This window comes from Vitis riparia, chromosome 13, assembly GCF_004353265.1.
Source record: "Vitis riparia cultivar Riparia Gloire de Montpellier isolate 1030 chromosome 13, EGFV_Vit.rip_1.0, whole genome shotgun sequence".
NCBI classification, from domain to species: Eukaryota; Viridiplantae; Streptophyta; class Magnoliopsida; order Vitales; family Vitaceae; genus Vitis; species Vitis riparia.
The window spans coordinates 13,095,417-13,156,802 of NC_048443.1; the positions used below are offsets into that span (position 1 = coordinate 13,095,417).

Here is a 61,386-nt window from a genome sequence, read left to right on the forward strand (position 1 = left end):
AATAAAATATTTACTCTCATTGTATTTTCAACTTTTTCTGGATATTTATATTTTCTATTAGAGCGTTTTAATTAAGTAAAAGTTAATATTTTATTTTTATATTTTTAGCTTTAAAGTTTTTTTTAATTGTATTTTTTATTTTTAAATTTCTTATTTTATTAATCTTAAATCAATTCTCACGTTGAAAATTAATTTGTATTATTAACATATAAACGAGTCATTTTAGGAAATAATTACTTAGGTTAGGAAAAAATACATGTATCTTAAAATATTTTTAAATGGGTGAACATAAATATGATTTTGTAGACCCTCATTTTTGGTCTATAGGTAGGGGGTATTTTAGACCACATTTTGACGACTTTTAGGAAGTTTTGGGCAGCAGGTATAGAAGAGTGGGTTGGAGGGGTGTTCTTTTCTGGAGAATCAGCAAATGACACGTGGAGGGGAATATTCTACGAGTCGTTATGGAGGGGCTGATAGCTTAGGTAAGAGGAAATAAGCTAGGAATTCGGAGAGGAGAAAGAGAGATTTATGAGGGAGTGAGCTGGTCTTGGGAGAAACAGGGAGAGCAGAAGCTAAGGAGCAAAGATTTCTGGGTTTGTATTTTTTGAAAGGAAGGAGAGCTTGTGGACGAGCAAATCTGGTTTGAGGAGATATTCCAGGTATGTTCACTGTGAACTATGATATATATATATATATAATTTGATTTTATTTACAAGACAAAATTTTGTAGTCTTCCAAATTTTGCCACGTATCACCTTTTGAATATATGTCATGTGTCCAATACGTGTATGACTCATCACTTGTCAAACTAAAATTTTGTTGAATTGAGAAGCCACAATTTTGAAGACCAATTTAGTGATAATTTAATTCACTAAAAATTTTGATGTCGATAAATGCCCCCACTTCAAGACATATCACGTACATGCCCTACAATATCTACAAGGTGGGTCTTGAATTTTAACCTTTCTTTTTCTTTGAATTTTCATTCTTTTTTCAAAGAAATATTTTAATAGGAAGTTTCCTATTTCAAAAATATATCTTTCCTACTTTTCCCAAACACTATTTTGTTTCCTTCCTTGCTTTTCACTTGGTATCAAAGAAAGATATTGTGTTAACAAGAAATTTTCTAATTTGAACATCCATTTTCCTTTTTACATAGGCATCTTCCTTTCCAATTTGCCTTCCATAATTGTTATATAAAGAGGACAATTATTTAAGAAATCCAACTTGTACTGTCTTAGAGAGGTCTTTCATTCTTGGAGCATGGGAATGTGGGGGCATGCATGGAGTAGCACTAGTTGAGTCGCACCATGATGTGTAGATGGCACACAATGAAGACAACTTTGTATGGACGACTCACCTTGAGGATGATGACGTGGATGACTCCTTAACATATATAAAGATATGTTATAGTGGAGTTGTATAATAGACCTTCACTATCTTGAACACGTGTCAATCTTTATCGTTTACAAAAATGAATTTACTTTCATGTAATTTTTTTTTTTTTAAAAAAAAAAAAATCACCTTAACACTTGAGAAGGAATTTTTAATAAACTTAAATATCCATAAAAAAAAATATGAATATTTAAGCCTCATGTAATCAAGTTGTAGCCCTGATGTAAAGCGATATCGTATTTTCAACACTTATGTGTTAAAGTCTTCATGGGATTGAGACAAAGTGTCCCATTGGGTGATCTTAAGAAGAAATGTTCATGTAAATTGTGATCACAGTAGTTTCTTAAGTGGAACTTGACATAAGCTTTTTGAGAGCTAAAATATATCAGTTGAATATAAAATAATAGGATTTATAACTCATAGATAATAAAAGTAGTCTTAAAAGACCGATAACTTCCACCTTATAAAACTACATATACTAATACATAAGGAAATTGAACACGGACTTGAGCACTTAGTGTCTCATTATTATTTACATAAAGGTATTAGAGTACAGTTGATTCTTTATAGTGGGGTGTTGAATCAACTTCAAAATTGGATTATGAGGGAGCTAGTATTGTCCTATAAGTTCTAATGGTCCTCCTCGCTCGAGCTCATATACCTTGTTGGAATAGTTTGGGAGGGTTAGATTGACTCTAGGTTCACTTTTGTGTATAAAAACATGTTGTTAATTACACAAGGTTGCTTAAGGGTAAGTAAATAAGGTCTTTGAATTGGGCTAATTAATTAATTAGTAAGCATGTTGGGTTATTAATCAAATAGGACCCATTTTGGGCTAGATTAAGTGACCAAGCCCTTAGTGGGCTCAAGTCACTTAAGCCCATTAGGGAACCCTATAAATACCCCCTTAGGTGTTAAGGTTTCCATAGCTTTTCCATACAGTTGTAAAAAAAAAGAGTCATAACCTCCACCATTTCTTCCTTACCAACGGAATGTATCAAGATCAAGGAAGAGCTATTAGGCATAAAATCATAGGTTTACGAGACTTATAAGTAGCTCTCAATATCTTATAAGGAAAAATTTTGAATAAAAAAATTATTGTTAAATCAGTAGCTCTCAATATTAATAAATTAATTAATAATAAATTCATATTCAATTTATAATTCTTAATTATTTACATAGTATTAATATTTATTATATTATTATATTCATGTATCATTAATAACAAATAATTCTTTATTTTGTACCATTTGTACATTTAATACATTTGCCTTGTACAGTTAGTGTCGCACCTTTGTATGGTAGCTCAAATTCTATACACCTCCTTTTGAATGTCTGCCCATAGGTCAATTAACCATGTTGACATTGGTTTAGTCTAAAAGAAAGGGGAAAATTATTGTACAATTTTGTTCCACAATCATTATTATTGGGATAGGTATTCAAATGGCCATGTATGAGTTAAGTAAAGTGTATGGGATGAGCATATGATTAACCAATATGTGTGAAGAATGCCTTCCATCCTTAATCAAGGGAAATAAGCAAGTGAGTTTTTCATAATCACTTGAAATCCTTCACAAATGGAAGTCTTGTACACCTCTTGTACGGTTAATATATTTTCCTTGTACACTTAATGTAAATACCTTGTACAGTAACGCAAATTTCATATACCTCCTACTCAATATGTACTTATAAATCAATTAACCATGTTTGCATTGATTTGGTTTAGAAAAAGAAGAAAAATTGTTGTACAAGTTTGTTCCACAATCATTCCTAGTAGTGTAAATATTCAAATGGTCATGTATGAGTTAGATAAAGTGCATGGGATGAGTGTGAATACCTAATGTGTGTGAAGAATGTCCTTCATCCTTAGCGAGGGAAATAAGCAAATGAGTTTTTCATAATCACTTAAAATCCTTTACAAAAGACAACATTGTACACCTCTTGTACAGTTAGTATATTTATCTTTGTACAATTAGGGTAACACCCTTATACAATGGTGTAAATTCCATACACATGCATAAATCATGTATCCACATAGGATGTATGAATCAAATTTCTAATGGTTTGGTTCAAAAAATGGTAGAAAACATGAAAACAATTTTTTTTTCCCAAATATCATTAGTGGGTAAGTATTCAAATTGTCACATACGAGTTAAATAAAGTGCATGAGATGGTTGTGTGATGAAGGAATGTATGGCATGAGAGTGTGCAGTCTTTGGATGATAAGAAGAAAAGAAAAAGAGTTATCTAAAATCAATTGAAATCCTTCACAAATAGTAGTCTTGTACACCACTGTATAGTTGTACATTTGTTTTGCACAATTAGTATAACACCCTTGTACAGTGGTGCAAATTCCATCCACATGTATAAATTATGTGTCCATATAGGATGTGTGAACCATATTTTCAATGGTTTGGTTAAGAAAATGATGAAATAAGTTAAAAAAAATTTGTTCCCTAAACATTATTAGTGGGGCAAGCATTCGAATGGTCATATGCGAGTTACATAAAGTACATGAGATGAGTGTATGATAGAGGAATATGTGGCATTAGAATATGCAATCCATGGATGATAAGAAAAAAAAAAGTTGCTCAAAATTGATTGAAATTCTTTACAAAGGGTTACCTTGTATACCCTTTGTACGATTAGTACATTTGTTTTATACAATTAGTGTAACACCCTTGTACAGTTATGCAAATTTTATACACATGCATACATTATTTGCCTACATAGGATATGTGAACCATGTTTTCAATGGTTTATTTAAGAAAATGATTAAATGTGTAAAACAAAAAAAATTCCAAACATTATTAATAGGATAAGTTTTTGAATTGTAATATATGAGTTAAATAAAATACATGAGATGAGTGTGTGATGAAGAAATGTGTGGCAAGAGAATTCCTTGGATAATAAGGAAAAAAAATAGTTGTTCAAAATCAATTGAAATCCTCCACAAAAGGCAGTCTTATACACACCCCTTATACAATTAGTGTATTTGTCTTGTACAATTAGTGTAACTCCCTTGTACAGTGGTGCAAATTATATCTACATCATACATTTTATGTGCACATAGGATATGTGAACCATATTTCCAATTATTTAGTTAAGAAAATGGTGAAAGATATAAAAAAAAAAAAAAAGTTTTCTCAAACATCATTAGTGGGATAAGTATTTGAATTATCATATGCAAGTTAAATAAAGTGCATGAAATAGTTATTCAAAATCGATTGGAACCCTTCACAAAGGGCTGCCTACTCCTTGTACAATTAATGTATTTTTCTTGTACAATTAGTGTAACACCCTTATACAATAATGCAAATTCCATACACATGTGTCAACTATTTTTCCAATGGTTTGACATTTAAAAGAATAAAAACAATTAAAAAGTCTTTATTTTATTTTATTTTCAATGTAGAATGCAATTAAACATAAGATAAAGAAATTATTTAAAAACTATTATTTCTTTGACCTTCTAGGTCTTCGCACTTTGTTCTTGAAGTTCAAGATTCAATAATCTATCATAAAATTATTAAATATTGTCACTTAATGTTCAAACCTTTTGAATGACTATTATATCGTCAAATATGAGTTTTTATTTCGTAAAACTTTTTTAAAAAGTTTAAGTCATACTATTAAATAATTCTAGGAAGTAAATTGTTTGATTTTATTATGAAAAAAATTAATAGCAAAATGGCCTAAAGATTGAGACGGAAAAGTTTATTTAATCATAAAAATTATAATAAAAATATGTTAACAAAAATAGAATTTAGTCATAATTTATTTATTTATTTTAGTGAAGAAGAAAAGTTGAATAAAAAATTTATTTGACCATAAAAAAATATAATTAAAAATTATGTTAAAAATAGAATTTAGCCCAAATTTATTTATTCATTTCATTTTATTTTTTGTTGTGAACAAAAAAAAAATATTTAACCATAAAGAATGAATATAAGATATGTTAGAAAGTATAAATTAGCCCAATTTTATTTATTTATTTATTTATTTATTTTATTTCTTGTAGTTGAATGTAGAAATAGAGGGAAAAGTATTGTGGACCTGCATTTTTCACGTGCGTTCTCGCTCGACTGACAAGACTCGTTTTTATTTAAGGTGAAAAACTTTATTTTTATAAAAAAATTTAGAGTCGCCACTTACTTTTATTTATTTATTTTTAAAAGGGAAAATTAAGTAAGAACAAAACCCTTAAAAATGACTCCTAACTTTTGGAAAAGTTATCTGCAAAAAATTCAAATTTGGGTTTGAGGATCAAGTTACCTATCGAAAAGGTACCTCTAAAGAGATAGCACCCCTCTAAGCCCTAAAGAGGTCTCTACTAGCTAAGTTGAGAGAAAATGGCAATTAGTCAATTGATTATGGATATTTAGATGGGCTAAGGTGATTTTTAAAATAGCATCAACACTAGCAAGACAAACAAGAATTCAAAACACAATCATAAAGAAATGATTGTATTGCATACCTAAACCTCAATTTAAGCACTATCACAAGACATCAATGGTCAGTTTAGAAAATAAAAAACACATCATGCATTTTACTCTATTCTCTTAATCAAACATGGCAAGTCAAACAAACAATAAAAAAAGATATGCTAATGATTACTACTCAAAAACAACACATTTTAAATAATAATTCTCATGAATTCCATACCTTTTGAGTAGTAATCATGCCTAATATGCTCAAGTGATACATTATTTCCCTTGTAAGAGATACTAATGATTTTTGTGAAGTTTTGGAGATATTTCAAGGTGATTTTTGAAGCATTGAGTGACAAAAGAGAAATGGAATTGAGAAGGGAAAATAATGTGGATGATGAGAAAGAATCAAGGCACTTGAACCAGGATTTGGAGTTGATTTAGAGGTAGTTGAGGTGGATTCAAAAGGAAGAAATGGAAGAAATGACAAAAGAAAGCTTAATAATCAAATATTTCCATTTCGCATGACTATGCGAAATGGACCAGAAGATGGAATTATGCTGCAGGCTAAGGAAAATGTGCAAGCTGATTTCGCATGATCATACGAAAATTTCGCACAATCATGTGAAATGCTCCAAAAATTTGTAACTGCTACTGTTGAATTACTGATTTCTCACAACCATACGAAATTGGTTAAGCTCGTGCGAAATGGTCATTTTGTTTTTAAACTCCAAATTGCTTGATGAAGAAGTTTTCGGAAGACCTCTTAGATGATGTCAGTTGTCCACTTGACCTTGGCCTATAAATAGAAACTTGATTTTCTCATGTAAAGGGGTTTTTGGAAACATTTCTAATTGTAGAATTTTCCAGATTTTCTCTCTCAAGAGAAATCTCTATTTTCCTTCATTTATCTCTTATTTTCTCACTAGCCAAACATGCCTTGTGAGACCAAATCTCCAAGCATAAGTGGCTAAATCTCGTTTTCTTAGAGAAAGAAGGATCTAGATATAAGATCTATGGTGAATTAAAGAAATGAGCTTTAATTGCAAAGGTAATTTGATCCAATTGATTGATTAATTGAATTTTTGGGATTTTTCTCTTCAAATTGTCTTGGATGACTACTACAATGCAAACTAGGCAGGTTTATTAAATTCTTAAAGTTAGATTTGATGAGATTGAACAATTGCATTGTGTGAATCATTGGAAGATAGTTTGAGATGAATTGAAATATGATTTGAATTGATCTCTTTGATTAAATAACCTAATTTGAAGATAAATTAGATTTAAACTTAAAGCTACATCTAAAATCGGTTTAGATGAGAATTTAGGTTTTCAATCTAACTTAATGAAAAGTAGATCTCAACATCTATTCACCATGGAAATTTTTTTCTAAAAAATCCCAACTCTGTGAATTTCATTTCCTATTAATTCTCTTCTATTTTACACTTCATTGTTCTTCTCAATTTGAGACCATTGTTAAATTGATTTTTCACCATTAATTTCACTTTATCACAATCATTTCTTATCCTCTCATTCAAGCCTTAATTACCAAGAATAATTCATTCTAGTGGATAACACCTAAAAACCACTATATTACGGTAGTTTGTACTAAAACCATTTTTGATCGGGTACAAGCTACTTTAGAATAGTGAATTAAGTTATGAATTGTGTTTTGATGCGATAAATCAAAAAAATCAATCGATCGGCTAAACATGACAATCAAATATGAAGCAATACATAATGAACATAGATAAAGCAATACATAATTTATGGAATTAAAATGTGAAGGTGAGATGAGTACTTGAATAACATAGATAACTCATAATGTGCTTTCACAAGACATGGAAGGTTAGATCAAAATTATAGTAATAAATAATAAAAGAAAGAAATTCTAGCATGTTTGGTATCTAAATAACATAGTAAAAACGATCTGAGTATACAGAGTCATCAGTTATCACATACACCTTGCATATTATTCTTGAAAAAATGATGGTTATGATTATAACAAGTAGCAAAAGCGGCAGCAAAAATAAGTTTTGAAAATATTCTTTTATGTTGTGGTCCCATCAAATTCCCAATTAATATTCATAAGATTCACCTGTGTATTCTCATTAGCTTGGGAGTACAAGTTCAAATCTATGTTAAGAAAATAAAGTTTTAGAAAACTAACAAAAATGAATGCAACCTAGATAAAACTAAGTTGCATTTTTATTTTTATTTTTGTTTAAAACAAAGTGAGATCTTGGCCTTAAAAACCTAGAATGGATTTTTTTTAAAAAAATAATAATAATAATAATAAAATTCCTTTGAGAATGATTTTAGGAAAGCAAAAGAAACCATGTGATTGATAAATCCAAAACAAACAAAAATGGAGGGTTTTTTTTTTCTTTAACTTTAAAGGATTTTGAAAACAAAATAAATATCAACTTGGATCCTCTTTTTGGCCACCTTTCATTTGGGTTCAAGGGGCCAAATTCATGATGGAGTGAATAAAAATTAAATTAAATTAAAATTAATTAATAAATAAAATAAAAATAAATTATTTTTGGTAAAAGAAATTTTTATTCAACTCAATAAGTCATTTTAAAGAAAAGGTTTTTTCTAAAGAAAACCAATGCTCAAATATGATCAAACAATGAATTGTAGATAAAGATATTAAATCATAAAATAAACAGCAAACTTTCGAAAATGAATAATCAAGCTTCATGTATTTTAACAATGAGTCTAGATCTTAAGCAAATTAACAATCTTAGAAAAAAGAATAACAAGATTTCATGAAAATGAGCAAATAAAATGAATCTAAAATAACAATAATACTAAACCCTAAGAATCATCCAACTTTCAGGAATTAAAAACAAGAAAAACTAAAACTTAAGAACTACCAAATTTTCAAAAACAAGGACTTTTAATAAAATAACATTCTCAAATAACAAGTATAATTACAAGAAAAATTTTAAATTTAAGAACCATTAAATCTTCCATAGATAAGAACTTCTAACTCAACAATCCAATTAACTAACGTACAAAACTATAAAAATAAAAAATAAAAAGTAACTAATTCCCATGAGAACAAATAACCTACTAAATTAAGAAAAAATCTAAAACTTTTGAACTAAATAGGATCAATCAAAAAATAAACTTAATAACTTGAAAACATGAATTATCGACATGGAGCTAATTAAATTAAAAGAAGCTTAAAAAAAAAATTGTAAAGCAAACAAACTAAATGGGATCAATTAAAAATTAAACTTAGCACCTTGAAAACACAAATTTATCAACATGGAATTAATTAAACTAAATTAAATAAAAAATAAATAAATAACTAAAATTCTAAAGCACATTAACTAAATGAGATCAATTAAAAATTAAACTTAACAACTTGACAACACGATTTTATCGACATGAAATTAAATAAATTAAATGACTAGACTTCTTAAACAACTGCGCAATTAATATTTGTGAATCAAAACTTAAATAAAAGAACTAACTTACATTTTTTTAATAATGCATGGGTTGCTTTCCACCATTAAAAGTTTCAAATCTTTTTTTATTCATGCACCAAATTCAATCTCCATTGCTTCTTCATGCAAATACTTGCCTCCACGAAGTAGCCTCCATGATCCCCACGCAAAACTCATGGTTGTCACTATCCATAAAACAACTCTAAAATATCTCGAGTTTTGACCAATATGCAACATTTAAAAAAAAAATCCATAAAGTAAACCGATTTTGAAAATAATGTCCAATCTAGTGCGTCTGTGCCACATAGGAGTTCAGGTTAAGAAACCGTAGTCACCAATTACGGTTTGAATTTTTTTAAATAAGTCAAAACTATAGTTGGTAACTACGGTTTTGAATCCTTTTATCTTTTTCTGTTCATTTTCCTGTTAGGTTTCTTTCTTTCCTTGTTAGGTTTCTTACCTTTAGGGTTTCATCCTTCCCGTTGCATCTGGTTCTCTTTGGTTCATCCTTGGCTCTAATTCAAAATTTTCCAAATTTTCATCTTGTTCCATCATTGGTCAGGTAAGATTTATAAGTTTTTCTGTTTACACAAATTTTATTTTTTGTTTTTTTTGTAAATTTGTTTGGTTTTCACGTATTTTAGTTTGTTGTTGTAGATGTGTTTGGTTTCTGATTTTATTTTCATCTTGAGCTTGGTAAAGATTTGTTTGATTTTATTTTATTTTATTTTATTTTGATTGCGAGCTTAGCAGAAAAAAAAATGTTTTTTTTTGTAAAGAAAACAGATATGGAATGGAGGGATACCATTAATTTTTTTGTTAAAGATACCAAAAATGGAGGGGACCACTGTATAAAAAATAAAAAAATAAAAAACTCTTAAAATGAAGGGGACCGCTATTAAGAACTCCAAAAATGAAGTGGACAAGTGGTGATTTTTGTTATAGGAATAGAAAAAACAGGAGTACTCCACTTGTCTATGGTTTTTGGTGAGCTCAAAATTTTCCTTTCTAAGCTGATTTGGAATGCAAGTGTGTCCAGCAAGATGAGTTTCCACTTCTTCTTTTTTTGGTGTTCCTTTTTTTTTTTTTTTTTTGGCATGAGAAATAGAATGGGAGAAAATTCTGACTATTGAGCAACTTATGAGGAGAGGTGAAGTTTAGTTAATAGGTGTTGCCTTTGCAATGAGAAAAATAAATCATCTACTTTGTTTTTCCCTTTTTAACACTTTGTTCTTGAAATTTTTTACTATGTATTAAAATTTATATAATTTCATTACTTTGTTGTTGAATGCTTCTTTAAAATGTTTAAAATCTTAAACTTTTTGTTACCTGGATTCATAGTTGACTAATATTTTATAAAATTGATATGCATACAAAGTTGCATTTCACTTTGCTTGGGAATGATTGTGCTTCAAGTGTGCCTTGCTCCTATTAAAACTACGGTCTGGTTTTCCTGGGGTCTTCCCCATTCAGTTAAAGATATTTTTCTTAGTTGACATGTTGCTTTTCTGGGAGCCAAGCACAAGCAAATATGGAGGTTGATTCCTCCAAGTTTTTTTTAAACTACTAAGAAAGAGAGGAATGGGAGAACCTTTGTAAGAGAGTTGTGATCAAATCTTGGAGACAAAGTATATGCTTCTTAAGCCTTTTGTTTTTGTGGTCCCATGGTGGTTCAGGTTTTCTTTTTGAAAATAAATAAATAAATTTTTTTTGGACTTCATTGATAGCATGTGGATCAGTACCTAAAAAATAAAGTGTCTTGATTGGTTTGTTTGGGTGAGGTTTCTTTTTGTTTTCAGGTACACTGCTTGAATGGATTGTGTGTACACGGGTAGGTGAACTTTGAATTTAACTTATTTGGATAAACTTGTGTATTAGCAAAACCTCAACTGCTGCAAAACCCCAATAATTTCCATTCTCAATTATTTCTACTTATAGTGGAAGGATTTGCTAGCTACATAGAATTAGCTTAGATTTTAGTAATGGTATTTATGAAGTGGGTTGCTATGAACACTCCAATTTGACCTTTTAAGTCCCTTTGAACCATCTTCAAGGACAAAAAAGTAGGACAATTTACTGAAAAAAAACTTCGATTCTTTGCACTAACATTTGGATTTGTGTACTTGAGCTATCCTTTGGGTTTTGTCTATTTTAAGTTTATATATGGCATCCTAAAAATTGGAAAGTTGGTGCTTATCCCCTTTATGCTCTTCAAGGTGAGATGTATTGCTTCTAGGATTGAGTGTTCAGTATTGGTTGTTTTGGGTATTGATGTGTGCGGTGCATCTATTGTGGAGAGTAGACTCTAGCTTATTCCTATGTCCCTTGGTTTTGAATGCATTAAGAGGGTATTGAAGGAAAATGGTAATCTGTTTGGTGTGAGCATGAAAAATAATTTTTTATTTATTTATATTTTTTCATGTAAAGTGCACTAATCCACATTCAATCACACCCCCTCTCCATAGAGATCAGATGAGGTATCATAGTACAGCAGCAGCTACTCAATTGTTGGTAAGATTTTTTTAATTTAGAAATGGTTTATTAAATTATAATTAATAAAAAAATGATCTTCATCTCTTTAACTTTTTCTTTTTCTTTTTTTAGATCACTAGTATGGTTGAGATTGCTAGTCAATCTGTTAGACCTACTTCAGGTGCATTAAGCGACATTCATAGGATTGTTATTGATATTTTGCATGTTATTGGAGAGGAACATCGCATACCTTCAATCCGTCAATCGCCTACATCATCATATCCATCCATGAGACCACTTGTGTCAGCTGCTACAGTTAGGATGCTGCCTATTCGAAGTCAAGGGAGAGGTAGTAGGCGAGATGGTGAGCGAGTTGGTCGACAGCCTCGACGATCTATGCATCCACCCGAGACCATGTTAGCACCATCCACATTATTTACCCCATTTGCACCTAAGGCTTCCACACTTCCCCCTTCACCCCTACCATCACCTTCACCTATACCTTCTCCTTTAGAGCATGTCGTGTCAAATACCACTCTACCATCACCTGTATTTCCTCCCACAAAAGCAGTTATACCTAATGTCACTACACCAGAGACTACCCTACTATCTATTGATCTACCATCACCTCTACCTTCTCTCAAGAAGACCACTATACCACATGTCACTTCACCATCATCACTTATATCTCATCTTCTCGAGTCCACCATATCAGATGTTATTGCACCAGCTACCACTACAGTAGATGTCATTCTTCCATTTTAGGCCTATATCACATCTCCTAGATGCTACCATATCATATATCACTATACTTGAGATCGTCCCACCATCTACCACCATCTACCACCTTGCCATCACCTACACCTCTTCCCATAGAGACTACCATGTATCATACCCTTACACATGTTACACAATTAAATGTATGTCCACCTAGGAGACGTTGTGGTCCATGTAAACGTTGAGTCTTGCCTCTTTCAATTCCATCTCAACCTATACATACTAAGACATGGTAGATTGCACAAATAGATTCCACAAAGATGTCTCTGTATCATAGGCGTCAATAGAGAAAGAGGAAGACCCCATCATGTGGCACTCATTGAGGATTGTTTTTTAGTTTTTATGTTTATTTTCATTTCCATTATATTATTAACTTTTTTTATTATGAACAAATAATTTTATATTTAAATGAAAATATGATAAATTTTAAACTTAAATTAAACTTATATATATATACCACTTACATATAGCAATCTGACAATCTAAAAAATTGGATTTAGGTTTAAATTTAAACTAATTATATTTATAATTAATTAGTTACAACAACACTATTGATATAGAAAAAATAATGAATTAAAAATAATTTACAATCTAAACCTCCAATCAAAATAATTCTTAAAAAATTGAACATTTGCATGATTTAAAATTTGAACTTAAAAAATTGGTTTTAGGTTTAAATTTAAAGTTATGATCACCAATTACTATTTTGGCTTTTTTAAAAAAAAATTCAAAAACTGTGGTTACCAATTACTGTTTTGTGATGTGAATACCCACATGAATAAGACACACATCACATTGAAAATTATTTTGAGAATAAATTAATTTATGAATTTTTTGTTTTAAAGAAATCAGTTTTGCCCAAAACTCCCGTTAGTACCCAATAAAGAGCATTTTTCTTATTCTCAATGAATTTACAAAAATATTCCAAAATCATTTTCATCTATTTACCAAAACAGTTAAACTAAATAGTGAATTGATTAGAAAAACAAAGGTATTTTCTTTCTACAATTCTATATTTTAAAAAGTGGAAAAACAAATTCTATTAGGTTGGCATTTTAAGTTTAAAATTTTATGTCTTTCCATTCCAATTTGATCCCATTTTGAAAGGAAAAAAATGGAAAAAAAAAATATTTTTGTTGTATTTAAGTAATTTTCCAATCATTTACCCACTTGAAGTCATATTTTATTTTGTACAAATGCATAATTGGTTTTAATTTTTGCACAAAGTTACAAAATAATATAATATTCTTCATTATGAGGGTATAAAATAATATATTTATAACTAATTATATATATATTGAGTATAGTGCCAAATATTTTAATAAAATTAAACAAAAATATTTTTATATCAAATTAAAGACATCAATTATTTAATTTCATATATTACTATTATTTAAATAATGAGATCAATTAAAATTAAATATTTTTATTAAACTACTCACATATTTTTTAGTCAATAAAAAATCAAAATAATATAATATTTTTATTTTAAAAAAAATTATATATAAAATTAAAGTTAAAGTCGTAGTCACCAACTACAGTTTTAGAATTAAAGTTAAAGTCGTAATTGGTGACTACGGCTTTGACTACTTTTAAAAATAGTCAAAGTCGTAGTCACCAACTACAGTTTTAAACTTAAAGTTAAAACTGTGATTGGTAACTACAGTTTTGACCGTTTTAAAAAAATAAAATTGTAGTCACCAACTACGGTTTTATAATGTGGCAATCTACGGGACACAGACACATTAGATTGGGCATTATTTTGGAAATCGGTTTACTTTATAGATTTTTTTTTTTTAAATGTTGCATTGTGGGTCAAAACTCAAATATCTCCACTCACACTCGCACCTTTGCTCTGAATGTCAATTACCACCTTTCAACCCGGTTGCACCATTTCTTAGAAAGAACCCCTGCGTGAGTGGCCATGTCTAATGGGTTAATAATGCATGTGTGGAGATCTCTATGTAGCTGGTGGTGCACTCTATTCTCCAATGGTTTATGCGTCCTACCAGCCCAATCGTCCACCAAAATCTATTCGTATAAGGCTTTTGTAAAGTAGCAGTATGTGCCCAATCTTCCACTCAGAAAATTCTGGTGTTTGTGTTCTCTCCCAAAAATGCAATCTAATGATGTTTTTCTTCCAAAACCATGTCCTCAATCTTTAAGAGGAAATCTGGTTTTGCGCAAATCTGATGTTCCTTATTCTTAAGGACCAATCTGGTGGTGTTCTCTCACAACTTGATGATGACTTTTCTCAAGAAATTTGATGCTCTCCTCCTTCTAAACACGTGCATGTGGGATACAAAGAAACTTTAACCTTTTCCTCAATGGGTAACATGTATACTACTATAATGGGGGCGTGATGGAGATCCCTCAACAGAGCTGATTGTGAGCAAAATGGTGTCTTCCTCCAAAGACCATGCAGGATGATGATAAGATTTCCTCCCCTTGAACTCATGATCTTGTTAATCATCTGATACAGGTATAGTTTTTGTTCTCAAAATGAAGACCTACACACCCCAAAGTGGAGTTCCAAATTCTATGTGATAGTGGAATCCTCCCTGTAGCCTGAATTGATCTTCCCTCCAAAACTCAAGAACCATCCCTAGTTTTCTCAAAGTGGATGTTAGAAATCATGTGAGACCCCCTCTAGAATTTACATATCAGCATTTGAATCAAACCCACAAAAACCCATTTGCCAACGACTGCAATCAAAGATGAATATGATGATGGTGATCAAAGGTTGGGGTGTTGATCCACTTCATAAATTGTTTAAATCTTCATATCTCTGAAGACTTATCTTTTTGTTCTTGTCTCCAAGTGGCAGTCTCCTCCCGTTTTCAATAGTTCATCATTCCCTTCCTCCAAGACGTTCATTTCTTCTTCTCTAAACGTCTCTTGAATGTTCCCCCCTATGTTGCTCTCTCATTCTCCCAAAAATCCATGTGATCTCCTTTTCAAAGACTCTTGTGATTCTCTTTTTCCCATGATGTCTTGAACCTCTCCTTCTGAAAACGCCACTTTCCAAAGTCCCTAGTTCAGTTCTGAAAAACCGAATGAACACTCCCAAAAAAAACCTTTTCCAAAATGGCCCCTTCCTCATCTTCTGAAAACGCTTCCCTACCTTCCTTATTTTAAAATTAATACATTAAATTAAATAGTCTTATTAAGAAAATAACATGTTCTAGATAAAGTAAAAGAATTTTAAAAAATTATTAAATTACATAAAAGTATTTTACCAAATTATTAACTTAAGTAAATAAAAATAATTTTAGAAAATGATAAAATAATATAAAGAAAACAAATAAATATAATATAATATAAAAAAGTAATGGACAAAATAAATAAATAGACAATAATAAAAATGAAAGTCACACAAATCATGCAAAAAAAAAAAAAAAAAGTGAACCATGAAAGCCATGCAAAAAATTACATAAAAAAGTGGCCCATGTGGACTAGCCATGTCTAAGTGGGTTCCAGTGAACCTAAATAGGCCTAGAAGTGCCCAAATGGGCCCAAGTGAACCTAAGTGGACCCTAGAGATCCGAAAAGTGCTTAAGTGACCTAGGGTGAGTTTATGTAAGCTAGAAGGCCCCTAGGTGAACCTAAATGAGTCTATGTGAACTAGAATGGGTCTATGTGAACCTAAGTGGTATCTAACCTAAGGACAAAGGGTGGTCAAGGTCACAATGTGGGTCGAAATGAGTCCCTCAACAAAGAGTCCTTGAAGATGGCTTAGAAAATGAAACTATACAAGTGTCGATGGGCCACCAAGGGATGACTAGATGGGAAGACGTCTAGTGTCACATGTACTAAGAGGACAAAATGGAGGATCTACAAGTATATTTTTTATTATTATTATTCAAAAAGTGAAAATACATCAAAATAAATAACCTGAGGTAGAGTAGGAAAATCTCAACCTCCTAATCAACAAAGCATAAAAATAGAAACCTAGCTAACTAACCAAGATAATCTAGATTATCTATTCTAGATATTCGATTATTTAAGTGAATCAAAAAAATAAATCCTAACAAATCCTATAATCACAACACCCACTCTCAAGTTAGGCATACCCCTTTCAAGTTGGTGCATAGGTGTTAGTCATGCCCAACTTCATTACAAGTGATTCAAACCTAAGTTTAAACAAACTTTTGGTCAATACATCTACAATTTGTTGTTTTGTAGCCATAAAGGGCATGCAAACCATCCCACTGTCCAGCTTCTCCTTAGTAAAGTGTCGATCAATCTCCAAGTGCTTTGTGCAATCATGTTGCATTGGATTGTGTTCTATACTAATTGCTATCTTTATATCACAAAATAACTTCATATGAGAATTTGTTTTGAACTTTAACTCTTCTAAGATCCGCTATAACCAAAGTATCTCACAAACTCCATGCGCCATAGTTCGATATTCCGCCTCTATACTACTTCATGCCACAATCTTTTGTTTTTATTCCTCCATATAACTAGATTTCCCTCTGGAAATGTACAATACCCTAAGGTAGATCTCCTATTAGTGATTGAACAAGCCCAGTCAATATTTATATACACTTCTAGATTTCTCTGAACATTCTTCTTGAAAAATAAACCTTTCCTGGAGTACCTTTAAGGTATCTGAGGATATGATAAACTGCCTCCAAATGTTCTTTACAAGGTGAGTGCATGAATTGGCTCACAAAACTCACTACATAGACAATATCCAATCTTGTATGAGAGATGTAAATCAATTTTCCAACAAGTTGTTGATATCATCCTACATCCACTAAGACTACCCCAGTTTTCTCTCCCAAATTTTTATTTGGATCCATTAATGTATCACTTGGCTTACAGTTACTCATCCCGATTTCTTGGAGCAAGTCCATAACATACTTTCTTTGAGAAACCACAATAGCTTTCTTTGATATAGTAACCTTCATTCTAAGAAAATATCTCAATTGCCCCAAGTCTTTAATCTCGAATTCTTCTACAAGGCCTCGCTTTAATCTGGCTATCTTTATCTCATCATCCCCTGTCAAAATAATATCATCTACATATACTATTAGGATAGTTATCTTACCATCACCTGAGTGCTTAACAAACATTGTGTGATCTGATTGGCCTTTATCATACCCTTGTTTCTTCATCGAACTTTAAATCTCTCAAACCAAGCTTTAGGAGATTATTTTAGTCTATATAGGGACTTCTTCAATCTACATAATTTAGCCCCAAACTTGTCTTCAAAACTCGAAGGAACCTCCATATATACCTCTTCCTCCAAGTTCCCATTAAGGAAGGCATTTTTTACGTCTAGTTTATGTAAGGGCCACTCTAAATTTGGAGCAACAGACAAAAGAACCCACATTGTATTTAGTTTGGCTACAAGTGCAAAAGTTTCTTGGTAATGAACTTTGTATGTTTGAGTGAAGCCCTTTGCTACCAGTCATGCCTTGTAGTACTCCAAGGATCCTTCTAAGTTGAATTTCATAATAAACACCCATTTGCAACCTACAGGTATCTTCATTCTTGGTAAATCTGCATTTTCCTTTGTGTCATTCTTTTCCAATGCCTCCATTTCTTCAAAGACAACTTTCCTCCATTCAAGAACACCTAAATCCTCCTGCATATTCTTAGGAACATCCACACTTGACAATTGTAAGGTAAATGAAAGAAACAAAGAGGAAAGATTCTTATAAGGCACATACTTTGACATTGGATACAAAGTAAATTTGGTACATGTTCTACTATTTTTCCTAATGGCAATTGGCACATTTATATCATCAAGAATGGATAAACTTCGCTCAAATTGATTACCTTGACTTGACATAGTTGTGTCTTCTGAATCTATCCTCAAGTTAGATGATTAGCTTTGTAAGAGAAAGTTGTCTCCCCACCTTGTTTCTGTTTATGCCTCGAGTAGACATTCTTATCTTGACTTGATTTCAAATTTGATTTTGTCCTAGTCTCAATATCATTTGTTGGAGTTGATAAAGATTGATCCAATTCCATTTTTGAAATCTCAAGCTCCTTGAGGTTAGGAACAGTAGTTGGTTCTTGCATACCTTTCTCCTCCACACTAGAACCTGTGACATGGAAAGGTAAATTATTTTTAGGTTCCACATAAAAAAAATAATAATAATAGAGTCTTCACTAGATTTCCCCCTTCCCTAAAGAGAAGTTGTATCAAAGAAACTTTGTGACTCAACAAAAGTGACATCTATGTTCATGAAAAAAAAAATGAATTATGATCAAAACATGATTTGTACCCTTTTTGTGTTGGTGAATAACCAACAAAAACACACTTTAAAGATTGTGGATCTAACTTGCTTCTATTATGATCATGAATATATACAAAAGCAACACAACCAAATATTTTAAGAGAAATGTCAAAAATAAGGCGTGACATGGGAAAAAGACTTTCAAACTTATGTAATGGTGCTTAAAACTTTAACACTCTCAAAGGCATTTTATTAAGTACAAATGCAACAATTAAAACAACTTCTCCCCATAGATATTTAGGTACCTTAGTGGCGAATATAAGTGATCTAGCTACTTCAAGCAAATGCTTATTCTTTCATTCTACTATGTCATTTTGTTGAGGGGTATCAATACAAGAGCTTTGATGTATAATTCCTTTAGCTACAAAAAACTACCCAAAACTTTGTTAAAATACTCTCTCCTATTGTCACTTCTAAATACTTGAATTTTCTTCTAGAATTGTGTTTCAACCATATTGTAAAAATTCTTAAACACTTGTTCAACTTCACCCTTCTCTTTAAGCAAATAGACCCACAAATCCATGTGTGATCATCAATAAGTGTAGAAAACCATTTTTTTTTCTAGAAAATCGTGGTGATTCTTAACAGACCCCATACATTATGGTGAATAAACGTGAATGGTTTAGATGGTTTGTATGGTTGTATTAGAAACAATGCACCACGTTGTTTTAAAAATTGATAAACATCATAATGAAAAGAAGATGGATTTTGATTATGAAATAACTTTGGAAACAATTGTTTCAAGTACTGAAAATTTGGGTGACCTAATTTATAATGCCAAAGCATAATTTTATTGTTACTAGGAACATCAAAAGGCTCAAAACTAATCAAGTGAGCTTGTCCATGCAATTCACTTCCATTTTCATGGTAATGGAGTCCATCATGCTCTTTAACATTGTCAATCAACTTTCCCGAGTTCAAATCTTGAAATTCACAATGAGGTTGAAAAACCTTAGCACAACATTAGAGATCTTTAGGTGATTTGTCGATCGATAGTAAATTACAAGAAAGATTTGGAACATGAAGAACATCTTTAAAAACAAGCGTTTGAAATAGTCAATGATCATTTTCCAACAGTTGTTGAAATAGAACCATCAACTATTTTTACTTTTTGATTTCCTACACATGGACTATAAGACGAAAATAACTTAAAACACCTAGTCATACAATCGATTGCACCATAGTCTATGCTCCATGGACAACTAGAGTTAAAGGATACACTAAAGGCAACTGTTTGGAGATGATTTCATGTTTGAGCCAAAGAACAAGAAGGAGCAGTTTTTTAGAATTGTGCGAATGAGAAATGTTTATACAGTTGGTCTAGTTGTTCCTTACTGAAAAAAGTACTCCTATAGAACTTTCAGCATTTCTTGAGTTCACCATCTCTTCTATACTTATGCCTTGAAAGGCTTTGGAGTCACAGTTTGAATTGTTATATAAGCATGGTTTCTAGTCTGGTGGCTTGCCATGTAGATCCCAGCGGTTTTCCCTTGTGTGTTGTGGCTTATGGCAGTAATCACACCATATTTTTTCACCCATTTTGTTCTATCATGGTTGTCTAGATGAAGAATAGGGATCAATTTTGGTGACTAGTGTAGAACCTTCAGTGGATGGTCGGTTATTATCTCTTAACATCACTTTACTTCTTCTCTTCTCTCTTTTTACTTCAACAAATACCTCTCATAGGGATGGCAATGGTCTTCTATCGAGTATCCTTCCCTTTACTTCATCTACATCTTTATTCAACCCAACTAAGAAGATGTACACCCTGTCATTCTCCATTCTCCTTTCTCCTTTCTTCTTTAATGTGTTGCAATGTCCTCTGCACAATCCCATTCCTCATCATAACACAAATCGAGTTCTTACCATAAAACAATCATCTCATTGTAGTAGTCAGTTACTTGTTGATGCCCTTCCTTAGATTGCCATAATTTTGTCTTCAGTTCCAAAATATGGGATGAGTTATCCATGTCTGAATAGGTTTCACGATTTAATTCCTAAACTTCTTTGGTTATTGGTAGAAACAAACAAGTTTTTCTGATTGTAGGCTCTATTGAGTTCACGAGCCATGCAATTACCAAGGAGTTTTCAAATCTCTAGAAGATGTTGTACTCTTATCAATATTGTATGTCATCTTTACCATCATGAAGATCTAAGAAAGTATCTATTCTTAGACCATGAACTTAGAAACAAAGGGAAAATTATATCTTTTTTTTGTTATTCAGAGAGCGAAAATACATCAGAATAAATAACCAAAGATAGAGCAGGAAAATCTTGTTCTCCCAACCTCCTAATCAACCAAACATAAAAATAGGAACCTAGCTAACTAATCAAGATAATCTACATGATCTATTCTAGATATCTGAGTATTTATTTGAATCAGAAAAATAAATCCTAACAACTCTTATAATCACAACACCAATGAAGAAGAAAAGGTGAATAAAAAATTATTTAATCATTAAAAATATTTAAAAAAAATATGTTAAGAATTACAATTTAGGCCAAATTTATTTGTTTATTTTAATTTTATTTTTCTCTAGTGAAGAAGAAAAGCAATAGAGAAAAAAAACACATTTTTGAACAATTAGAATTAGAATTGTTTGTACGGAAATTGATTTCAAGAATAAGTACACATGTTATTGTTTTTTATTGACTAGTTACTCTCTCTTTCCTCATTTATGTTGTAGCCTTTGGTTTATAAGCCAAATATACACGAAATTACAATATTATATATATTTGATGTGATACTTTATGAGAGTATTTTTGCTCCTTATTATTATATATCATTCACATTAATTATACGAAGTGTAGTCCATTTACACTAATTATCAATTTTATCAACCCTTAAAACATAATAATCTTAAGAAAATTTGCCAAAACAGAATATTCATTTCAAATTCTCTTTCTAACTTTAATGGCAATTTTTGTTTCAAATTTGTAAACAAGATAATATCTTTTATCCATTTTTTTTTTAACTTGAATTATTTTCTTTAATTTTATTTTGCAAAACTTGATTTTGTAACCTTCCCGATTTCATCATGTGTTACATCTTTTTTTTTTTCTTTTATCACTTTTCAAGTCTAAATTTTATTGAACTAAATCACAATTTTTATTTTTATTTTTTTTTCAATTTAACGGTAATTTAATTGACCAAATTCTTTTATGTATGGATGGTTCTAGTAAAAATAAAATATATACCTTTAATATGATTTTTAATAGATGAAGTGGCAGAAATTTGACATGTTTAAGTGAATTTACGAGGTACAAGTGAAGTGTGGGAAAGAGTTATTCCCCTTTCCAAAGTTCCAAACCCTTTTCCAAAACTTTGAATTTCCAAAGACCGAAGAGTAGAGCAATCCGTTGCACGTCAAAATGAAAGACATGGAGGCCTTTAACTTGGAATGTTGAGGTTCATTCTCATTACGTTTCTCAATTTTTTATGCGCTCCCGGGAAAATAAAAACAAAATACAAAATCTTTGGACAGTTGACTTTCTCGGGAAAAGCCCAGTTTGGTTGTCAACAACTTCTTTCGTTGTGGGGGATTCCATCTTTATATTTCAGATTGTTGCTTCATTATCCCATTCATGAACGTGGGGCTCTTTTGTTCTTTCCTTGGTGAATAACTCTTCTCTTTTCTTCTTTTCTGGCATATTTCACATATGATTTTAACTTTTAGAACATGGGTTTTGGCCTTTGAAGTTGGGTTTCATTTGCTTTTGGATTCACCACATTCGCTTTCCTGGATTACGAAAAGGCTGTGCTTGGTTGCACAGTGTTGGGTTTGGTATGTAATGCAACCAAAAGGGGATTTTGAATTGGAACCTCCAATCCTATTTCCATGCAACCAAACAGGGTCTCATCACAAATTTCTATGGAAGCAGAGGGAATTTTAGGATAGTTTGCTCTCTCATTTTGTTTGCTTTTATACATTTACGGAATGCGGGAATTCTTTAGTTATTAATGGGTTTAAGTTTATGTTTGTGAAGGGTATAGATTCAGCTCTCCCCCTTTGATGATCAGAAATGGCTCTAAAGAATGGAGACAAGGGAAAAAAGGTTAGACATATATATATCTTTCTCTGGAGTTGATTTGATTTTCATGCAGTCAATTTTGTGTGTGTCTAATTTCCTTCTAATTTTCAGTATCTTTTCTGGTTTATGGTATTCTAAGAGTTCAAGGGCATTGAGTAGTCATTGTTGTTTGATTTTGGTGCAATTAATTACCCTATGCTTTTCCTTATTTCTGATCTTTTCATATGTTTGTTTCAGTCCTTCATTCAGAAACTTTTTTCAACTATGGAAAGGACTGGAAGGAAAATGACTAAAGGGTTATTTGATTCCTCAGGTGAGTATAATGAAATCTCAGAATAGTTGCTCATCGTTGTGTGTGTGTGTGTGTATTTTTTACTTGTTTTTTTAGTTTCCTAATACATTATAAAAACAGAGTTTTAAATCTCCCTCAATGAGGCTGATTGTGTAAGGATATGTATATAAACATTATCTGTTCCTTTTTCAGTCAGACATATTATTCTAGTTTCTTTCTTCAAAAAGTGAATGTACTTTTCTTCATTTGAATTGAAGAATATTCCTTTTCTTAAGATCAAATGCCAAAGAAAATGTTCAAAGTACAGAAGAGAATATGCTTGGTAAGCCTAACCATGTAGAAACACGATTAGTTAAAAGGGTGTAGGAGTGAAAGGAGAAAAGAAACGGCATCATTGCACTTTGGTCGAAATTTTGAGAATATATTCATGCTTCAACTTGCCTATGTATTGTCTCTTTTCCACATCTTTGTTTGATTCCTATAAATCCCCAACCCTTAGATTTCTCTATGCCATCTGCAAAGGTAAACTGCTTAAACATCCTTCAGAAATTTATGACATTGATTTTTTCCCATTTAAAGAATTTCCCCTTCATGTTTCTAATTCACAGGAGCAAAGTCCAATCTAGACATTGGGAATCTATTTTTCTGTGGTGAAGGACCTCCTATGTCTAATGGTCAAGGTGTTGAGCCCGTCAGGTACTGAGAAGCTAATATGTTTCTTGGTTCTTTCTTCCTTATGTTCATCCCTTTCCTATGTTGCTGTTCGTTTAGATTAAATTATTTACTTTTTCATGTCCAGGGTTTTTGTAGCAACGTGGAATGTAGGAGGAAAATCTCCTCACAGTGGCCTCAATCTGGATGATTTTCTTCATGTCCATGATCAAGCTGATATATATGTTTTGGGGTATTGACTCTCTCTCTCTCTCTCTCTCTCTCTCTCTCTCTCTCTCTCACTTTTCACCTTTGAGCATTTAAACTTCAAGATTGCAAAAAATTAAAAAAAAAAATAGAAATGAGAATTTGTTCTATCTGTTGTTGTTTTTCCTCTTTTTCAGTTTTTTTCCTTTTTCCTTATAACGTAAGTCTGTTGATGATTGAAACTCCTGTTTTATGTCTAATTTTCTAGAAGCAAGAATATCTGCCTCATGTATGATTTGTCTGGCTGTGTTGATCTTGGGACAAGAAGGAGCTCATGCATTTGGAATACTCTTTTATTTATGCTCATACATGTTTCCATTTTGGATACTCATTTTATTTTTCCTCAATTTTTTTCTTCTTTTGAACTATCAGGTTTCAGGAAATAGTTCCATTAAATGCTGGAAATGTGCTGGTTGTAGAAGATAATGAGCCTGCAGCAAAGTGGCTACAGTTAATCAACCAGTCCTTGAACAAATCACCTGCAGTTTATGTGTTCAACAGCCCGACACATCCTTATGACAATAGATCTGTTGGTCTGAGGGGTCTAAAAACGACAGCCACAACTGGTGGCTCCCTGTTCTTCCCAAAGTACTCTCTGAAGGCTTTCAGTCAAACCTTCAGGACAGAGAGTGGAAAGAGGCTGAAAACTTGCAGCTGCACCACTGAATTGGAAAGGAAGTATGGTAAAGATTGCTGTTTTCAGTGTCCAAAATCATCCATACGTGACGATGAATCTTCTTCAGAAGAGGATGACGAACCAAACAGCTTTTCTACTGCCTCTAGTACCAAGAACATGAAGTACAGCCTAATAGCATGCAAACAGATGGTTGGAATTTTTGTAACTATTTGGATGAAAAAGGAGCTTGTTCAGCATGTAAGCCACCTGAGGATCTCCTGCATTAGTCGTGGGATAATGGGCTGCCTTGGGAACAAGGTAAGGTTGAAGTTCAATTGGCATAGATATGTGCTGTCGTAGGTACAACATTTATGATGAAATAAGGAACGGCTTATTTTTCCATTTTAATCAAGATGTTAGTTCTCTGGCTGCAGGGTTGTATTTCTGTGAGAATGACTTTTCACCAGACAAGCTTTTGCTTTATCTGTAGTCACTTGGCGTCAGGAGAAAAAGAAGGAGATGAGCTGAGACGAAATTTAGATGTCATAGAGACACTTAAAAACACTCAATTTCCAAAAATCTGCAGAACACCTGCCAGTGGAGTGCCAGAGAAAATTCTAGATCATGAGTGAGCATCTTTGAATATCTTCCTAATAAGTTTATAATTCCTGCTTAGTCATAACTAATCTATATTTCTTATTTTTATGTTCACTAAATATCTTATTTTCCATGACATTAGGCGGGTCATATGGTTTGGGGATTTGAATTACCGGATTGCTTTGAGCTACTCTGAAACCCGGAAGCTTCTGGAGGAGAATGCCTGGGATGCACTTCTTGACAAAGACCAGGTAGCGGATGGTCATCTGTTGCATAGATAGAACTTATAATTTTTAGATGGAGCATTTTGATACTCTCATACTCAATGGAGTTGAAATCATTCATTTGGTCTTCAGGAGCAATTTGACAGCAGATCTCTATAGCTTGGAATTGGTTCATTACTCATTACTTGCAAAATAGGTCCCTTCCATAAATTTAGCATAGCCTAACTGAAAGGGTCATTAGTCATTATTCACAAAATAGGTTTCATCATTGAAATTTGAGATTGGATAACTGAATTAATGTTTTTTAGTGGAATCCTGGAAATGACCCGAAATATGAAAAGAAAAGTACATGAATTTCATGTGTGAGGTAAAATAAATGATCCCTTCTCTCTTTTTATGCCCAAAAACTTGGACAAGCATGGTATTTTATGCTTTGCATCTCATATTTTGTGATGTTTTCCTGCTCACTCATATAGAGCTCTTCTCTCTAATAGCTCAAGATTGAAAGAGAAGCAGGACGAGTATTCAAGGGATGGCAAGAGGGGAAGATCTACTTTGCACCTACATACAAATACAGGAACAACTCAGACACTTATGCTGGTGACGCTACAAAATCTAAAACCAAAAGGAGAACTCCAGCTTGGTATGTTCACATTCATCATAGGACTTGCCAAAACATGCTACATTTAAATTTAAATATGTACTTCAAACTTGTAGGTGTGATAGAATACTATGGCATGGACATGGGATACGACAACTTTCTTACATACGAGGGGAGTCCCAGTTTTCCGACCACCGACCTGTTTGTGCCACATTTCTGGTAGATGTTAATGTTGCCCACAGTAGAGCTGAAATGCTCTAATCTCCAACCAGTAAATATTTGCAGCAACAAGTGTAAGTTTGAGAATATACATTGATTTAATTCTGTAGAATAGTGAGCTCAAGGGCCAGGCTCCATGATAAGCAGCTGTGAATCCCTAAGGGCAGTAAAGACCCGAAATGACAGCTAGCTTCTGATGTAATGAGAGCTGCTTTCAGTCTTTTTGACAAATTCATTGCAGCCATTGGGACTCCACTACTTGTCATGGGGCCTCTCTCTTTGATCTAGACTGGGTTTGTTTGCCTCAATATCCTTCACATCAAGAACATTTTCTGGATTTCTGCATACTTTGCCAGGTATGGATGAAACAACTGTTAGCCATTGCAAGATTGAGGAACACACAAATTTTACTAGTGAAGGTTTGAGAAGCTCTTGCAGTTCTGATGTGTGTTTTCTCAAGAGCCACCGTCCAATAGTTTCACTTTAATGTTGATTATAGGCAAAATTATGTTTACTAATGTCCTAAACTTGTCGCGTAAATATAGTTTGTTTTTTTGATGCACCTCCAAGAAGAGAGACGGAAAATGAGAATAGGAACCACATTGATGCTTCTCAATGAGGCATGAGTTATCATGACTGTAATGTTCGTCTTTATTATATGCTTGAATTCTTTCTGTGTGACTTGATAATGACTACTTAACATCTTGTTTAATGTCACATTATAGAAAGGGAAATTTGTAGAGTAATGAAAGAGCATGCAAGCATGTTCTTCAAGTCCTTTCCATTGACCTTTCCAAAGTGGAGAACACATCTCCAACTCATATTCCACCCTCTGAAATTTGCCTCTTAGACCCAACTCATAGCCCACCTTCTCTTAAAAAATTCATAATCCAAGATTTGTGTTTTGGGCTACTTTGGACCTTTCATTCTTCTTCCACAATACATATCTTTCTTCAGTCAAAACTGCTTTCTTACTCTGTTTTCTTCTTCCACATGCTCTGTTTTCCAGGATGCCCACAAGCCAAAGCCTTTGGAAGGATATATACATAACAAGTTCTCATAGAAATGCTTAGCTTAGTGGGTTGATAGAGAAATGACACGGCTGGAAAGGAATAAAGGAAAAGCTTATGAGTTTGATGATTCTCAGGAGCCAGAGAATGTGCTTAATGGTCGATAGGACCTTACGCCAAACCTGTATAATATCATTAAAGTAGATTTCTTACAGGCCAATGCTCTTTCAGCAAACTGATTGCTTTAATGAAAGGGGACAATGATGCTTTGCGTCTTCAATTCTGTAGGTGGACCGAAGTCCACTTATGCTGCCTCTTTTCATCTCATAATCTATGGCTTTCAATAGAGTTATTGTAAAGAATATTTTTCTTGTTTTCTAAAAATTATTCTTCATTCCATTTTGTTTTTAAAAACGGTTTCTAGAAGATAATTGCCAAACAAGTCTATAAATTTTTAAAAATAATTTTATTATTTTTAAAAACTAAAAATGATTTTTAAATCACTCTATAAAAAATGACTTTTAAGACTTGTTTGGCAACGTTTTTAAAAATAATTTTTAAACTCAGGATAAAAATTTATTTTAATTTGGTTTTCTATGTTATCAAATATTTTTTAAAAATAACTTTTATGGTATTTTATTTTCAATCATTATTTATATATGTAGAATTAAACTTTTAAATAGCCAAAAAAAAATGAAAATAATATAACAACGAAGATATTTCTTAAAACAGTGTTTTCTATCAATTTTTATTTTTTTTTGTGTAAAAAATGGTTATTTTATTATTAAAGAAAAGACTATTTTAAAAAAATAGTTCCCGTCTTTAAAATAAGTTATTCGAAATATTTTTAGTAAAAGCAATTTTTTTTTTAAAGCGTTTTTAAAAAATCACCTATCAAATATTATTTCAAAAAAATATAAATAAATTTGTGATTATTTTTCAAGTTAAAAACGACATAAGCCCTCGGATCAGTGTTAAACGTACTCTTAAAATGCGTTAAAGGTTTTAGCATTTCTAATACTTTAATAATAAAAAAATTTTAAAAATTTTATGTAATAGAAATATTAAAACGCTCCTTAGAATCACTGTTAAACGGTTCTTAATCCACCGCAAAATATGGAAATTAATTACTTTTGGCATTTGCAAACAGGAAAGCGAGTTCAAAATGTCATGCAAACGGCGCCATTTTACTAGGTTTGAAACGACGCTCTCTCACCGACCAAACGGCAGATAGATCGTCTCTCCCGTGTCGTAGAAACTGAGAAATCAGCAATGAGTGACAAAATTTCAGGAAGCGATCCTTCGGTAATTGAAATCGAAAGCAATTTGGATAGCGGTCGAATCTCAGATGTGAAAGCATGGCTAGCCTCTCAATACGATGCCGCTGGCAAAGACGTCCCCGATTTCGAATACACTCCTCGAACCATCGGTCGTCTCCACAACCTCTCAACTCTCTCCCAAGCCAAAACCCAAGCTGCCGGCATACTAGCCACCGATTTCCGCCAAAAAGCCGCCGAATATCGTTGCCAAGGTTCTTTTTAATTTCATTATCTGCCTTCAGTTCATATTATTTATATTATATTGTTGTTGAAGCAACGTTTTTTGAAAATTTGGTGAACTGTAGCGGCTAGGGTTAGGGAGATATTGGAGAATGTGGGATTGCCACAAGAGGGTTTGCCTTCAAATGTGGTCGCATCAGCGCAGTGTCTTGCGAATGTGGCAAATTTGTTGAATACAAGAGATACTGAATTGAGTAGGTGGGTTGGGTTTTTGTTAATATTCCATTACCGATGTTCTTTATTATTAATTTTTTTTCCTGCTTTTAGGATTTTGGGTTTTATATAAGGGGAGATGTGGATTTAGTTTTCTTGTAGCAATGGGGGACATGTCTTTGAGGAAATCTGAAGTGGAGGAGAAGAGGGCTAAAGTGCAGAAGGAGTCCAAAATTCTTCTTGATTACACCCGAAAAGCAATTGCAAGGATGACTTATTTGAAAAGGTCAGTTCTAAAGGGTTCTGTTTATGTGTTTGTGTCAATTTGGGTTTGTTGGTGAAATTCTTAATTTATAGTTGGAAATGCTTTTGGTAGAATTCTTGGACAGCTGGAAGATGATGTAGCTCCATGTGAGGCTCAGATGGAAAATTGGAAGACAAACTTGGCAATAATGGCATCAAAAGAGCGACAATACCTGCAGCAATATCGTAACTATAAGGTACTACCACTGTGATTTCGGTAGTTTATTGTTGTGCCACTGAATTTCTCATTGTCTTGACTCTTCTTACCTGGTTGAGATAGCTTGTTTGTTTAGGTTTGGGAATTATTATCAGACATGAGCTGAAAATATTGGTATGGTTAATGCAACATCGTCATGCTGATCCTTGTGTGGTTGAGTCAGCTAGGTATCAATACATTTTTTTATTGAGAGAGTTCGATTTGGAAGTGCCTCGTGCATCTGTCAGTCTTTGGGAAGAGAATTGGTTAGATTACTCAATTGGAAACAAGTTGTCACAGATTTTACTAATGAGACATGGGTTGTATGAGATTACTTTTCAAGTACTATACTGATTTTGAATTTATCCTACTTTGTGCCATTCATAACTGATAATAGTTTGTCGAGATGTTTCGTAAAAGCTCAAGTTGTTAGTTATCTGGAGTCTACATCAGAAAGTTCTTATAGCAATTTTAAGGGATATTTCAGAATGCTGTGCATATAAATAGTTATTAGATCTCATATGCTCTTGATTAGTGAGATAGGTGTACAGCGGTATAAAATGTAAGTCTTTATGCATGTAAGCAAACATCATACTTCACTTTGTTTTATGGGCCATTCAATCACTACTGATTTGAAGTTTGATTTGGTAGGAAATCTGTTGATCTTTTATATTGGGGTCTTCAAACATTGGCTTGATTTTCCATGTAGTTTGTAAGGAGAAAAAATTGACTGGAGATGCATGTTATTTTAGGGTATGTTTAGGCCATTGCTTGTTTTTAGATCAAAATACTAGAGAAGGTAATCATATGCAAGAAGGTCAAAAAGAAGGAAGATAAGAGTTGAGACTGTGGATCATAATCCCAAATCTGGCATTACCACTAAGCTGGGTAGCACTGACAATTCTACTAGGGAGCAGTTAGCAGTGGCTATGTTGGACATGTGTCTGATGCTTCTCCCACACATTTTCCATGATAAAAAGGGCATGTTTGGCATGTATGCACTGCGTCACCATGTTTTCTGTGAACAGCATTAATGATCAATATCCCTCGACATGTGCAAGCTAACTGAGGAGACAATTTGTGGGAGAACTTGATAATGAGGGTGAAGAATTTTTAGATTTATATTATAAAGTTTTGGGGCACCATTTTGCAAGGACTTTTAATACAATTTGTGGGAGAACTTGATAATGAGGGTGAAGAATTTTTAGATTTATATTATAAAGTTTTGGGGCACCATTTTGCAAGCACTTTTAATATATTCTCCTAATTTACCTATAAAAAAAATAAAAAAAAAAACTATAATGTTTTGGGGCCAAGTGATGGCCCCTTGGGATTGATCGGCCTGCATTGGAGCACCCTTTCCTTGATCTTACCTCTTTGGCATTCTTGAGACATGAAAATGAGTACACTCCTTGGATACACAGTGGACTGTTGACTTCCTGTTTCTCTTTATTATACAAAGAGTTAAATATGATAGAGTGAAAAAGCAGTGAGTGCATGTGTGAGTATGTGAGTGAGTGAAAAAGCAGTGAGTGTCTATGAGTATGCATGAGAGAGAGTGTGAGTGGCATTCTTGAAACATAAAAATGAGTACACTCCTTGGATGCACAATGGACTTTTGACTCTGTGTCTGCCTATTATACAAAGAGTTAAATATAAGAGTGAAAAAGCAGTGAGTGTGTCTGTATGAGTATGTGAGGGAGAGAGAGCGTGAATTCTTCCTTTGTGAAATTTGGCAAGGCAAATAAAACAAATTTGTCGTTCCCTTCTTAGAGAGAGAGTTCTGCAAAAAAAGCTTTGATGCTCTTTTTTTTTTTTTTTGGATAGGCAAAAAGAGAAAAAATATATATTAAAGGTACCTAAGCAAATGGCAAAACAAAGTAAATGCTATGAATACATTTGATGCCACTTGCAATGCTAACGTATTTGTAGAAGAACAGAAAGATAAAACTATTCACACAAATGTAGATAGGGTTTTTACATAGTTTGGGTAACCATATCTTCATTCATAGATAAGAGAAAATCATTTTACTTTACCATAAAGAGTATTACAGAGTACCAAAAAAAGGAAAAAAAAACACATACAACTATTGAATCATGAAACATTATGTATTTCCTTGCTTTTTGCATCAACATCGGAATCACAAGCTCTTGTTCACTAAGTGTCTCCCACTCTTCTTCACATCTTTACCTACTTGATATAAGCTTTACTTGCCCCATTTCCATATAATAACTTTTTCCCCCATGACCTATAATATTAATAGAATCTATCTAACAATTTTGTAATTCTATAAGAAAACTAATTTTAAAAGGAAATACAAATATATAAAATGCTCTATTTCACATCTCTACATACTATTGATGCCTAAAACATCCTTAAGTTTTCCTACTCCTTGTATCTAGACCCTAAACCACAAGCCTTTGCTCCATTGAGTGTTTTTCACTTTTCTTTGCATCTTTGCATCTTTGCCTACTCAGTATAGGCTTTACATGCTCATCTCTATCTCACAATTTTTTTTCCCTCATGATTTATAATATTTATAACGTATTCCAAACAATTTTCCTTATTGTATAAGAAACTTATTTCCATATTGAATTGCAAATATATAAAATATTTTATTCAATATTCTTTTACCAAAAAGAATGTATATTGAATAAAAATTTTGAGATATTTTCTAATAATTTCCACCTTGGATCAAATTCCATCTTTATGTAATATTTGTGCAATGCGCACTTGCCTTTATAGACGCACACAACTAAACTAATATACCACATTGGGGAACTTATTTGAATTAAATTCTTACTCCATACCATGACTTTTTGGTGCACCACAATCTCTTTTGTGCGCGCCATAGACACTCCTTATTCAATGGATTCAAATTGTTCAACCACTTAACTATTCTGCCTTTCAAAATCTAATAAGTGTATGGGAAATACTACGCTTGTTCCAAATAATAAAGTACATACTCTATGTATCACTTTTCACTGGAAGAACAATTGACTCCACCATCAACCAAAATTCCTTTTGCAATCCTCTTGTGTATTCCACTCTCCTTGATTTTTCCAGAGTCTCAATCTTATATTCTTTTAGAAATTTGGACTTGGGCTTTGATACCACTTGTTTTTTTATTGATTTTTTTCCTTTATTTAGGATGTATTCAAGTGTCCATGTATGTTATTGATGCCCTTTTTAAGAGTCCCCGTATTTTTTTTTATAGGTAAATTTTTGTCCTCATTAGGACTTGAACCTAGAACCTCCCACAAACTCTTCCCATCCCTCTACCACTTGAGCCAGACCTCAAGCAGCAGAGTCTTATATTCTAGGACTTGTGAGTGTGAATGATGAACCTAGCTGAGACCCACACCAAATCCATGCAAGAGAGCTCTCTATTATACAAAGAGTTCAAGATGGTCTCTCTCTCTCTCTCATACACACATATTCACTGCTCTCTCTCTCGGTCATACACACACATAATGCTCTCTCTCTCTATCATACACACACATAATGCTATCTCTCTTGGTCATACACACTAAGCTCTCTCTCTCTCATACACACACATAATGGTCTTTCTCTTTGTCATACACACATATGGTCTCTCTCTCATACACATATACTCTTTGCAATTCTTTAAGAATTTATTCTGTTAGTTTGTCTATTAGTTCCTTATTTGTATGCATGTAATAGATTCCCTCCTAAACAAATTTGAGTATTCATTAATATCGGATCTTTTGTATCATTGAAATCCTTTAGGAGGTAATTTTTTTATTTTAATATATGTAATTCAAGATTTATTAAGAAAGAAACTTCTTTATATTATTTTTTTCAACGAGGACATGCAACAAAATAAATAGGAGAGAATGGCTACAAGATTGCTATCAAATCTCCTTGATACAAGGAATAAAATGCCATCCCTATAAAGTAGGGATATACATGGAAAAAATGAGATTTGGAATATTTATTCCTTATCTCTTTATTAACTAAGCAACTAATCCCTACAAAATAAGGATTTTTATTTTGAAATCTTGGAGGATTTTATTTTGAAATCCTATACTCCCTCTTAAGCTGGGAAATAGATATCAATCATTCCCAGCTTGGATATCAAGTCTTCAAATTTGACACGTGGAAGAGCCTTTGTGACAATATCAGCAACTTGGAGCCTTGTTGGAGTGTGAGTCAACTCGAGTGTCCCTTCTTCGACCTTTTCTTTGATGAAGTGATGATCAAGTTCCACGTGTTTGGTTCTATCATGATGAACCAGATTTTTTGTAATACTAATTGCTGCTTGATTATCATGGAAAATACGCATTAACCCTTTAGTTTCAATTTGTAATTCTCCAAGCAACCTTTTTAACCACATTCCTTCACAAATGCCTTGAGCTAGAGCTTTGAACTCTACCTTAGCATTGCTTCTTGCTACTACTAATTGTTTTTTACTTCTCCAAGTTACTAAATTTCCCTAAATATAGGTACAATACCCAGTTGTAGATCTTTAGTCATCTACAGATCTTGCCCAATCTGCATCAGAATAAACTTCAATCCCCCTATTGGATCATTTCCGGAAAAATAAACCTTTTCTTGGTGTCATCTTTAAATACCGAAGAATTTTGTATACAACTATAAAATGCTCTTCATTTGGATTATTCATGTATTGACTTACAACACTCACTGAAAAACCTATGTCAGGTTGTGTATGTGATAGGTAAATACCCACAAGGAGTTAATATCTCCCTTTGTCAACAGGCGGACTATTTGTCATTAGTCCAACTTTAGAGGTTGATTCCATGGGTGTGTCTAAAGGCTTGCACCTTATCATCCTTGTTTCCTTTAGTAAGTCTAGTATGTACTTTCATTGAGACACAACAATATCCCTTTTTGAGCGAGCTACCTCCATATCTAGGAAATATTTGAGATTTCATAGGTCCTTAACCTTAATTTCAAACTCTCTGGCCAACACTTCCTTCAAACTTCGTACTTCATCTGTATTGATTCCCAGTCACAATAATATCATCAACATAGACAATGAGAATGGCTATCTTTCCATCATTTGAATGTTTGATGAATAAGGTATGATCAGCCTGCCCTTGTGTGTACCCTTCACAACCCTTGTGAACCTGTCAAACCATGCTTTAGGAGACTATTTAAATCCATATAGAGACTTTTGAAGCTTGCAGACTTTTTCAATATTGGCACTATTTTCAAATCTCTGAGGGATTTCCATGTAGATTCCATCTTCTAGGTCTCCATTGAGAAAGACATTTTTTACATCCAATTGTTGAAGAGGCCAATCCAGATTGGTTGTAAGTGTGACAACAGTACTTTTATAGTATCAATTTTGGCTACGGGAGCAAATGTCTCCTAATAGTCTATATCATATGTTTGAGTAAATCCCTTAGCAACAAGTTTGCCTTTATACTGTTATATGCTTTCATCTGGTTTGTACTTAACAGTGAAAGTCCATTTACAACCAACTGGATGCTTTCCTTTGTGCAAATCTAACAGTTTCCAAGTTCCATTCTTTTTTATGGCCTTGATTTTATCACCAATTGTTTGTTTCCATTCAGGTTTTTGTAGGGCTTCATGGATACTCTTTGGGATCTCTACATTTGATAGATTAGTAACAAAAGCATAATACCGTGGGGATAATCTGTCATAAGAAATGAAAGTTAGGGATTGGGTGCTGAGTACATGACTTCACACCTTTCCTAAGAGCAATGGGTATATCAAGATCATCAGGAGCATCACTACTATGGGGATAATTTGTCATAAGAAATGAAGTTAGAGATTAGGTGTTGAGTACACAACCTCACACCTTTCCTAAGAGCAATGGGTATATCAAGATCATCAAGAGCATCACTAACTTGAGTATTATGAATTTTACCTAGACTTTCGGATTTAGATTGGATTCTCGATTTTGCTCAGGTTGAGTGTGGTACTCTAATTCCTCTTGAGGTCGTTTCCTCCTTGAGTAAACATGTAACTTAGTTTCTCTTGCATGTTGTGTATGAGTGGTGTGGATGGAGTGCGTAAAGGCTCAGAAGACTCGAGTGGCTCAGATGGCTCAGGTAGAGGTTGATTGATAGGAATACTTGGTTCAAACCTAGGAGATAATTCTTCTTGAACCCAAAAATTGCATTCTTGTAAATTTTCCTCCCCCAGGATGGGATTTTTGGTGTAAAAGGGTTATTTTTCAAAGAAGGTGACATCCAAGTTAACATAAAATTTCCTAGTGATAGGTGAATAGCACTTATACCCTTTTTGTGTAGGAGGGTAGCCAAGGAATAGACATTTGGTGGCCTTTGGATCGAGCTTACTGTGATGATGATCATATATGGGAACAAAGGCCATACATCCAAAAAATTTGGGTGGTAAGGTGGACATAAAGTGTGCATCAGGATAGTTTTGAAGAAGTTTCTAGAGTGGTGTTTGGAGTTGAAGAGTTTTAAAGGGCATTCTATTGATAAGGTATGCGGATGTGAGATTGACTTCACCCCAAAAAATTTTAGGCACATTCATGGTAAACATGATTGATCTCGCAACACCAAGAACGTGTCTATTTTTCTACTTGGCCACACCATTTTGTTGAGGGGTATCAATACAAGAACTTTGATGAATTATTCCTTGGTTCACAAAGTATCCTCCTAGATTTGAATTAAAATATTCTCAGGCATTATCAAATCTAAAAATTTTGACTTTTGCCTGAAACTCATTTTGGATCATATTATGAAATCTTTTAAAAATGGGACCAACTTCAGATTTTTCTTTCATTAAGCAAACCCATGTAACCCTAGTATGATCATCAATAAAAGATACAAACTATCTAGATCCTGTGACATTATTGATTCCAAAGGGATCCCAAATGTCACTATGGAAAACTGGTTCTTGCATGTTTTGAAAGTTGACAAATTTGACATTGAAAAGACTTAGCATTGGAATTTTTAAATAACTTTGGAAACAAGTTTTTCAGGTACAAAAAATTTGGATGTCCTAATCTATAGTGCCACAACTTGATGACACTATCATTATTTGGAGAATTAAAGGGAATAGAGAAAGACGCACTACATGTAATTTGAGTTTGTTTCTTAGGACTATTAAGAACCTCAAGAAGATAGTCCTGCACATTCCTTAGCATTGCCAATCATCCTCCCCGATTCCAAGCCTTGAAATTCACAATGTGTTGAATAAAAGTTAGTGACAATTTAAGTCTTTGGAAAGCTTGCTAATTGATAGTAGATTGCAGATAATATTTGGAACCAATAAGACTGATTTTAGAATTAAGTCTTTAGTGAGACATATTGATCCTATTCCCACCACCTTGGACATAGAACCATCAGCAATACGAACTATAAAGTTCTCAAAACACAAGTTGTAATTGTGAAGTAAATCAACATTACCAGTCATATGGTTGGAAGCCTCCGAGTCTATTATCCATTGGTTATTCTTCTCCTTTTGAGAGCTCAAGGCAATTGAAAAACTACCTTTTTGAGCAACCAAAGCTGCTGCTGTTGAGTTTGTTTGGGAAGCAGCAATCTGAGAGATAATTTCTGAATAATCTTTACTTGTTCTTTGCTGAAAAGTGCGGACTTCTCGGTTGTCTGCTACAGTAAGTACTTAATTCTGAAATCCTACAGTAATTAAACTTGGAATCTTGCACCAAACTCTTGCAACCTGAAGACTAGTAAGTACTTAATTCTGCTTATGTAAAAATTGTTTGATTTTCCAGGCCATTTTTTGTTGCCATTAAATTGTTGTTTATCTATTTATTGACCATGCATTGTTGAATTTATATCTTACAAGATCTTTATATCTAAATTTATTTTGTGCATTTTCATTCTAAATAGCTCTCTGTTAGCAGGCATTACTTAATCGTGTGGGCTACACCCCAGAGATCAGCCATGGGGTGTTGGTTGAAATGGCTGAGCACAGGAAGGATTTGGAGAAGAAAACAAAGCCCATCCTTGATACTTTGAGAAGCTACCAGGACTTGCCTCCTGTAATCAATTCATTACTATGATCAACAAAGCTTCACTTTTACACATCTCTTGCATATTTTTTACAGGAAAATAGTCAGATTAAATTCTTGCTTTTTCTGCAGGATAAAGCCTTGGCTGCTCTAGCCATTGAGGACAAGAAAAGGCAGTATGCTGCTGCAGAGAAGCGCCTTGAAGATGTGTTGCAATCAGCTCTTGCCACTTCTGAGTAACATGCCAGAGCTTGTTCCTCCTGTATCACGAGTCCCTAACACATACACTCAGGTTGCTGTCTTGGCTTCGTCTGTCTAGCCAAGCTAATGCAGGTAAGTGTTCACTCTTGATCTCCAACTATCTTCTTTGTGGAAGATTTTGTTTCTTTCTTCATCATTTGTTGAAATCTATCATGTAAAAATCCCAACTTTCTGGTATAGAAGTTCAAACACAAGCACAATGGTTCATCAGTACCAGTTTCTACTTATATTAGGAACCATGTGATTGGGATGGCATGAAACATAACGATATCGTTGTTTTCCCTTTTTTTTGGAAGATTAGCCAATTCTGTCCAATTGAGAATAGTAAAGAATACTAATTGCATGGCACCCACTTAGAAAGTTGCCTTATGGCGGTTTATATGTGGCAGAGAAGTTCTACACTGTAGAGAAACGGTCAAGAATCTTTTTTCCTTGATTAGAGTTTTTGGTTATAATTGTATATTAGATGGTTGATTTTATTTATGTAATGTATTAGTCAGGATATTATAGGAAATTAGGTGTATTAGTTGTAAAGACATGTTAGTCTTCATAGCCTAGCTGATAGTCTCTATTTCCTTTTTTATTCATAGCAATATTGTGTATATATTCAGCCCTATATACCAATTATGAAATCAATGAAAAATTTGGAAATCTTTTCCTAAGAAAACCAAGGATGAAAATTTTAGATAATTTCGATAAAATTTCTCATATTGGGGACCGACAACCGACGAAACAAAACAGGAGGGTGAAAAATTGACGGGGTGGTTTTTAGGAAAAAATAGGCCGAAATTTTGGCATTTACCAATTAATTGGTGAAGCAGGGAAAATATCTCCAGATTTCGCCAAAAAAAATGCTGCCAGCTCTAATGCAGGCCACCTTCAACATGGGTCGAGCTGCAAATCAAAGCTCAAAATGCCTTATTTTCTACTTGTAGTTGAGGGAACTCGAACCCCAAACAAAAGATTCAACCTACACCTGGCCCACCACTGGGAGCAAGCTCGACCCTTTTAAACATATTACACCATAATATATATATATATATTAAAAGTTATCATATAAAAAATAATTAAAAATATTTTAAAGAACAAATTAATTATAATTATTTTATAATTAAATGAATTTTTTCATTTAATTAATTACCAAAAATATAAAAATTATCATGATAACTTTCTTTATAGTGTGTTTAGTATTATTAATATATTAATTAAATATTAAAAATTATGCATATATCATCGTTTATTTTATATCATTTAATACAATTGAATTAAATGTATCATAATTTTAATATTAAATATATTTTAAAATTAGACATATATAATCAAATATCATAATATTTTTATCGGATAATATTGGATGTAATTTAATGAATATACACTTATAAAATTTATATTTTTTTATCAACGCATACAAAATTATTATTAAATATGATAAATTATATCATACATATATCAAATTATTCAACAAAACAACTTGAAAATGTCTATTATACTTTTAATTACATTTCTATGAGATTTTTCTTACATTGTCACGAGTTTTGATGAATTTTAATCTTACCAAATTTCTTTTCAAAATATCCGCCAACGTATATCCGATATATCTTATATATTTATAAAATCGAAGTACCGATATATTCGTAATTACCAATATTTTCATCCTTGAAGAAAACAACCTGGTGTCAGAGCCAAATATTCGGCCAAAGAGTGAGTGATATCGTCATCTTCCTAATAGAGAGATGGTGGAGAAAGGAGTTGAGACAGGAAAGAAGCTGGTGACCAGTTCAAATCCCTCTCCAACTGAAAACCCAGCGATTCAGAAAATAACCCATAAGTTGAACGGAGAAAATTTTCTCCAATGGGCACAATCAATACGATTCTTCATAAGTGTTAGAGGCAAGATGGGGTATTTGGATGGCACACACAAGCCTGTTTTGCCCAGAGAAGTTGGATATCAAACCTGATTTGTTGAAAACTCAATGGTGATGGCTTACTTTACAACACAACAAAGGAGATTTGGGATGCAACTAATCTAATGTACTCAAATCTGGGAAATGACTCTAAACTCTATGAGTTGAGTGAGAAGGCAAGGGCAATTCAGCAAGGAGACTTGTCAGTAATGGCCTATTTCAATTCTTTAAATATTTTGTATCAAGAAATTGATTTGTACCAGGATATTGTGTGGAAAAACCCAGAGGATCATGCCACTTACCGAAAGTTGATTGAAAAGGAAAGAGTCTTTAAATTCCTTTCTGGTTTGCGGTCTGAGTTTGATCAAGAAAGGGGTAGGATTTTGAGTAGCTCGCCCATTCCATCTCTTCGGGAGGTCTTCAACTCGATAAGGGGAGAAGAGAGTCGCATAGGCTTTATAATGAGTGGACCGAAGTCAACTGCAGCTAAAACATCTACATTATCAACAGCAAATCAGCCGACTACAGGAAACAAAAATATTAGAGCAAATTTGGTCTATGTTGCAGGGAAAAAGGATGACAAAGATAGTCTATGGTGTGATCATTGCCAGAAACCACAACACACAAGAGATAGCTGCTGGAAAATTCATGGGAGACCAGCGAATTTACCCCAGAACTTTGGAAAAGGTCGTGGTTGGAATAATGGTGGTAGAGAACGAGGTTGGAACCCAGGATCAGATGGGGGCCGAGGCTTCCAAGCAATAGCAGATTTTTCAAAATAGCCCAAGCAAGGAGATACTGGAGTTCCAAACCCTACCAAGGAGCAACTTGAGCAATTCTATTAGTTTATATTCCAAAATTCCCAAAATATTATGTCTGCAAATTTGGCCTAGTCAGGTAATTTTAGTACAACCCTTTCTACTAAATACTTGAAATCTGACTCCTAGATCATAGATTCAGGAGTAACCGATCATATGACAGGGAATTCAAGTCTGTTTTGTTCTTATACTCCTTGTAATGGGACTCAAACGGTAAAAATTGTTGATGGTTCGTCTTAAATCTGTATTACATGTGCCTAACTTGTCTTGCAATCTTGTTTCCATTAGCAAATTTGCCAAGACTTGAACTGCATTGCTAATTTTCATCCAAAACATTGTCTTTTTCAGGATCTGTGTATGGGGAAGAAGATTGGTAGTGCTAGGGAGGTCGATGGACTATTTCTCTTAGAAGAAAAAATGCAAGGTGGTGAAATGAAAGGGGTGTATCAAGCTGAAAGTAGTATAGCAGAGAATAAAGAAATCTGGTTGTGGCATTGTAGACTAGGACACCTTAGTTTCTCTTATCTAAAACTGTTGTTACCTAGTTTATTCAAGAATAAAGATATTTCTCAATTTAAATGTGAGAATTGTGAGTATGCCAAACACCATAGGGCTTCTTTTCCCATTCAAATTTATGAAAAATCTTGTCTTTTCATGTTAATTCATAGTTATATTAGGGGACCCTCTCGTGTTAAAACTAATACTGGAGTTCATTGGTTTATAACATTCATTGATGATCACACTAGAGTGTGTTAGGTGTATTTGTTGAACAAAAAGTCTAAAGCTGCTAGTGTGTTTAAACAATTTCACAAGATGATCTTAAATCAATTTGAAACTAGCATTAAGATCCTTCACACAGATAATGGGAGAGAGTATTACTCAAATATTCTAGGAGAGCATCTACAAAAAGAAGGAATCATTCATCATTCATCATTCATCATGTATTGACACTCCACAACAAAATGGAGTGTTGGAAAGAAAAAATCATCACCTTGAAGTTGCCCGTGACATGATGTTCCAAATGAACATTCCAAAGTTGTTATAGGGAGAAGCTATTTTGACAACATCCTATTTGATCAATAGAATGCCAACCCATGTCCTAAGATATGAAACTCCCATAAATACCCTAAAACAATGTTTTCCTGCCTCTCATCATTTGTTTTCATCCCTAACTCCTGAGTTTTTTGGTTGCACAGGTTGTGTCCATATTAATGGCCACAATCGTAGCAAGTTTGATCCTAGGGCACATAAATGCATTTTCCTTGGATATCACCCAACTTAGAAAGGCTATAAGTGTTATCACCCACGATCACAAAAGTATTTTACATCTATGGATATATCTTTCTTTGAGAACCAACCTTACAGCACCCATAATTCTCTTCAAGGGGAGATTAGAGGAGAAGAGAATTTTTGGGAATGTCCCAAGGAAAGGAGTCATAGGGGGAGAGATAGGAGAAATTGGAGGAATTCTTGAAATTATTTTAGTTGAAGAAAAAAAGGAAGGAAGAGAACCAAAATGAAGAAAAAAAGAAAGGAAGAGAGCTAGAAAAAAAAAATTGACAAGGAGAAGAAGTGGATTACATATTCCAAGAGAAGAGGAAGAAATCCATCTCCTCTTGTAGAGGGTCAATCTTCAACTCCGGAAACAAAGTTGAGCACTCAAGTAAATCCATTTCCTAAACCCTTGTTTGATGATCTTGATTTACCTATTGCTCTCAAAAAATCTAGCCGATCCTACACACAACATCCTCTCGCTCAATTTGTTTCCTATGGTGCTCTAAATGGCTCATTTAGAGCATTTGCCACTAATTTGTCTCGTGTTAGTATTCCTCCTGATGTTCATGAAGCACTGCAACTTCCAGAATGGCTAGAAGCAATTAATGAAGAGATGAAAGCTCTCTTTAAAAATCATACTTGGGAAGTTATTGATCTTCCAATAAGAAAGAAACTAGTGAGGTTCAAGTGGGTGTTCACACTCAAGTTCAAAGCAAATGGAAGCATAGAAAGATATAAAGCAAAACCGGTGGCTAAAGGTTACACCCAGACATTTGGTATTGATTACCAAGAGACCTTTGCCCTAGTAGCAAAGATACATACAATGAGAGTTCTACTGTCTATTGCAGCAAAGATGGGTTGGGCTCTACAACAAATTGATGTAAAAAATGCCTTCTTACTTGGTGACTTGGAAGAAGAGGTGTTCATGGAGTTGCTGCTAGGGTTTGAAGATCAATTAGGTAGAGGAAAAGTGTGTAGGCTGAATAAATCTTTGTATGGCTTGAAGCAGTTGCTAAGGGCTTGGTTCAAAAGTACATTCAATCGGTGAAAAGCATGGGATATACTCGACGGGTAGACCGACCACACAATGTTTTACAAACATTCTTGTAATGGTAAAATAACTATTTTGGTAGTTTATGTTGATGGCATTATCCTCATAGGAAGTGATGGAGAGATGCTCAGATTGAAGAAAGCTTTGGCAGAGTCATTTGAAATCAAAGACCTGGGAAACTTGCAATATTTCTTAGGTATTAAGGTAGCTCAATCAAGAAAGGGAATTGTCTTGTCTCAAAGGAAGTATGTTCTAAATCTTCTCAAAGAGACAAGCATGTTAGGATGCAAACCTATTGACACCCTAATAGATGTGAACATCAAGATGAGTACTCATACAGGTGGTAAGGAGGTTGATAGAGAAGGTTATCAAAGACTAGTGGGGAAGTTAATTTACCTCTCACACACTCGTCCAGACATTGCCTTTGCTGTCAGTTTAGTAAGCCAGTTTATGCACAATCCCAAGGAAGATCATCTACAAGCAGTATTTAGAATCTTAGATAACTCAAAGGGTCTCCTGGAAGAGGACTGTTATTCTCTAAACAAGACGAGTTTAAATGTGGAAGCTTTTACTGATGTTGATTGGGCAAGTTGTATGGATGATAGAAGGTCTACCTCAGGTTATTACATTCTTAGGAGAGAATCTAATAACGTGGAGAAGTAAGAAGCAAGCAGTTGTGAGGTCTACACGGAAGCTGAATTTAGAACATTGGCTCTTGGAATCTGTGAGCTTATCTAGATAAAGTCATTGATGAGTGAATTGAGAATGCCCCTGATGATACCAATGAGGCTTTATTGTGACAATAAAGTTGTCATTAGTATTGCCCATAACCTAATTCAACATGATAGAACCAAGCACTTGGAGATTGATCGACACTTCATGAAAGAGAAGATAGAAGTTGGGCTTATAAACTTGTCTCACGTTTCTTCAAGTAACCAGGTAGCAGTTATATTAACAAAAGGGCTTACTAGACATCAATTCAAGGAGTTCGAAAGCAAGCTGGGAATGGAAGATATCTACCATCCAGCTCCAGGGGAGTGTAGAGAATCAGTCAAGAATCTTTTTTCCTTAATTAGAGTTTTTGGTTATAATTGTATATTATCTGGCTGATTTGATTTCTGTAATTTATTAGTCAAGATATTATAGGAAATTAGGTGTATTAGGTCTATTTCCTTTTTTATTCTTAGCTATACTGTGTATATATTCAGCCCTGTATTCCAATTTTGAAATCAATGAAACATCTGGAAATCTTTTCCTAAGAAAACCACACACACCATTGTTGTAGGCCTCTGAAATAAGACATTGATAACGCTAAGAGCTTTGCCCACCAAGCTCCAACATTTGGAATTACAATGTCAGAAGTGATTTTAAGTTCTCGGGATATGAAAACACTTAGAAAACTAGTACCTTTTGATGCCCATTTGGAACCTGGTAAATACCTTGAACGGGAAACTCATTCCGCTACACCTCAGGCTTCAACATGCTGTTGGTTTTCCACCTTCAACACTTGCAGATCCTCCAGTCTGTCTCTGTTCCCTTCATTTGGAACTTTTGCAGCCCATTTGGGAGAAGATTGGAATTCTGCTTGTGTTTGGTAAACCACCATAATTTTATTTATTTTATTTTTAGTTATTTGTCACCCGTCTTTGTATTCTTGTCAAGTCCCAAGCACAATGACTAGTACCCAATAAGTATTTAGGTGTCAAACCCAAGAGAGTGACTGAAAATTGAGTTTTAGGAGATAGAAAGACAAGTTTTGGTATTTCTGTTCTTAATATAGAAGAGATAAAGCTAGAAAGTAAGAAAATCTAATATTTATGTCTAATCTAAGAGCCTTAGGGGACATATTTTTCTTTTCTTTTCTTTTTGTGAAAGTATGGGTGAGATCTAGCAGTTCACCAATTTTTTTAGACAGACTGATAGCTGATGAGTTATGGTGAAAACCAGTGGCCTACAAGCTTTTGGAAGAAAGCCATAACTAGAAATTCCACAAGTAAACCCAAAAATCTGATATGAATTAATCTTAAGTCTCTGTATGAACACCCATAAGCCAAGAATAATCCATTTAAACCACTAATAACCAGATTCAACGGCAAGTGGCAATCAACACCAAGAAATAAATAACCTAAATCGAAATAAGAACTCAACAAGCCCAAGCTGCAAAAGAGCTCCACGAATGAGAGGAATAAACTGAAATTTAATTTGAATATACCTGTATGAATAAATTGTCACCAAACAAAATCCCATTCTTCCCACTTGCTTCAGAGTGGCTTCAGCACTTTCTATGGTAACTTTATCATCAGTTGCATCGCAGTTCAGTATTCCTAAATTATAATACTTTCTACATGCGGTACTTTGGTTATTCTGATATCCTTAACTTCCTCTTAAACTAAAGTTCAGATAATCAGTCAATTATATACAGGCAATGATATAGTTCTTTTTTATAACCTCCTTTTGAAGTAAACGACTTTACTTGCACTTTAGATCTTATAATAGCAAGATCAGAGAATGATGAATATAATTTGGTTATATTTGATTGGTCGAAGAATCCATTCACTTGCTGCAGGGGGTGATTCCAAAACTTCGATCTTTGCACAAATCAGTCCTTCAGAACAGGACTTGGGGTGAAACTCCTAAGTTCATTGAACTTTGCAACTGGAGTTCGAGGGGTGGAGTTAGGTCCTGCCAAGAGGCAGATTGATATGGGTGAGCTTCAAAAGATGAAAATGATGGTAAGCTCAAAACTGTTTAATAGGAATGTTCTTTTGGTCAACTATGTCCTACACACATTAGCATGTCCATATGTTGAATTCTTTTAAACTGTAATCTGAATGAATTAATACTTAGCTTCTGATTTTCTGAAGCTTGATAAAGTAAAGCAAGAATCCAACTCAAAAGATGAGGCTTTGGGGAAATTAGAATAGAACTTTCAGAATTTGGAAGGCCAAAAGCAAGGATCGGATTTGCAGGAATCAAAAGGAAAAGGTTTATGAACTAGAACTCCAGCTTGAGTCAAAGACAGAGTTATGTAGACAGCTGTAGAAGCAGTTGTTGCAACTCTCAGAGGGAGTGAAGGAGGAGGAAATTGGCTTGACACTCCAGCAAAAGGTTGCTTCTTAGGTGAGTTATTTTGATTTCAATTTCTTACTTTGTCACGGTTAACCAACAATTGGCCCATCTAACCCTACTATTCTTGCACAAGGTCAAGGAACTAGAGAAAAAAGTGAAAGAGCATGAGCTTGAGGAGTTCAAGACATGATGACGACTCCCTCCATACCATATGCCATTGGTGACTGCAATGGTATTAGAGGTTAATTGAAAAGACATGTTTAACCTCGTGTACAATTGAATATTATGGATGATTGATATGACCTAAGAAGTGTAAATGATATAGTAATTTCTCTACATGTATTAAGCAGGTCGAGCAGCTTGAAAACCAGTTGAAAGAGAGGACACAAGATTTTGAACTTAGTACTAGTACAAAAGGTTGCTACAAGCCTACAACTAATGAAATGTTACAAAATTTTCTCCCTTATCATTATGAATCTTTTCAATTTTCAAAATTTCTCCTGAGACTACTCAATCAAAACCCAGAAAATTCCTGCTAATGGGATATTGGTGATACTGTTTTTGTATAGGGTGCTTCTGTATAAGAGGTCAGCCATGTGGGACGATGAGGTGTCAATAGTTTAAGGTGAGAATGGAGCAGAGTGTGAAGCAAGATTGAGTTGGAGAGAGTGACATTGGAATCAAGGAGAGAACCACGAAAGCAGAAAATTTTCCTCTTCATTGGCTCAAAATAGAGCCTTTTGATAGCGTCCCCCGAAATAGTAACTCACATATTAATGCATCAATGATGATGTGGAAGCTTTGAAAAGTGACAATATATTCAGCCGTGTGACAAAGACACTATGGTCTTTCCTCCCTCTCGTTCTAGCCAAGAGAGGTTGATGCATTTTAATAGTACATACTTCAACCCCAACGAGTCTCCAATTTTATCCATTAAACCAAGGCCCTCAATCTCAAAATGCTCAATGGTGGGAAGACCAACTTCACCATGGAGATGCACCAAGTCCATTTTGAACCTTCCAAGTGCTACTTCTAACTTGGGCAGGTATATAAGCATAAGGGTGTCGTGTTAAGAGTCCGTTTAATAGTCATTTTAAGAAGTGATTCTAATATTTCTAATATTTAAATTTTTTTATTTTTCAAGTGTTAGAAGAGGGATAGAAACACTTCTTAAAATCATTGTCAAACATGTTCGACATCTTTAAAAGGGATAAAAAAGATCATCTCATCATACGGAGAAATCATTTTTCTTGTAATAGGAGGGAAACAATCAACCCTCTCAAGTGCACATAGTGTCACCTTCTCTAAGAGGTATGTCCACTTGAAAAATTAATTTTAAAATACCAATTTTTAATGTTTTAAATTTTTGAAAAATAAATTATTTCAATCAAATAAAATGATAGCATTATTTTTTTAAATAGAACAAAAGAAAATAAAAAATAATTATTTTTTATATGATAAAAAATGGTTATAAATTTCACTTATTATTAATTGCCTTATATTATTGTTATTCATAAATGATTTTTATTTTTCAAAATATTACTGAACGCAATTTTTATAAAAATGTCTTGATTTTTTTAGAGATCGAAATAATAATTAATAATTAAATATATTTATTAATATGGTTAGAGATTTGTAATACAATTAAATTCAGAATTATTATATTTTAAAATATATTAAATAAAATTAAATGTTTTAAATTTTGGTGAATAGGATGTAATTGACCTGTCCTAGGCGAATGTGGTAATTACAAAAATACCCAACCTAAGCACTACATATATCAGGCCCCAGAACGCAGTAACCCTAAGTGATAATGTGATATGCTGGCTGGCGGCCGCCATCAGTCATCGGCGTTGTGGGTTTATAACGTTGCCGCCTGTCGTCATTGTGGGTCGACCTCCTCCTTCCACTAACGGTAATTCATGGCCCCCATTTGGTTGCTAAGAAAGTGAAGGATTTTCTTCTTCTTTTTTTTTTTTTTTTTGAATAATTCCTTTCTAAGCTTCCTCGGCAAGGAAATGGATTGGGAATATGCCCTTCATTATACCGAGGATTCTTTATTCTCTAGATGTCCATCGTTTAATTCAGCAGGTTCTTGTATTTCTTACAAAATGTTGTTTCTAGAAATTACACGAAACTTCCATTAGACCTGAAAAAGGTTTTGGTGGTTATGGTTGTGCATATTGATTTTGTTTTCTAGTCAAGAGGGTATATCATCTTTGCCCTTGATGACTTAATTTCACAGAAAATTTTAATTTTATTGGCTTAGAGTTTGAGCAAGTGTTTGAAATTTAAATGCCAGATGATGTTGGACATAGCGCAAGGGCTTTGAGTGCCATTTTACTATAATGTTTCAATGGGACAATGAAATCGAATGAATATGGTCTATCCCATCTGATGGCAACTGCATTGATTTATGACCAAGTGTAAAGAGCATACTGTTTTGCTTTTCTTCCTTCATTCATGTCTTCCTACAGGTTATGTAACTGAATCAATTTAATTGCGTTTAGAAAATGCCTGTTCTTTTGTGCCATTACCTACAAATTTCATCATACATAACTAGACAATGGTGGTGATGGTTGTTATGGGTACAATCTAATCATCTGCTCTGTTATTTTGATTGGCATTACCTATCTGAAACTCTTGTTTCTCAAGCTGATTGGCCACATTCTTTCTCTTTGTGAGTGTGATCATTTTTTGGTGATGGATAACAGTTTTTTCCTCTTGAGAATCAAACTTGGAACCTCCCACATCCTCACTCCAACCCCTTCCTCTTGACTGAAGCCTCAAGTGCCTATTTTCCCTTTCTATGACATATGACATGCTCCTGAGCAACCTAGTCAACTCCCAAATTTACCTTGTTCACTTTGCTTATGATTTTAGACAATGTTAATTGGTAGGGATCAGAATTAGTTGACTTGAGCTTTATATTTATGACCTTTTTGTTTGCACAATCCATGGAGGAAATGTTTGCAAAGATGATCTTTATTTGATAAGCAACTTGGAAGGCTGGTTTCAAGGTTCCCCGGTTGAAAAATGGAGGATGAAGAAAATATAGCTATTAAACACAAGAAGTTTAAGCACAAAGTCATAACCCAGTAGCCAAAGATGAAGTCAGAATGGGAAATAATTCAACCCTAGAAACAGTCCTCCCATGAATGCTTCAGGAAATTAGTCTCAGAAAATGTCAATCCATGAATCAACTTAAAACCATCTAACCAAAATAAATAAGTAAATAAAAATAAAAAATGGAAAAACTGATGTACCACTTGCATAAGATTACCATCACTCATAGGCCCAATGGTCCATAGGTGAGTGACCCTTTCAGGCTTTGAAGGTGATTACCATATTTTTCAGTAGTGTTTGTGGATTTGCTTAACTTCTAGTCTAGTACATAATATGAATATCCAGAAAAACATGGATTATTTTTTCTCATTTTATTCCTAGGGTATGGTTACATGATTTAGAGGAAAGGAAGTTTCTAATGGTCATTGGAGTACATCGTATAGTATGCTGTTTGATTGGTTGCCAAGGTAACTTAGCTTTATATATAGGTTCTTCTCAATGCAAACTGGAGAATGCCTTGAGACTTTATACAACATGCACTAGTTTTATTATGCTTAGACATTCAAGGTTTAGCTGGGGATGCATCTTTTCGTGCCTCAATTTTTCTTGTGTACAAGCCATACATTGTATTCTCTATAATGATGTTTATCATATTTTTATGTATATCTTACCAAAATTTTTAGATATATGCATGTGCATGCACTAAGTATGCATTTATGCTGACATTACCATGTGTCTTTATGGAATCATGTTCTATTGGTTTTCTATTTCTATGGATCTTATTTTCATATTTTCATCTTTGACTGATTGTTCTCTGTGCAAGAGTGTTTGACTTTGCTAGTGCCCTTCTAATAAGATGTTTAAAAATTGTTTCTAGTCAAGAGGGGATATTTGCTCTTGATGACTTAATTTCACAAGAAAATTTGTTGCCAGATGATGTTGGGACATAGCGCAAGGGCTTTGAGTGCCATTTTACTATAATGTTTCTATGGGACAATGAAATCGAATGAATATGGTATATCCCATCTGATGGCAGCTGCATTGATGTATGACCAAGTGTAAAGAGCTTACTGTTTTACTTTTCTTCCTTCATTCATGTCTTCCTACAGATTATGTAACTGAATCGATTCAATTGTGTTTAGAAAATGCCTTTTCTTTGGTGCCATTACCTACAAACTTCATCCATAACTAGACAATGGCGGTGGTGATTGTTATGGGTACAATCTAATCATCTGCTCTGTTATTTTGATTGGCATTACCTATTCTGAAACTCTTGTTTTCTCAAGGTGATAGGCAACATTCTTTCTCTTTGTGAGTGTGATCTTTTTTTGGTGATAGATAACATTTTTTTCCTCTTGAGAATCAAACTTGGGACGTCCCACATCCTCACTCCAACCCCTTCCCTCTTGACCGAAGCCTCAAGGGCCTATTTTCCCTTTCTATGACATATGACATGCTCCTGTGCAACCAAGTCAACTCCCAAATTTACCTGTTCACTTTGCTTATGATTTTAGACAGTAGGGATTAGAAGTAGTTGAGTTGTGCTTTTATATTTATGACCTTTTTGGTTGCATTATCCAAGGAGGAAATGTTTGCAAAGATGATCTTTATTTGATAAGTAACCTGGAAGGTTGGTTTCAAAGTTCCCCAAATGAAGAATGGAGGAGGAAAAAAAATATAACTATTAAACACAAGAAGTTTAAGCACAAAGTCATAACCCAGTAGCCAAAGATGAAGTCAGAATGGGAAATAATTCAACCTCAGAAACAGTCCTCCATTAATGCTTCAGGAAATCAGTCTCAGAATTTGTTAATCCATGAATGAACTTAAAACCATCTAACCAAAATACACAAGTAAGTAAAAATAAAAAAAATGGAAAAACTGATGTACCACTTGCATAAGATTAGCATCATTCATAGGCCCAATGGTCCATAGGTGAGTGACCCTTTCAGGTTTTCAAGGTGATCTACCATAGTGTTTCAGTATTGCTCAAGGTCACCACTAGGAGGGAAATAATATTTGTGTGTCTGCTTAACTTGTATCTAGTACATAATATGAATATCCAGAAAAGCATGGATTATTTTTTCTCATTTTATTCCTAGGGCATAGTTACAATGAATAGAGGAAAGGAAGTTTCTAATAGTCACTGGAGTACACTGTATGGTATGCTGTTTGATTGGTTGCCAAGGTAACTTAGCTTTATACTGAGGTTCTTCTCAATGCAAATTGGAGAATGTTTTGGGACTTTATAAACTATGCACTAGTTTTATTATTCTTAGGCATTCAAGGTTTAGTTGGGGATGCATCTTTTTGTGCCTCAATTTGTCTTGTGTACAAACCATATATAACATTTCTATAATGATGTTTATTATATTTTTATTATATCTTACCAAAATTTTTAGATATATGCATGTGCATGCACAAAGTATGCATTTATGCTGACATTACCATGTGTCTTTATGAAAAATCATGTTCTATTGGTTTTCTATTTCTATGGATATTATTTTCATTTTTCATCTTTGACTGATTGTTCTTTGTGTAAGAGTGTTTGACTTTGCTAGTGCCCTTCTAATAAGATGTTTAAAAATTGTTTCAGAATATTTATGTTGTGTTTTTCTTATTTTGTTTCCCTCTTGTTTACTTAATTTTCTCATTATTTAGATTTTTTTTTTTTTAATACTGAGCAAATTGAAAAGCATATCTAATAGGTCTTTCAATTCTCTTGCAATTCGGCAAGGGTAAAACACATCACCATGCTCCACATGAGCCAGGAAACAAACCATGTTTTCTCTGCTCCTCCAAGTCATGTCTATCTTCTCAAAGGAATAATTGTAGAGATCTACACCTGATTTGTAATGATCGGGGTATTTTATGACACGTTAGCATTTTTAGTTTGAAAAGTCTTATTTTGTATGATGGTTGAAAAGTCAAAAAGAAAAGTGTTTGGAGAACACGTGTCAATTTCAGATTGGTGAATTTCATTTTATTGTATCGGTCAATTAGACGAGTTGAAATTTTATACCATGTCAGCCTTAGGGTAGAAAATTTCTTAAGATTTTAGAAATTGAAAACTTTCGGAAACGAAAAACGAAAACGAAAAAAAAAAATAATTAAAACTAATTAGAATTAATTAAGAAAAATTAAATTAAATTGATGAATAATAAAATTGAGAAAATTAGTTTTGGATTGGTGTTAATAAATAAATTTGTGTGTTAAAAAAAATGAATTGGAAATCAAATAAAACAAATAGAATAAATAAAAGAAAAGTAAAATACAAGAAAAGAAAAGAAAATATTCAATGGGCTATTAAACTTGGGTCATGTAAAGGTAGTATGGATTGTTAAAATGAAATAAAATGGAATTGGGCTTTGTTTTGGGCTTAAGTGGCTGGTGAAATTTTAGAAAAAAAAGGGGGGGGGGGGGGAAGGGGGAGAATTAGAAACTGGCAGCACGCGGGGAGAGAGAGAAAGGGCAGTGTGCAGAAATTTGGTCACTCGTCGGATCTTTGACCGGCCATTTGGACGGTCAAATGACCTCCGCTTCAGCCCAAATTCGGAGGAAGTGCTCTATTCGACTAGAGAAACAAGTCTATGGTGGCTGATTTCATTTTTAACGGTCAACTTCTCAGATTTGTGGTAGGGAAAAACTAATCCTAAAACTCAAATTTAATGTATTTTTCATTGGAAAAAAATTCATAAATCACTAGATTTGAATTCTTGCCCTAATTTCGGAATTTTTCTATATTTCTAATAATTTTTAACAACCTAAAACGATTAATTATCAATTACAAAGAATTCCGGAAATTACAAAAAAATCCCAAATCATTCCAAAAAATTCACACAACATCAAAATTATCTATTTAACTCATAATTATCAGATTTATAAATTTATTTCCAATGAAAAATACATTAAATTTGAGTTTAGGGTTAGTTTTCCCCTACCACAAATCTGAGAAGTTGACCGTTAAAAATGAAATCAGCCACCGTAGACTTGTTCCTCTAGTTGAATAGAGCACTTCCTCCGAATTTGGCTGAAGCGGAGGTCGTTTGGCCGTCCAAACGGCCAGTCAAAGATCCGGCGAGTGACTAAATTTCTGCATAGTGTCCTCTCTCTCTCTCCCCGCGTGCTGCCAGTTTCTAATTCTCCCCCTTTTCCTCTTTTTTTTTTTTTTTTTCTAAAATTTCACCAGCCACTTAAGTCTAAAACCAAAGGTCCAATTTCATTTCATTTTAACAATCCATACTACCTTTACATGGTCCAAGTTTAATAGCCCATTGAATATTTTCTTTTATTTTACTTTTCTTTTGTTTATTCTATTTGATTTTCAATTCATTTTTTTTTTAACAACCAAATTTATTTATTAACACCAATCCAAAACTAATTTTCTCAATTTTATTATTCATCAATTTAATTTAATTTTTTCTTAATTAATTTTAATAAGTTTTTAATTAATTCTTTTTTTTTTTTCGTTTTCGTTTTTCGTTTCCAGAAGTTTTCAATTTCTAAAATCTTAAGAAATGTTCTACCCTAAGGCTGACATGGCATAAAATTTCAACTCGTCTAATTGACCGACACAATAAAATGAAATTCATCAATTTGAAATTGACACGTGTTCTCCAAACACTTTTCTTTTTTACTTTTCAACCATCACACAAAATAAGACTTTTCAAACTAAAAAATGCTAACGTGTCATAAAATACCCGGTCATTACATCTTACCCCCCTAAAAGAAATTTCGTCCCGAAATTTAAACTAGCTTACCTTAAAATTCGTAGAAGAGTTGCGGATAGTGTCGTCTCATTTCTTCCTCAGGTTTCCAAGTGGCTTCTTCTATCCCATGGTGTTGCCACCACACTTTGACTGTAGGAATCACCTTGTTCCTGAATCTATGCTCTCCAACTTCCAGAATTCGTAAAGGTTCCTCCACGTAAGAAGTATTTTCACTAATCTGAACATCTTGCAAGTCCATTACCCAAGTTGGATCTAGAGTACACTTCCTTAGCATCGACACATGGAAAACATCATGCACAAGGGACAGCTGCTGAGGCAAAATTAACTTGTATGCCACTGGGTCAACCCTCTTATCAATCTGAAATGGGCCCACAAACCTAGGGGCTAACTTCCCCTTCTTCCCAAATCGAAATATGCCTCTTCGAGGGGACACTTTTACAAACACTCAATCCCCTTCCTCAAACTCCAAGGGCCTTCTCCTTTTGTCTGCATAACTTTTCTGTCTATCTTGGGCAGTCTTAAGTTTTTCCTTGATGAGTTATATCTTCTCTATAGTCTCTTGGACAATCTCAGGTCCCAACAAACGACTCTCACCCATCTTTATCCAACATAAGGGCGATTTACAAGGTCTCCCATAGAGTGCTTCATAAGGTGCCATGCCAATGCTAGATTGGTAACTGTTGTTATAAGCAAACTCTGCCAAAGGTAAGTAATATGCCCAATTTCCTCCAAAATCCAAAACACAAGCCCTTAACATGTCTTCTAAGATCTGGATCACTCTCTCTTATTGACCATCTGTCTGAGGGTGAAAAGCGGTGTTAAAATTCAATTGGGTGCCCAAAGCCCTTTGTAAACTCTGCCAAAACTAAGAAGTAAACTTAGGGTCCCTATCAGACACTATAGATACAGGTATCCCATGCAATCTCACAATCTCCTGTATATACAACTTAGCCAAAGAGTTCATGGAATCAGTAGTTTTCATGGTTAGAAAATGAGCAGAAAATGAGCTGACTTAGTAAGACGATCCACAATCACCCAAACTCCATTTTTCTTGCTTCTAGTTCTTGGCAACCCTATCACAAAGTCCATAGTGATATTATCTCACTTCCACTCAGGTATAAGTAAAGGTTGTAACAACCCTGCATGCCTCTGGTGTTCAGCCTTCACTTGCTGACAAATCTGGCAGTTGGCTACAAACTGAGCAATATCTCTCTTCATCCCACTCCACCAAAACTGTCTCTTTAAGTCTCTGATACATCTTGGTATTCCCAGGGTGGATGGTATACTTCGCCCTATGAGCATCTGCTAGAAGTTCATTTCTCAACTTCACATCTTTTGGCACACACAATCTCCCTTTGAACCTCACACTCCCATCTTCATACATAGACCAATTTTCATCTATTTCACCTGCTACCAATTGGGCTTTAACCTTTTCTAAAAACTCATCATGAACTTGGGCCTCCACTATTCTCTGGATAACCATTGGTCTAGCTGATATACTGTATAAGCATGGACCATGCCCTTCCAAACCAAGACATAATTCAAAATCCTCAATAACTGCATGCATCTCAAACTCTCTCAACTCCAAGCTAGACAATTGGCCAAAACTCTTCCTACTCAAGGCATCTGCTACAACATTCGCCTTTCCTGGATGATAATGAAGAGCAAAATCGTAATGTTCCAATGTCTCCATCCATCTCCTTTGCTTAGAGTTCAGATCATTTTGAGTGAAAATGTATTTCAAACTCTTGTGATCAGAGTACACCTCAAACTTCTCTCCATACAAATAGTGTCTCCAAGTCTTAAGGGCAAACACCACTGCTGCAAGCTCCAAATCATGCGTTGGATAAGTCCGCTCATGCTGCTTTAACTGTCTTGAGGCATAAGCTACCACCTTGCCTTGCTGCATTAGCACACACCCTAGCCCCACTGTGGAAGCATCACAATAAATTGTAAACAACTCTCCACTAATAGGAGCAGTTAACACTGGAGCAGTGGTCAATTTCCGCTTCAACTCCTGGAAAGCATTCTCACACTCCTCATTCCAATCAAACTTCACCCCTTTTCTAGTCAATTGAGTCATTGGTGCTGCAATTCTAGAGAAGTCTTCTACAAACCTCCTATAATATCCAACCAACCTCAAGAAACTTCTAACCTCAAATACATTAGTAGGCCTTTGCCACTCCTGTACAGCTTCCACCTTGGAATGGTCTACTGCTCTTCCTGCCTCAGAAACCACATGACCTAAGAAATTCACTTCAGTAAGCCAAAACTTACTTTTGACCAACTTCCCATACAACTGATGCCTTCTCAAAGTTTTAAGGGTGGTCACCAAATGCTGCTTATGCTCCTCCAAACCCCTAGAGTAGATCAAGATGTCATCCACAAACACAATCACAAACTGATCCAAGTAAGCACGAAATACTCTGTTCATTAAATCCATGAAAGCAGCGGGGGCATTAGTTAACTCAAAAGGCATGACTAAGAACTCATAATGTCCATATCTCGTTCTAAAAGCGGTTTTAGGAACATCTTCTTCCCTAACCCTCAATTGATGATACCTAGTTCTCAAGTCAATCTTACTAAAATACTTTGCACCCTTCAACTGATCAAACAAGTCATCTATCCTTGGAAGAGGATACTTGTTCTTCACAGTAACTCTATTCAACTTCCTATAGTCAATACATAACCTTAGTGTGTCATCCTTCTTCTTCACAAACAACACTGGGGCTCCCCATGGCGACGTACTTGGACGAATAAAACCCTTACCCAACAATTCATCTAACTGAGTTTTCAATTCCTTCAACTCAAGAGGGGCCATCCTATAAGGGGATACTGAAATAGGATCAGTTCCTGGGTATACTTCAATAGAGAAATCAAACTCTCTATGCGGTGGTAAACCTGGTAACTCATCTGGGAATACATCCTGAAACTTCCTCACTACTGGAATTTCTGTAATGTCCTTCTGGGCTTTCTCCTTACCACGAAAGCAAGCTAGGAAATTTATTGATCCTTTCCTCAACACATACTGATAACACGGATCAGACTGCAAAAAAGGCAAACTAACACACTTCCCTCCAACAAAGCAAACCTCAAATCCCTCTGGCAGACAAAATATTATCCTGCGGCGATGACAATCAATAATCGCTCTATACACTGTCAACCAATCCATTCCCAAGATAACATCATATCCAGTCATATCCAAAATCCTCAAATCCACATTTAGTGCTCTATCTGCCAAGGTAATAACACACCCCTTGCATATTCTATCAACTCTAGAATTCGTACCCATAAGGGACTCAATAAGTAACAAATTTTCTACCCTTTCTGTTTTCAACCCCAATGCATTAGCACAAGATGCAAAAATGAAAGAATGAGTTGCACCAGTATCAAACAAAACACGCACCCAAGTTCTATATACCAAAATCATACCTTCCACCAAAAGGGCGTCCTCCTCTGGCTCTGTTGGGGTCAAGGCAAAAACTCTTCCCACTGCCTGCCTTCCCCTACTTTTAGCATTCGACCCTTGAGAAGAACGGGTCTGACTACTCATAGTAGTTGTCCTGGTTCCCTACGCTGCTGGGGGTAATTGTGGCATCTGGTAGTAAGGCAATTGAAACTGAGGGGGCTGGAAAGACACTACTAGTTATTGCTAAGAACTTCCCTAAGACTGAGGTCGAGCCTACTGTACACCTCGCAATGGGCAAGCCCTCCATAAGTGGTCTCCCGCTCCAGAACCATAACATACTCTATTAGCAGTCACCCTCTAAGCACTCTGCTCACCTCCTACATAGAATGAGGAATGCCTCTCAGACTGCTGAGTCCTCTGTCTCTACTGCGGGCCCTGAGATCTCCCTGGGAACTTTCCCCCATTCTTTGTTTCCCTTTTCTGTCCCCCCCCCCCCCCTTTGCTCCCGAATTTGGTTGGTCTCCTCAATATCCTGCTCCACCAACAAAGCCCTCTTAACCAACTCAAAATAATCCCTTATTGCCAGTGGGACTAATCTGTTCTTAATAGCGGGCCTCAACCCCTGCTGGAACCTCCTAGCCTTTTCTCCCTCCTCACTAATCATCCCCAAAGCAAAACGAGACAACTCTGAGAAACGTGACTCATACTCCAGCACCGACATGGTTCCTTGGATGAGGTGCTCAAACTCCATCCTCTTGGCATGCTTAGCCACCTCCCCAAAATACTTGCCTAGGAAGTTTCTCTCAAATTCCTCCCAGGTCATAACCTCAGTGTCATACACCCTTTTCATTTATTCCCACCAGAAATCAGCTTTATCAACAAGCATATATGCTGCCAGACCTACCCTTCTTTCCTCAAGTATGTCCAGTCCCACCAGAATTCTTCTCATCCTCCTCAACCAATGCTCAGCTGCTTCAGCACTGGGCTCTCCATTAAAAGATGGAGGTTGCATCACCATGAACCTCTTCATTGCTTCCATTTGGCTCATTGTTGGCCTTTCAGTGCAGCTCCTCCTATGTGAGTGGCCCGAATCCTCATGGCCCTGGGTACCTCCTGATCTCCTAGAGTCCTGACCTCTCATCGACTGAACAGTCTCTCTCAACTCCCTTCTTACTTCTCGAAGTAGTTCTTCTCTTAGTTCTTCTCTTACGACTCCAACTCCTCATTCTCTCAGATCTTCCTCTTCTGGTCCTTCCCGCCATTTCAAATTTAACAATCCCTAATTCAACCACATTACCAAGGTGAGCAAAATAAATTCACATGTACCCATTTAACAACCTCAACAACTATCAAAACTTTCACTTTCCTACAATCACAATACGTAACTCAACATAATTAACATCATCATGTTCTTATTATCATCTACTAGAACCATCACAAGGCTTTTCAAACATCAAGAATCAACAATTAACTAATTTATTTAATAATAAACTCATTAACTAACACATACAGAAAATCATAACATTACATAACATTACAATACACACAACACCCACAAACATTGACCCCAAAGTATTATTGCAACCTTGGCTCTGATACCATGCTGTCACGACCCAAATTTCGGGCGACCCAAAATTTGGCCCGTGACCCCAGGTCAAAGGTTTGACCCTAAGGGTTTCTCTTATTCCACGTTAGCAGTCAACTAAAACACTCTGAAATTTTTTATTTTTATTTTTATTTTTATTTTTTTAGAGATCTACACCTGATTCTTGGCTGAACAAGGAATTTAACCTCCTCAAGGATCTCCATTTATGCTCAGTTTTACCATTCTGTGTCATTACAAGTGCAAGTTTTCCTTTGTTCTTTCTTGGTTGTTTTATCATATTTTTATCATCTATACTACTTTATAATTTTTTTATAGGTAATTTTCTTTTGTCCTTATTGGGACTTGAACTTTGAACCTCCCATAAACCTACCCATTTTACCATTTGAGTCAAACTTCATGGGCTCTATACTATTATATATAAGCATGGACACAAATTTCAAACCTATTTCACCTCAATCTAAAAGTAGCAAAAATAAGTGGAAAAAATGGTTACAATATAAAGTCCGTGAAAAAACACGGAAGGTTGAAAAACTTGCTTAGGAAGAATTGTGATGGAGTATCTCTATTGTAGAAGAAGATTTGAAGGAGATGGTGCAATAGTGTACCAGAGTAGGGTGAATCATAGCAAAGTGGTGGTGGACACCAAGACTTTTGGGTTTTGGGTTGATGAGGTGGATTGAGATTTGAATAACAGAAAGAGGGAAAGGGTATTCTCGTTGGATTAAATTAAACAAGAGTATCTTAGCTTGATTGTTGGACTTTGTTGTCAATTGCTGCAAGTGGAAAGAGGACTTGTTCTCTAGAGAACTAAGGGACAATGGAAGATGGTTAAGGGAAGAAATGAGACAAGCAAGTGTGAAGGTATCTCTTGTGCTTTGTTTTTTCAAAGAATACTAGGAGATTCTTGTTGTTATTCCTCGAGGGCTTTGATCTCTTGCTTTGAAAATCAGGGATTGGGATGTTCTGTCTCTAGTACCTCTCATTACCTTTTCTAAGTGCATGGTCAGGACACCTCTCTTGAAGGTCTAAAAGTAGCTTTTAGAGGTTTTGGAATATGTTAGTACTGTAGCAACAGTGAAGTAAGCATATGGGTATGGGAAGGCTTAAGGAATTAGTGCAGGTAGAAATGGAGGAAGTGGATTTTACTGAGAAGGTGAGCGAGTTGAGGTTCTACGTGGTTGGGGATGGGTGAAGATGGATGGTGCAAAAGTTTCATGCATAGGCAGCTAACTTTTTTGTTTTCAAGTCTCATTCCTGAGAGGTTGCATATCTCATCTTAAAAGAAGGAAGCTGTCTCAGGGGAAGACTTTCATCTTTAGACAAGTGGGTGCCAACAGTAGGCTGTTTTCAAGCTATAAATTTGGCAGTGGGTCAGGTGGAAATTTTGAGCTCAGCAAATCATAAAATTGATTTCTAAATGAGAATGATGATCTCGGGAATACTGCGAAATTGAAAAACTGAATTCAAGTGTTTTCTAAACCGAGATGAAATCAACTTCAATGGGACCAAATCAGCAAATTAGCAGTGGGTGAAATTGGAATTCCGATTTCTCACGGCACATAAACTGATTTCAGAAGCCATTATTAACTAGAAGCAAGAGTTATTCAATTCGGTCCCAAATAATCATAGCCATTCGTGACCCTTAGACACATGGGTAACTCACTCTATGGCCGGGATGCATAAGACCCTGAATCGTAGGGGAGTCCCCTGAACCTCTAGTCCTTTAAAGTGTGTTTGACAGTAATTCTTGAAAGTATTTTTAACAAGATAAAATTTTAAAAAGTTAAAAAAGTTATGCATACTTTCTAAAATATTTTAAATTGAATTTATATAATATTAATTAAATTAATACAAGCTTATTAAAAATGAAAATAGTTTTATAATTATAATTAATTAAAAAAATAAAGAGATTTTAGTAAAAACATGAATAATGATATTATAATGAATCATAAATTATATTTTTGTTTATAAAAAATGTTATTTTAATATATGTTAGAAAAATATGGATATTAATAATAATTTAAAATAATAATTTTTAGTAATATTTTATGCAAAATGAATAATGAATAAAGTTTAAATTTTTTAATATGTAAATGAGTCAAATTTTTTATTTTTTTTTATTACATGTGCATATTTACTATTCAATTTGGAACATAGTATTTTGGAATATTTTGACTTAAGATGCAATTAATTGAATTGGTTTTTTGAATTTTAAATTATTTTAAAAAATAAAAATATTTATTAAAGAATTGTGCATATAGAATAAATAGTAAAGCCATGATTTATGATTTATAATATCTCAATTTTGATCTATTATTTTTTGTAGTGGTTGGATATGTTTTTTTAATTTTAAATTATTTTTAAGAAATTTTAAATTCATTAATAAATTTGATACAAAATGTCACTTGATTTGAAGTTCATCCATAATAAGAAAATTTATAAAAATATAATTATATGCATAAAAAAAAAATAACAGTTACTATGAACCAATTGTTATCTATAAATTTCTAGTAATAATCGTTTCACTATTTGAGTTGCAAATTATTTGAAAAAGTATTAAACTTGTTAATGAATTTAAGGAATTAAGTCTTATTCAATTTAGAGTTTATTTGTCTAATGATAAAAAATCAATAAAATATGATTCTACATAGAAGAGAAACAATAGATTCGTTTCAAACCATTTTTTGTTCATAAATTTCTAGTATTATTACATCACTATATGAA

At 34.0% G+C, this 61,386-nt stretch overlaps 4 protein-coding genes and 1 long non-coding RNA gene across 10 annotated transcripts in view; all 5 read left to right on the plus strand.

The window, feature by feature from the left end:
* LOC117927877 (glycosyltransferase BC10-like) overlaps nt 1–1,394 on the plus strand; it is a 5,202-nt gene extending 3,808 nt beyond the window's left edge. Inside the window, exon 3 of the mRNA XM_034847598.1 lies at nt 1,245–1,394. The gene's annotated coding sequence lies outside the window, so the exon portion shown is untranslated. The remainder of the gene's footprint in view (nt 1–1,244) is intronic.
* Nucleotides 1,395–11,761: 10,367 nt separating this feature from the next.
* LOC117928332 (mucin-2-like) lies at nt 11,762–12,526 on the plus strand. Its single transcript, XM_034848231.1, has 2 exons — nt 11,762–11,800; nt 11,894–12,526. The coding sequence occupies exons 1-2, from the start codon at nt 11,762–11,764 to the stop codon at nt 12,524–12,526; spliced, it is 672 nt and encodes a 223-aa protein (XP_034704122.1).
* Nucleotides 12,527–22,224: 9,698 nt separating this feature from the next.
* Nucleotides 22,225–27,581, plus strand: LOC117927909 (type I inositol polyphosphate 5-phosphatase 10-like). Of its 3 annotated transcripts, XM_034847636.1 has the most exons (12): nt 22,225–22,408; nt 22,493–22,577; nt 22,780–22,848; nt 23,062–23,137; nt 23,725–23,812; nt 23,916–24,020; nt 24,407–24,968; nt 25,085–25,278; nt 25,390–25,498; nt 25,966–26,114; nt 26,189–26,365; nt 27,301–27,581. In XM_034847636.1, exons 3-11 carry the CDS (start codon nt 22,816–22,818, stop codon nt 26,331–26,333), a joined length of 1,461 nt encoding a protein of 486 aa, XP_034703527.1. In that variant the 5' UTR covers nt 22,225–22,408; nt 22,493–22,577; nt 22,780–22,815; the 3' UTR covers nt 26,334–26,365; nt 27,301–27,581. The 3 variants fall into 3 exon arrangements, with proteins under 3 accessions (XP_034703527.1, XP_034703525.1, XP_034703526.1); XM_034847634.1 differs by lacking the exon at nt 22,493–22,577; XM_034847635.1 differs by lacking the exons at nt 22,493–22,577; nt 27,301–27,581 and adding an exon at nt 26,648–26,972.
* Nucleotides 27,582–28,452: 871 nt separating this feature from the next.
* Nucleotides 28,453–45,760, plus strand: LOC117927787 (AUGMIN subunit 1-like). Of its 4 annotated transcripts, XM_034847470.1 has the most exons (8): nt 28,453–28,832; nt 28,926–29,058; nt 29,165–29,299; nt 29,390–29,513; nt 37,366–37,503; nt 37,606–37,806; nt 45,349–45,514; nt 45,647–45,760. In XM_034847470.1, exons 1-6 carry the CDS (start codon nt 28,574–28,576, stop codon nt 37,711–37,713), a joined length of 897 nt encoding a protein of 298 aa, XP_034703361.1. In that variant the 5' UTR covers nt 28,453–28,573; the 3' UTR covers nt 37,714–37,806; nt 45,349–45,514; nt 45,647–45,760. The 4 variants fall into 4 exon arrangements, with proteins under 4 accessions (XP_034703361.1, XP_034703359.1, XP_034703360.1 ...); XM_034847468.1 differs by lacking the exons at nt 28,453–28,832; nt 28,926–29,058 and having other exon boundaries at nt 29,128–29,299; nt 45,630–45,760; XM_034847471.1 differs by lacking the exons at nt 28,453–28,832; nt 28,926–29,058 and having other exon boundaries at nt 29,235–29,299; nt 29,371–29,513.
* Nucleotides 45,761–47,685: 1,925 nt separating this feature from the next.
* On the plus strand, nt 47,686–50,224 carry LOC117927887. The gene is made up of 2 exons (XR_004653450.1): nt 47,686–47,766; nt 49,795–50,224. It is a non-coding gene; the product is annotated as an uncharacterized LOC117927887 (long non-coding RNA).
* The last annotated feature ends 11,162 nt before the right edge of the window (nt 50,225–61,386 follow it).

Coding starts and splice junctions, on each gene's coding strand:
- LOC117928332 (XM_034848231.1), top strand. CDS start 11,762: ATGAGGTATCATAGTACAGCAGCAGCTACTCAATTGTTG. Junction 11,801..11,893: donor CAGCAGCTACTCAATTGTTG/GTAAGATTTTTT, acceptor TTCTTTTTTTAG/ATCACTAGTATGGTTGAGAT.
- LOC117927909 (XM_034847636.1), top strand. CDS start 22,816: ATGGCTCTAAAGAATGGAGACAAGGGAAAAAAG. Junction 25,499..25,965: donor CACTTCTTGACAAAGACCAG/GTAGCGGATGGT, acceptor TCTCTCTAATAG/CTCAAGATTGAAAGAGAAGC. Junction 26,115..26,188: donor AAAAGGAGAACTCCAGCTTG/GTATGTTCACAT, acceptor TCAAACTTGTAG/GTGTGATAGAATACTATGGC.
- LOC117927787 (XM_034847470.1), top strand. CDS start 28,574: ATGAGTGACAAAATTTCAGGAAGCGATCCTTCGGTAATTGAAATCGAA. Junction 28,833..28,925: donor CGCCGAATATCGTTGCCAAG/GTTCTTTTTAAT, acceptor GGTGAACTGTAG/CGGCTAGGGTTAGGGAGATA. Junction 37,504..37,605: donor GCTACCAGGACTTGCCTCCT/GTAATCAATTCA, acceptor CTTTTTCTGCAG/GATAAAGCCTTGGCTGCTCT.